At 38.7% G+C, this 72,089-nt stretch overlaps 1 long non-coding RNA gene and 1 other non-coding gene across 3 annotated transcripts; one reads left to right on the forward strand and one right to left on the reverse strand.

Annotated features, from left to right (window-relative positions):
- Positions 1–13,164: 13,164 nt before the first annotated feature.
- Positions 13,165–24,385, reverse strand: Gm35917. Of its 2 annotated transcripts, none has more exons than XR_871641.1 (3): positions 24,322–24,385; positions 14,160–14,275; positions 13,165–13,525 (listed from the first exon to the last, which is right to left on the reverse strand). It is a non-coding gene; the product is annotated as a predicted gene, 35917 (long non-coding RNA). The 2 variants fall into 2 exon arrangements; XR_380307.3 differs by lacking the exon at positions 24,322–24,385 and adding an exon at positions 20,612–20,718.
- Gm26257 lies at positions 19,593–19,699 on the forward strand. Its single transcript, XR_003949062.1, has one exon. It is a non-coding gene; the product is annotated as a U6 spliceosomal RNA (small nuclear RNA).
- Positions 24,386–72,089: the final 47,704 nt, after the last annotated feature.

Raw genomic sequence — 72,089 nt, forward strand, 5'->3', positions numbered from 1 at the left:
ACAGTTTTATTTATTTTGTTCATCAGTTTGATTCTATTTTCCAGTATTTCTTTAAGGGACTTATTCATTTCCACTTTAAAGGCTTCTATCAGCTTTCTAATATTGGATTTATAGTCATTTTCTTGTGCTTTAGCTGTCTTAGGATATGTAGGGCTTCTGTAGTAAGATAGCTGGATCTGGTGGTGCCATATTGCCCTGGTTCTTGTTGATTATATACTTATGCTGGCATTTAGGCATCTGGTTGTTCCTGGTGCATCAAGGCCTCTAGAAATGAAAGCAGAATTGTGGGCTGGAAAATACTTCCATGGATTTTATGTTGTTCTTCCCATCACTCACAAATCACCTCCTATACTTTCAATTATAATTGTAAATTCTATTTAAGAAAAAAAATGTTAAAGTTTATTTTTAACCTGATTATACTGTTAAATCAAAATTGGTATAAAAGCTTTGAATGTAAAAGCCAACTTTCAAGTCTCACACTAATCAATAGATGTGAAGAATTTCAACAAGTTTGAGAAGCACTTAGGAAGGAAAAATCTGTAATGCTCAAGTTCTAGAAGATGAGAAAACTAGCCAAGACCATCTGACATTCTCTGGATCCTAGGGCTAATTTGTGAGAAGATCTCAAGGAGAACCTAGCTCTCCTGACTCTCAATCCAGTCAGCCCTGATTCTCCGTACCACCTCAGATGTTGCCACTTAACCTTGGGGGTGTCTCCTTATTCCCAGCAGCAGTGATGGTAGTCTACTAGTAAAACCCTCAGCCAAGAAGCCCAAATCCCTTGTAGCAGCAAATCTAAGATTCTAATAATCCTCCAGAAGTAAACTCCTCTTGCATTGCAGTTAAAGCGTTTTTAAATTTTAAAATGATCTTTTTTAGTTATGTATCTTTTGTATGAGTGTAACATCTCTTGTACAATCACTTTTAATGGATATCTGACTAAACTTATGTTCAGTGTTTTCATGCACAAAGATGAGGTAAATAATATATATACTCTGAGTTGTAAAAATTAAATACAGTAATTCATGACATAAAATCCGGCTCCCTATAAATGCCAGGCTCCGTGTTTTATTTTCCTTTAAAATAAAGCTGTCATATAAAACATCACATTGATATAAAACATTTACATGATGTATTTAGAGCTCTTGGGCTACTATTTGTTAAATCTAGAAGATATTATGCAATTCCTTTGAATAAACATTGACTTGTATTTTTTAAGCCTTTAAGTAAAAGTCATCTCTCAGAATCTGTTTCATATTGGCTATGAGAGGTGAATTTCAATGAAGTTTCTCACTGAGTATGTTCAATTGCATTTTCTCAAATCCCTGTACTGACTGATGTATTTCTATGTTTGTTATATAATTTGTCATCAGCATGAATTGCTATGCTAACCAATTTTCTCTGTATGACATTTTGTTCCTTCAAGAAAACTTACTTTTGAGAAATATTATATTCCTATATATTTCTATAATATATATTATACTCCTATACCATTTTTAAATAGGTTGTTATTGACACTTTTGTAATTCTTTCATAGTTATGTATGTATGTGTGTATATATATATATATATATATATATATATATATATATATATGTGTGTGTGTGTGTGTGTGTGTGTGTGTGTGTGTGTGTGTATTTTTTGGTTTTCAGTTTGTTTAACTGTGTATGTGTGTGCATGCATGACTGTGTCTGTGCAACACCTGTCTCACGTGTGTGTGTGTGTGTGTGTGTGTGTTTGTGTGCACGCATGCACATGTGGAAGCTAGAACTTGACATTGGGTGTCTTCCTCTATTGCTCTCCACATAATTTTTTTGAGATAAGGTGCCTCATTGAACTTGGTCCTTGCCATTTAGGCTAAACAGGCTGACCTGAAAGCACTTAGAATCTGCCTGATTTCATATCTACAGTTATAGATATGAGAGGTCAGGTCTGGCTTTTTAAAATGTGGTTTCTGGGGATTAGAACTCAGGTCCTCCTGCTTGTACAGAAAACAATTTGCTCATGGGATGATCTCCGAAGCTCGCTGTGGTATATTTTTTATGTCCATTTACTTATTATTATTATTTTAATTAGGTATTTTTCTCATTTACATTTCCAATGCTATCCCAAAAGTCCCCCATACCCCCCCCAACTCCCCTACCCACCCACTCCCACTTTTTGGCCCTGGCATTCCCCTGTACTGGGGCATATAAAGTTTGCATGTCCAATGGGCCTCTCTTTCCAGTGATGGCTGACTAGGCCATCTTTTGATACATATGCAGCTAGAGTCAAGATCTCCAGGGTACTGGTTAGTTCATAATGTTGTTCCACCTATAGGGTTGCAGATCCCTTTAGCTCCTTGGGTACTTTCTCTAGCTCCTCCATTGGGGGCCCTGTGATCCATTCAATAGCTGACTGTGAGCATCCACTTCTGTGTTTGCTAGGCCCCGGCCTAGTCTCACAAGAGACAGCTATATCAGGGTCCTTTCAGCAAACTCTTGCTAGTATATGCAATGGTGTCAGCGTTTGGAGGCTGATTATGGGATGGATCCTTGGATATGGCAGTCTCTAGATCCTTTTGTCTCAGCTCCAAACTTTGTCTCTGTAACTCCTTCTATGGGTGTTTTGTTCCCAATTCTAAGAAGGGGCAAAGTGTCCACACTTTGGTCTTAGTTCTTCTTCAGTTTCATGTGTTTTGCAAATTGTAATTTAAATCTTGGGTATTCTAAGTTTCTGGGCTAATATCCACTTATCAGTGAGTACATATCATTTGAGTTCTTTTGTGATTGGGTTATCTCACTCAGGATAATGCCCTCCAGGTCCAACCATTTGCCTAGAAATTTCATAAATTCATTCTTTTTAATAGCTGAGTAGTACTCCATTGTGTAAATGTACCACATTTTTTGTATCCATTCCTCTGTTGAAGGGCATCTGGGTTCTTTCCAGCTTCTGGCTATTATAAATAAGGCTGCTATGAACATAGTGGAGCATGTTTCTTTCTTACTAGTTGGAACATTTTCTGGATATATGCCCAGAAGAGGTATTGTGGGATCCTCCGGTAGTACCATGTCCAATTTTCTGAGAAACCGCCAGACTGATTTCCAGAGTGGTTGTACAAGCTTGCAATCCCACCAACAATGGAGGAGTGTTCCTCTTTCTCCACATCCTTGACAGCATCTGCTGTCACCTAAATTTTTGATCTTAGCCATTCTGACTGGTGTGAGGTGGAATCTCAGGGTTGTTTTGATTTGCATTTCCCTGATGATTAAGGATGCTGAACATTTTTTCAGGTGCTTCTCTGCCATTCGGTATTCCTCAGGTGAGTATTCTTTGTTTAGCTCTGAGCCCCATTTCTTAATGGGGTTATTTGATTTTGTGGAGTCCACCTTTTGAGTTCTTTATATATATATTGGATACTAGTCCCCTATCTGATTTAGGATAGGTAAAGATCCTTTCCCAATCTGTTGGTGGCCTTTTTGTCTTATTGACTGTGTCTTTTCCCTTGCAGAAGCTTTGCAACTTTATGAGGTCCCATTTGTCAATTCTCGATCTTACAGCACAAGCCATTGCTGTTCTCTTCAGAAATTTTTCTATTATTTATGCTGTTACTGAAGATCAGCCTTAGTCCTTGGTGATCTGATAGGATGCATGGGATAATTTCAATATTTTTGTATCTGTTGGGGCCTGTTTTGTGACCTATTATATGGTCAATTTTGGAGAAGGTACCATTGAAAGACTCCAAGAGGAGCCCCTCGCTCAGGCCTCAGGACAATAGTGGACACCCAAGAATTCACAACAGATGGAGTTTGTTGCAAACCACATGAGGCTTTATTCGGGAAAGCCAGAGCTCTGGGGACTACTCATATCCCATGCAGGGGTAGAGGAGTAGACCTCGAGGGGAAAGAGTTCCCAGTTTTTATAGGCCCTCAGGGGGGAAAGGAAAAGGGGGAGATGAGGGGATTTCCAGATCTAAACAATGTCTATTCTCAAGAAATGGGTATGGGAGGGGTACAAGGAAAGAGTCTAATGAAGGTGCAGCAATGGGCACACACCTGGTCTGAACATTGGCAGACACACAGGTTCAAGGAGTGGCCAGAGCATTGTGCACCTCTATTTTTCTAAATCAGTGAAGCTAGTTCTGCTAACACTGACGTCTATCTTGCCAATTTCAGGGCTTCTGTGTCCTTTTACATTCTGTCAGGATCTTTCACCATGAGGTGCTGAGAAGAAGGTATATCCTTTTGTTTTAGGATAAAATGTTCTGTAAATATCTGTTAAGTCCATTAGTTTTATCACTTCTGTTAGTTTCACTGTGTCCCTGTTTAGTTTCTGTTTCCATGATCTGTCCATTGATGAAAGTGGTGTTTTGAAGTCTCCCACTATTTTTGTGTGAGGTGCAATGTGTGCTTTGAGCTTTAATGAATGTGGCTGCCCTTGCATTTGGAGCATAGATATTCAGAATTGAGTGTTCATCTTTGAAGATTTTACCTTTGATGAGTATGAAGTGCCCCTCCTTGTCTTTTCTAATGACTTTGGGTTGGAAGTCGATATTATTAGATATTAGAATGGCCACTCCAGCTTGTTTCTTCAGACCATTTGCTTGGCAAATTGTTTTCCTGCCTTTCACTCTGAGGTAGTGTCTGTCTTTTTCCCTGAGATGGGTTTCCTGTAAGCAGCAGAATGTTGGGTCATGTTTGTGTAGCCAGTTTGTTAGTCTATGTCTTTTTATTGGGGAATTAGGTCCATTGTAAAGTAATTGTTGCTTCCTATTATTTTTGTTGTTAGTGTTGGCATTCTGTTCTTCTGGCTGTCTTCTTTTTGGTTTATTGAGGGATTACTTTCTTGCTTTTTCTAGGGTGTGGTTTCTGTCCTTATATTGTTGTTTTTTTTTTTTTTTTTCTGTTATTATCCTTTGAAGGGCTGGAGTCGTGAAAAGATAATGTGTGAATTTGGTTTTGTCGTGGAATACTTTGGTTTCTCCATCTATGGTTATTGAGAGTTTAGCTGAGTATAGTAGCCTGGGCTGGCATTTGTGTTCTCTTAGGGTCTGTATAACATCTTTCCAGGATCTTCTGGCTTTCATAGTCTTTGGTGAAAAGTCTGGTGTAATTCTGATAGGCCTGCCTTTATGTGTTACTTGACCTTTTTCCCTTACTGCTTTTAATATTCTCTCTTTATTTAGTGCATTTGTTGTTCTCATAATTATGTGTTGGGAGGAATTTCTTTTCTGGTCCAGTCTATTTGGAGTTCTGTAGGCTTCTCATATGTTCATGGGCATGTCTTTCTTTAGGTTTGGGAAGTTTTCTTCTATAATTTTGTTGAAAATACTTGCTGGCCCTTTAAGTTGAAAATCTTCATTCTCATCCACCCCTATTATCCGTAGCTTCGGTCTTCTCATTATGTCCTGGATTTCCTGGATGTTTTGAGTTAGGATCTTTTTGCATTTTGTATTTTCTTTGATTGTTGTGCCGATGTTCTCTATGGAATCTTCTGCACCTGAGATTCTCTCTTCAATCTCTTGTATTCTCTTGCTGATGCTTGCATCTATGGTTCCAGATTTCTTTCCTAGGTTTTTTATTTCCAGCATTGCCTCACTTTGTGTTTTCTTTAATGTGTCTACTTCTGTTTTTATGTCTTGGATGGTTTTATTCAATTCCATCACCTGTTTGGTCGTGTTTTCCTGAAATTCTTTAAGGTTTTTTTTTTTTTTTTTGTGCTTCCTCTTTAAGTTCTTCTACCTGTTTAGCAGTGTTCTGTATTTCTTTAAGTAAGTTATTAAAGTCCTTCTTGATGTCCTCTACCATCATCATGAGATATGTTTTTAAATAAGGGACTATCTTTTCGGGCGTGTTGGGGGGCCCAGGACTGGGTGGGGTGGGAGTGCTGCGTTCTGGTGATCGTGAGTGTTCTTGGTTTCTGTTAGTAAGATTCTTACGTTTGCCTTTCCCCATGTGGTAATCTCGGAAGTTAGTTGTTGTAGTTGTCTCTGGTTAGATCTTGTTCCTCAGGTGTTTATGTTAGCCTCTATCAGCAGACCTGGGAGACTAGATCTTCCCTGAGTTTCAGTGTTCAGAGTACTCTCTGCAGGCAAGCTCTCCTCTTGTAGGGAAGGTGCCCAGATATCTGGTGTTCGAACCTGCCTCCTGGCAGAAGTTGTGATCCACTCACAGAGTTCTTAAGATCCTGTGGAGGGCCCTGTGTATACTTGCGGGTGTCAGCCGACTTCACCCCCAAGGTACCCCGGTGATGGCGTGGACCAGAAGGGATTTGTGCCCCTGATCAAGCCGGGTTTTCTGCTTCCCTAATTAATGCAGTCTCAGGTCCCTCACGATTGGATTGGAGCAGCAGCTGTGTTCCACTCACCACAGGTCTTAAGATCCCATGGCAGGTCCTGTGGGTACCTTGCAGGTGTCCTCAGACTCTGCTCCCAAACTACCCTGGTGCTGGCAGGGACAGAAAGGGACTTGTGCCCCTGGTCAGGCCAGGTTTTCTGCTTCCATAAATAATGCAGTCTCAGGTCCCATGGATTGGATTGGAGCAGCAGCTGTGTTCCACTCACCAGAGGTCTTAAAATCCAGTGGAGGGTCTTGTGGATAGCCTGCGGGTGTCCGCAGACTCTGTGCCCATGCTACCCAGGTGCTGTCGGGGACCGGAAGGGCTCATTGTGTTATATTCTTTTATGAACAACATTGCACCACTAGAGAACAGTAAAAACAACTGTAGACATTACTTAGCCTTTATATTTCAAGGAGGAAAATTGAGGCACACATATGCAGAGTATCTCACATACAAAACTGCTAATTTATGGCCCAGTACTCTTGATCTTTAGTCTTGCTCTCTCCACTCAATTGAATTCTTCTAAGCTATATCCATCTTCTTCAAAATTTTACTCTTGCATACTTGACCACTTAAAACCCTGCTTTCAATATAGATTTATATTATCAGCTTAGCTCTTAGATGATCAAGTCTTTTTAATTTAAAGTAAAATATTTATCAAGTGTCTCAAATTTTCTTAAATCATTTGTTTCTCCTTCTCAACTTCTTGTTTTGAGAAATCTTAAACCCACAATGACACAAATAGATTTTGGGTGTCTTTTGTCATTACAGAAACTCAATGAAGTTTGCTGGCACAAACTCAGGCAGCTACATCATTAGGCAATGGTCTCTTCCTTACAGGACCACTCCTGTGTATAGTCTGTCCTTGACTAAAATATGATTATATATTGTGTAACATATCTTTGGGATTTCATATTGGTATAATATTATCTAATCTTGTATCCCTCTCAAAGTTGCTGTAAAATTCCCTTTCTAAATATGTATTATAATATGCAAGGTGACCATTTTAGCTAAGGTATTATATGGTACCCTTTATGCATTTCTTCTATTTATTTTTATGTCATCACTAAAAACCATGGATTAAACCCTTTTTAATTTGTGGGATTGCAACTTTCAAATTTGGCTAGCAAAGTGTTTTCAGGACTTCCACTTACAATTGTTGCCGTTCTCCTATCATTCTTGGAAATGCATAAGAAGCAAGCACATGTTTGTTCTTTTATGTGCGTGTAATTTATGGGTATTTTTCAACAGGTTGCATTGTCTCCAAACTTTCAAGAGGAAAAAAATATTACTTAGTCCCCTTTAATATTCTCAGCTTAGCTACAGCTCTCTCTGAGTTCTTCATTTTGGCATCCACTGATGCATTCCCCCTGATGTGGAACGTTCATATTTAAACTAAAATGAGTTGCTCATTTCTAATATAGGAAACTTTGTATTTAAAACTAAAAAAAATCAAAGGATCAAAAATTTCAAATTTTGATTGCACACTATTAAACTTTTTAAAAAATTACAAATAAATAAGCTACACAATTTTGTACAATTTTGAACCCAGATGTCCCTCAACAGAGGAATGGGTAGAGAAAAATGTGGTACATTTGCACAATGGAGTACTACACAGCTATTAAAAACAATGAATTTATGAAATTTTTAGGCAAATGGATCGATCTGGAGGATATCGTCCTGAGTGAGGTAACCCTATCACAAAAGAACCCACATGATATGCACTCACTGATAGTGGATATTAGCCCAGAAGCTCGAATACCCAAGCTACAATTCGCAAAACATATGAAACTCAAGAAGAAAGAAGACCAAAGTGTGGATACTGTGGTCCTTCTTAGAATGGGGAACAAAATACCCATGGAAGGAGTTACAGAGGCAAAATGTGATGCAGAGACTGAAGAAATGACCATCCTGAGACAGTCCCACCAGCGGATCAATCCCATAAATAACCACCAATACCAGGCACTACTGTGGATGCCAACAAGAGCTTGCTGACAGGAGCTTGATATAGCTGTCTCCTGAAAGGCTCTGCCAGTGCCTAATACAGAAGTGGATGCTCATAGTCATCCATTAGATGGAGCTCAGGGTCCCCAATGAAGGAGCTAGAGAAAGCACCCAAGGATCTGAAGTGGTTTGCAGCCCCATAGGAGGAACAACAATATGAACTAACCAGTGCCTCCAGATCTCCCTGGGATTAAACTACCAACAAAAGAAAACACATGGTGGCACTCATGGCTCTAGCTGCATATGTAGCAAAGGATGGCCTAGTCGGTCATGGGAGGAGAGTCCCTTGGTCCTGTGAAGATTCTATGCCCCAGTATAAGGGAATGCCAGGGCCAGGAAGCAGGAGTGGGTGTGCTGGTGAGCAGGAGGAGGTGGGAGGAGATAGGGGGTTTGGGGAGGGGAAACCAGGAAAAGGGATAATGTTTGAAATGTAAATAAAGAAAATATCTAATAAAACAAAACAAAACAAATAAGTAAACTACACAATTTCATACAATGTATTTTTGTTTTTCTTAAGACAAAATGAGTAATAACAAGATTAAAATAGAAAAAAGGGAAAATTATAAAGAAAAATAAGAGAATCTACTTCTTCCCTTCTTCAATTCTAAGCGTCCTATTATCTAAGGAATATTTATGGCATATATGAGTTAACAATAATCATAACGAATGGAATCTTATAGGTCTGCACTATAGCTGTTGCAGGTTTACTTTTTAAATTTTATGTAATTTATCATTATACTAAGGATTATAGAGTAGCCAAGATACCGTTCTAACCTCCTTTAAATTTCAGAGAAATTTAAATTTAGAGGAGTTTGGCACTACCTAAGACACTAGAAATTAAAAGCAAGAGCTTTGACAAGGGCACAGTTCTTTATCTTAATATAATATGCCTTAAGTAGTTAATAAGTATACACATGTCATGTCATAAACAAAGGATGTAGTGGCTTCAGAGTCTCAGATAATACTTTTAAATTGTATTTATGTGGAGTGATAAAGTATACAACTTTGACCCTGATCAAACTAGATCATAAATTCCATTAGGGCAGGGATATGTGTCCGTCTTGTTACCTGATGTACTTGTTAGCTCATCAAAATAGTAAATGCATGTCTGTGAGAAAGGATCCTTATACCTGTACCAAGTAGGGACAACTTTAGAAAATGGAAAAAAAAATGAACAAAAGTTTCTGGACTGCTATTTTTTTTAAATGACAAAAGCAGCCATATGCTTTTAGTAATAAAATCAAACTAAACAGAAGGGTCTGAAACAAGATGCAAATATCTGCCTATTGCTCCTGCTCACTCCTTAGAAATAATTACTGGAAATCTTTTGATATGCTTTCTTTGTGATGCTTCTCTTTGATAACTCAAATGCACATATAAAATACATAGTCCTGTCAAAATAACTCACACATCTTTCCAAGTGAGGGCATCAACTTTGCCTTTAATAAATACACATTTTTTTTTTACTCTGTGTGTTGATGTTTATAGACTAGCATTTATTCTCCTTCACTTTTTTCCCTCTTACAAACTATATTGCAATGAACATTTTGTATATAACATTTTAAACCAGTCTGCCAGTAAATTCTAAAAGTACTACACCAATTTCCAATATTCTAAGTCAATCCCACCTCTTTCTTCATAACTTTGGAAGCACTAAATGTTTTACTTTTGGTAATTTATAGGAAAATAGTTCTTTTTATTTACCATTCTCTGATTATTAGTAAAATTGGGTGCCTGTGTGTGTGTGTGTGTGTGTGTGTGTGTGTATATATATATATATATATATATATATATAATTGTGAGTAAATCTCCTTCCCATTTTTTCCTAATATATTATTTTCTTTGTCTTAAGCCTTCATGTATTACTAGTGTCTCTACTGGTTAAGATTGCAGCAAAGGTTTTTTTTGTGTGTGTGTGTGTTTTCGTTTATTTTAAATTTTCATATATCTTTTTGTTTACAGAACCTTTCATTATACTGTATATAAAATGTGTATATTATCAAGTCTATCAATCTTTTCATTCATAAGTTCTGAGATTGAAATCTTTCCTACATAAAACAGTACAAATATATGTTTCATATTTTAGAACAGTTAATATTTATTCATTTTTTAGTGTGTATGTTGAAGGTTCATGATGTATGGAGGCCAAAGCAGGACATTGGGTATATTTAACTGTTCTCAGTCTTATGGCCCTGAGATATTTCAGCTAAAAGGTGTGGCACAAGCTGTTGGAACCAATCTGTTTGCTCCCCATAATGCTGGTCTTACAGGCATAAACAGCCATGCCTCTTCTGGTTCTGTAAACTATACTCCTTATGGTTGCAAGGGATTGGAACTCAGGTTTGCCCAGTAAGGGCTCATCCACTTTGCTGTCTCTTCAGATTTATTTTTGTCTGACATTTTACTTAGGATTCTTTTTGCAAATGAATTTTCTTACTGAATAATCATAGTTTTAACTTAAGTGATTTAAACGAATTAGCACCATTTTCACATTTTTAAATGCCATCTTTGTAATTTTCCACAAACTCACTGGTCTTTCCTAGACTCTCATTACTGCTCCAGTGACACATTCATTGTTTATGTGCACATACCATTCTAATTACTATAAGCTTATGGTATATTTTGATACCCAGTAGAGCAAATCCAGAACACAAACTTTGCGGGGATATTTTTTATTTTCCTTTCTTATTTCACTGCCCTTTTCCAACCCCGTGGTTGGCCTTTTCAACTTGTGGTTGCAGTAGTTTCTGTTTATCTTGGCTCTTCAGGATCTCATACTTTACATTCTTACATTCTGCAGCCATTCCCCCCTTTCGGTCCAGGTCCCATTGGTAAAAGCACACTATCATTGAGATCTAGAAGAGTTTAAACTGTGTATGTCTGCCCAAGTGCAGTAGGCTGAGTAATAGACTAGGACATGTTTAAGTAACTAGATGATTTTTAAGTACTGCTCATTTTGCTGAAACAAAAATAAAAACTACAGAATTTAATCTCACTTTATTGTCCATACACACACACACACACACACACACACTGTTGACCTGGTTGGACATGCCAAATGCTGTTTCAATAAATGGGGTAGAATAGTGATGTAACCAATCATCTTGGTCTAGAAAGATCAGTGATACAGTAGTGGGAAATAAGAACTAATGTTCTAATTTATAGTAATTTATTTAATGGTAGTGATGTAAAAATGGTAAACATAAATCACTATATTTCTCATGTAATTTAACTCTCCATGTGTTTCTACACATTGTAATATTCAAAGGATCTTATAAAATGCAATCTTGCTGATATAGGAATCAATGTTGATATTGGTACATGTATTTGTATTTTAAGTGAGTAAAATACTGAATGAACTTAATTATTGATTATCAAATTAATAAATTTTAATTAAAATAAAGCACGCCTTTAATCCCAGCACTCAGGAGGCAGAGGCAGGCGGATTTCTGAGTTCGAGGCCAGCCTGGTCTACAAAGTGACAGCCAGGACAGCCAGGGCTATACAGAGAAACCCTGTCTCAAAAAACCAAAAAAAAAAAATTAAAGATGATATGAATGATAGAAGGAAATTTTATATTTTCAAGCTGAAAATGGAATCCTGACATCTAAACTTGACATTATTTATGAGTTTTTTTTTTATTCCTCTACTGCTGTAGATGTAAGTATCTCCTCTTTGAGTCCTAAAGTGAAGAGTAAAATTATTGACTGCAGGCTCACTTTACATTGGAGTTGGATGTGGACCATAGGCTTCCCTGCAGCTGAATATAACAAACAAGCTTACCACGAGATTCCAGATGTTTCCACTTCTTTTTGTTTAAGACTATATTGGACCTCCCAGGAGCAAATGTCAGCATGGTTGACTGATAGATCTTCTCTCCTTCATCTTTAAACCTGTATCATTGCCAGCAATTTAAACTTGGTTCCTGATGGGCATGTAAGTTTCACAGTCCTAGATTATCAACTTACTACCAGTGATATCAGTCTGTAATGGAGCTGTCTAAATTGTGACATTACAAGCTCATTTAGAAAGTGAATCCTCACTGGAAAGACAGCTGTACTCATTTGATCTTGTAAACAGGCCATATGAATTTCTACAACGAACTCTGACTGATGAACTCACAGGGAGTATTTCAGCTTTGATTTTTTTAAAATTGCATGGGGAGGAGAAGGAGTTTACGGGGGAGGAGATTGGAGTGGAAAATTGATGGCACCTAATTGGGTTAAAGAGGACTCATAATAGAGACTCTGTTGGGAGAGTGAAGACAAGGCTGGTGGGGAGAGTTGTCAGGTGTTCTGTGAGACGAAGCTCATTGTTTCCCTGATTTACTCTGCTCTCTTCCCAAATGTGCTTTTGGAGCCCAGTCAGCACTGCCAGATTTGAAAATGAAAAAGCCTACTTAAACACCCCTTGACAGCCCCCTCTCTTCTGAAAAAACCACCTTTCCCAGACTCATCACAGTTTAGTGATGTGGCTGTATGCGGTTCAATGCCATGGGATGAATTAATCTACTCAAGCACATAGAGGTTTAAGTCGGAGATTTATTTGGACCAATGGCTCAATAATCTGTGCCTGTTTTTATAATTTTAGTTACTTTAGTCTTGAAACAAATACTTGACAAGCCTACTAAACTTTCACTTTACATTCCGCTAACCGGCACTGAAGCAGTCAGGTAGAAGACAAGAGAATTACAAATGTCCCAGAGGGTGGGAATTCAGTATTTGGGCTTTTGAGGAACAGTGAACAGCTTTGCTGTTTTTGCTCGCAATGAGAAAGGCATGCGTACATGAGAATGCTGCTAATTTTAATGGCCATTCAGAAAGATGGATTAAATTGGGTAGCAAAATAAATTTCAAGAGTGCTTTTAATGGTGAAACAGTCACTAACTGAGAAAAAGATGAAAGAAACAAGGAAGCAAAACTACTCCATCTCAAAACTGTTTTTAGGGCCAAGGGTAAATTTTCATGGTGTGAAGCTGTGGTTCTTTTGATTTCCTGGCACAAGATGGATTTAGGCCTGATATCCTGGGCCTTTACTCCTCCTGGAGCCTGCCTGCTCATATTAAAGCTGAGCTTTTGCTGGGCTGGAAACTGCTTGTCCATTGGCCATTTAACTTGCCAGCATTCTGCTCTCCTGTGTGGAAAATGTGGATCTTCAGCCACATAATGTCTTTCCATTAGCGATGGCGGCTCTCCAAAGCAGGGCTGTGGTTTAAACACAAATGGGTAGTGTGGGCCAAAATGAATGCAATTTTGAGTCTACTATCTTTAAAAGGTGGATCTGGAGGCAATTTAGTGAGTGTAAATTACAATTGACTTTGGAAGAAATAACTCATACACTTGAACCTCCTCAGATGTGTAGCCAATAGGGGGTAGCCAGGCTAACATTAAATTTTACACATCCATCAGCTAAAGAAGAGATCCAAATGTAAAAATCTAGCTATCATATGGATTCGTAACACCCCCTGGAGGACTTGCAGCCCACAAATCAATGAATGGTTTATGCTGGGCCAAAAATGTACTTGCACCATGTTTCTCATTTTTCTTAACCATTTTAGAATGAGCCTGAAAAATCACTGCTGCAGAAGGTACTCGTCTGCAGTGAGGGGGCACTACTTCAGGCAGCCAGAGGCATGGTTTTTGGCCACCACCTTAGCCCTTGCAGTGAATGGCTTTTTTACCTTTAAAACTTAAGCCAAGAAGACTTTTTTTTTCACCATGCAAGTGTTTTGATAGCACTTTAAAAGGTTTCAAATCTTGCTACTTACTGCGACCAATTCCATACACCATTGTGCTCCTCAGTAGCAGATTAACAGTCTATTCTTGGCTACTGTCTCACCTCTTTGTGTATGTGCACATGTGAGACCTGCTCTTCAGTTTTGCCTGACGTCAACAGCTGGAAGTGCTTCTGCGTTCACAGTCTCCAGTTCTCTCTGGATGGTTCTCTGCTTAAGGCTGCACAAGAGACAGGTAGTTAATGTTAGTATTTGCCTAAGAAGGAAATCTTTATGTGTGGTTAAAAATTGTAAAGTGCTAACAGCTAAATTATAAACAGTAAAAACTGTTTAATCATTAACTAAATTAATAAAATGTATACTCTCTATTTGAACAGCGAGATGCTCAGTGACAAATACTTCTACATTCTTTGAAAAAGAAATCTGATATTTGATCTTCCTCGATGTTGTCTTCTACAATTTAGCATATTTCAACACCAGTATGTTCCATCATACTGCCTACATTGAAAATGTGCAGTTGAAATATTTTTTAAAAGTCTCAGCCTCGTAGAAACTCTAAAAACTGTTTCAAGAAAGTAGATGTGGCACACAGTGTTTTCCATTTGCAGAACTTTGTGACTAGAATTCTGAGTTTATACTTCATTTTTGTTTTTATAAAAGAAATACCTAAATGTGCATAGACATTTCTTCGTTCTTTTATTCCTTTCTTCTCCTCTTTCCCTTTCTCCCCTGCTTCTTCGCCTCTTCTTCTTCTTCTTCTGTTACTTAGCATTCCAGTTAGGAATTGTACCCAGCTGATCAGGATGGAGCTCTGAATACTATAATGATCTGCACAGCGGCAGCTTTTCTTTTCTGCTATGTAAATGAATTCCTGACACTGGCATTTTAAGGTTACTGCAGTGCCTCCATAGTCACTGATGGCCCAATATATTTGGGTGATTTTGCCTTGCTGCCCTTACAAGAGTAAGTATCACTGCATTAGCTGGGAAGGGCTGCAGAAAAATTTCAGGCAAAAATATAAAGAAAAAAATTTCAACTGTGCCAGCTAAGGTTTCTTTTTGAACTTAATTAGTTAATTTTACAAACTTGGTGTGGATCCTAGGCAATCTTCTTGCTTCAGCCTCTGGACTTCCAGAATTATACAAGTGTATGCCCAGGCTGAGTTAGCATGGCAAACGTGTTTCTTCAGAAGCCTCACTTGGGAGCTCTCATTTGATTTGACTAATAACAAGTACATTATCTGACCTTTTGCAAAGAAGGTTGGGGAAAATAGATTTTTAGTCAGACACACAAATGGCATGAATACTATCAGAGTTCTGTTAGTAATTCAAAAGGAAACTAAAACTAAAATTGGCAAATACTGTAATCGATTACATCTGTGGCTGGCAAAGCCCAACAGAAAGACCAATGCTAAGTTCCTGTGGCAATGTACTTCTCAAACATGGATGCCTTTTAAAGTCATGTAAACTTCACATTTCTCCTCCTATCAGTAAAGAACTGGATATGAAGAAAATAAATAACCCAATTAAAAAGTGGGGTGCAGATTTAATCAGAGAATTCTCCAAAGATGAAGCTCAAATGACCGAGAAACACTTAACTATTCAACATCCTTAGCCAACAGAGAAACACAAATCAAGACTACTTTGAAATTTCATCTTACAGCCATCAGAATGGATAACATCAATTAAACAAGTGGTAGTTTGTGCTGGTGAGGATGTGGAGCAAAGGGAACACTTCCTCATTGCTGGTGGGAGTGCAAACCACCATTGAAATCAGTATGTTCTTTCTTCAGGAAGATGGAAATTGAGCCACCTCAAAAGCTAGTATTATCACTCTTGGATATTATATCTAAAGGACACTACATCTGGTAAGATGAGATATTTGTTCAACCACATTCATTGCTATTTGGTTCATAATAGTCAGAAATTGGAAACAACCTAAATGTCCCTCAACAAATGACTGGATAAAGAAAATGTGGTACACAGTGGATATTATTCAATTATTTAAAAATGCTCAGCATCCTTAATCATCAGAGAAATGCAAATCAAAACAACCCTGAGATTCCATCTCACACCAGTCAGAATGGCTAAGATCAAAAATTCAGGTGACAGCAGATGCTGGCAAGGATGTGGAGAAAGAGGAACACTCCTCCATTGTTGGTGGGATTGCAGGCTTGTACAACCACTCTGGAAATCAGTCTGGTGGTTCCTCAGAAAATTGGACATAGTACTACCGGAGGATCCCGCAATACCTCTCCTGGGCATATATCCAGAAGATGTCCCAACCGGTAAGAAGGACACATGCTCCACTATGTTCATAGCAGCCTTATTTATAATAGCCAGAAGCTGGAAAGAACCCAGATGCCCCTCAACAGAGGAATGGATACAAAAAAATGTGGTACATTTACACAATGGAGTACTACTCAGCTATTAAAAAGAATGAATTTATGAAATTCCTAGGCAAATGGATGGACCTGGAGGGCATCATCCTGAGTGAGGTAACACAATCACAAAAGAACTCAAATGATATGTACTCACTGATAAGTGGATATTAGCCCATAAACTTAGTATACCCGAGATATAAGAGACAATTTGTAAAACACATGAAACTGAAGAAGAACGAAGACCAAAGTGTGGACACTTTGTCCCTTCTTAGAATTGGAAACAATCACCCATGGAAGGAGTTACAGAGACAAAGTTTGGAGCTGAGACAAAAGGGGGGGACCATCTAGAGACTGCCATATCCAGGAATCCATCCCATAATTAGCCTCCAAACGATGACACCATCGCATACACTAGCAAGCGTTGGCTGAAAGGACCCTGATATAGCCGTCTCTTGTGAGACTATGCTGGGGCCTGGCAAACACAGAAGTGGATGCTCACAGTCAGCTATTGGATGGATCACAGGGCCCCCAATGGAGGAGCTAGAGAAAGTACCCAAGGAGCTAAAGGGATCTGCAACCCTGTAGGTGCAACAACAATATGAACTAACCAGTACCCCGGAGCTCTTGACTCTAGCTGCATATGAATCAGAAGATGGCCTAGTCGGCCATCACTGGAAAGAGAGGCCCATTGGACTTGCAAACTTTATATGCCCCAGTACAGGGGAATGCCAGGGCCAAAAATTGGGAATGGGTGGTTAGGGAAGTCGGGGGGAGGGTATGGGGGACTTTTGGGATAGCATTCTAAATGTAATTGAGGAAAATACATAATAATAAAAAATATTTAAAAAATTTAAAAAAATACTGAAAAAAAAAAACCTTAAATTTTCTTGTAAATGGAAGGAACTAGAAAAATAATCATCCCGAGTTAGGCATCTAAGACCCAGAAAGGCATATAGATGGTATGTGTTAATTTATATGTGGATATTTGCTGTTTAGTCAATGATAACCAGTCTACAATTCATATAGCCACATATATAGAGAGTAAGGGATTAGGGAAAACAGATATTCCTAGGAAAGGAAAATAAAATACATAGTTTGTGGGGCAGTGGCCTGTGCCCAGACAGCCTGGTCCACATGCAAAGGTCCGGAACTCTGGTGACTTCCACTTGCAGGTGTTCAGTCAAGCCTCCTGGGTTCTAGGCTCCTGTCAAAGCCTGTCTCCCACAGCCTCCCGCCCCCGCCCCCCCCCCAGAGAGGAACGTGGCCATCAGTCACTTAGGAACAGTACCAAGCCCTCCCACCTGCAAATAAGGTTTCCCCAAGGCTCTCAGACCAAACCAATGAGAAGTACCTGTTGTCAGACCCTTACCCACCCCAAAACCGTGTATAAGAATCCTATCAGGTCCCTCCCTGTGAATCTTGGGAGTCTCTCACCTCCCCGGTCTCTGGTGAACTCTGGGAGTCCCCCCAACCTCCTATTTCCTGAGGTTGCCTGTTTACATTCTTTCTGCAGGCCCTCAGGACTTCAGTCCTTTTCCCTCACCCAGTACCAGATCAGGTTCCCTCCTCCCCATCCACTTTCCCTCCCAAGTCCCTCCCTCCTCACTTATGATTGTTTTCTTCTTTCTCTCAAGTGGGACTGAGGTGTCCTCACTTGGGTACTTCAGCTTGTTAAGCTTTTTTTCATTCTGTGGACCGTATCTTGTATATTCTATATGTTTTTTTCTAATATCCACTTTATTATTATTATTATTATTATTATTATTATTACTATTATTATTATTAGTGAGTGCATACCATGCATGTCCTTTTTTGTCTGAATTACCTCACTCTGGATATTTTCTAGTTTTATCCATTTGCCTGCAAAAGTCAGGATGTTCTCGTTCTTAATAGCTGAGTACTATTCCATTGTGTAAATGAACCACATTTTCTGTATCCATTCTTCTGTTGTGGGACATCTGGGTTCTTTCCAGCTTCTGGTTATCACAAATAAGACTGCTATGAACATAGTGGAATACATGCCCCTGTGGCATGGTGGGCCATCTTTTGGATTTATTCCCAAGAATGGTATAGCTGCGTCTTCTGGTATATATATTTCTAAATTTCTGAGGAACCTCCAGATCTCACAGGGAGGAACCTTTGGTGAAATGCCCAACAGTAGGGAGAGGGAACTTATAGAGCCCACCTCCAGCAGAAAGACAGGACATCAAGTGATGGATGGGGTTGCCATCCCACATTCATATCTCTGACCCATAATTGTTTCTGTCTGACAGAATTACAGGGATGGAAATGGAGAAGAGCCTGAGGAAAAGAAGGTCCAACAACAGGCCCAAAGTGGGATCCAGCTCAAGGGGAGGTCCCAAGGTCTGACTTAGACTCTTTTTCTCCGTTTTTTTGTTTTGTTCAATTCCAACATGTTAGTTTTTGTTTTTATCTGATACTATTTTATTATTACCCCTTAGAAGCCTGTTTCTATTCTAATGAGAGACAGAAAGGGAGTATATTGTATCAGTAGATGCAGTGGGATCAGGATGGAGCCGGGTGTGAGAGCCTTTAAATATTTGTATATGTGGCTGAGTTGCCTTTAAGATAGAAATGGAAGATTTATTAATGAAAAATTAACACATTAAAATGTAAAAAAGAATCTTGTTAAAATTGTCATGAGGTTGCCTAGGAGTGTAGCTCAGCTGTTAAAGTATTTGGCTATTATGTGTGGAGCCTGGAGTTTGATCCCCAGCACTGTACAAACTGAGCATAGTGTTACTCACTGTAACCCTAGCACTGAGGAAGTGAAAGCAGGAAATGTAGTCACTCAAAGTTATGCTCAACCACATGAAGATTTCAAGGCTACTCCGGGCTACCTGAGGCCCTGTCTCAGAAATCAAATGTCAGAGGGTTTGGGTATACCGACCATCTAGTTTTAGTGGTTTGCTGGTTTGTGAAACCTTCATTGCCATACTTGAAGCAAAAGTGATAGTGAGCTAAAGAAACATATATCACTAAACCCAATGTAAAAATACTGCTAACTTAACTGCCTCTGACTGTGAACTAAAGCATGCCTAAAATCTACTCAGTGCTGGCCACACAGGCCAACTGATGGGAGGAGAGTCAGTAGAGAAAATGAGAGCAATGTGACAGATTTCAGTTACAGCATGTCATCACGTTGGCAGAACATATACTACAATTGGAGCAATAAAGAGAATATCAGTTTGGTCCCTATGCAAGAATGACATAAAAATTCATGAAGTGTTCCATATTTAAAATAAACACCAAACTATATAAGTTTGCAAATCTTACAAAAGCATGTGAGAAGGAGAACATAAAATCGGGTGGGCTGCAGAGACTTCTATTTTGTTAGTTTCATAGTAAATCCAGGTCTCTGATCACCTTTTTCAAAATCACGATCCCCTGAATCCCATGATCCTTCTGTGCTTATTATCATTTAATATATTATAATATCATCTTTTTAATTGTTTACCATTTGCTGTCTTCTTCACCCTCTCTCAGATGAAGAGAAGTGATGGCTCAGCCATTAAAGGTAAAGTGTACAATCAAAAGACAGGGTTGGGGGACTCATTTTCAAATTAGGATATCTCAAGTATGAAAGTTCTACACACACACACACACACACACACACACACACACACACACACACACACACACAAACACTACATGTTTATGTATGTCTACATAATCAATAATTCAATAGTTTCACATTTAAACAATTCCTAAATTGCAACTATAAAAATGTTCATTTATATGTTACATTTTTGGCTTTCAGGAAGAAAGATAGAAATATTATCAGAGATGATGGTGATGAAGGTAGGAGTGAGGAAATCATTACAGTAGAGGGAAAGAGTCTATCACTATCAGGTGGTAAACAAATGATGTTCTCTTAGGCCATCTAAAAGAAGCAGTAATAAGCGAGGCCATATTTCTAGCTTTTCAGGTCAGTTTCAAAGATGATTATGGGATGGGAAACACATATAAAGATATGGGGAAAGCTAGCCTGGGTGGTACCAGAAAAAGGAACACAGCAGCGAAGTATTTGAGGACATGAGCAAATTCCAGTTGGCCCTATAGCCATTAAAGAGAGTAATAAGTGATGGCCATATCTACCGTCTTTGACCAAGTGTGTTGCATATAGGAATTTTCTGTAGAGGAAGAACTTACCTTTGTTATTGCATAGGTTCAGCATCCAATTATTTTGACTGAAGCTCTCAATGACATGATACACCATTCCTGGTAGCATCATTACTGGTACCAAAAATTTTCAAAACAGACACATCACCTTTTCTCTTCTAGCTTATTGCTAGCTTCCTTGCACCTTCACATGCTAGTAGCAGAACCCTGTCATGACATGATACTACTGCCCATCACCACAGAGATCCTCAAGTAAGGGTGGATCATTTTGGTTCTGGGAAACTAATCACCTAAAGAGAACTGCTTTCCAGTCAAGTGATTGTCAGTATTTTAGAACCATTCTAGATGATTTGTCCTGAACATCTGGTTTTAAAGGAGAGAACATAGGACCAATAGAAGGCAAATAAGCAGTTTTAGCAGTAGGCAGAAATGAGCAGGTTTGGATTAGAAAAGTATGAGCAGCCAATGAAAGCACCTATCACCTCCGTAGAGAGGTGACTCCAAGTCAACAGAGCTGACTACCAATTCACTGGCTTCTTGTAAGACCACACGATGGAACTGAAAACTGTGAGCCACAGAGTTCTCATGCTCCACATAGAATCACCTTCTTGCTAGTGCAGTGGCCTGTGTCTTTCTAGCTGTCCCAGTGAAGCTTTCCTTACTTGTACCTGGTTGTGGAAAATATTAAAAATTAACTCGCTAACTCTCTGTGCTCCTGTTTCTCTCAACCTGCAACTCTCCGGCTGCCACGGGCCACAGGACTCCTGCCGGATGATCCCATCTTAGCGGTCTCTCTCAGGTGGTGGACCCTCGAGTCCTTTGATTGGACAGGGAAAATCCTGCAACAGTACCTCTTGAGGCAAACTGGACCATCCTCCTAATGATTCTAATCACTTCTGGCCCCACCCTAGAAACTGTGACTTTGTATGATTGACCTAATGTAAAGGAAATAAAAATAAAATTACTTAGGCTCTCTTAAAAACATTTCTGGTAAATGTGTCCTTTGATTTTTAGGGCAAGCATATATATTTTTTTCAAATTAATAGTTTAGAAGTCTTTTGTCCTAGCTTGCCTACTCAGCATCTCTCTGCTAAGCTTGTAGCAGCATCCTATAAAGTCTAATTAAAGTCTGTTACCTCATGCTGATGCCAATGTCTCTTTGGAATGAGACTCCTGATATCAACCATACATTTTGATTCCATGCAATATAGAATTATTAAGTAAAAAACTTGAGGTTTAAAAAAAAATTCTTCAAATGTGCACACTGTCATAGAGGCATAGTGCTAATACAAATCAGAACCAAGAGTCAACTATTATGATTTTTAATAACTTCTGAGCATAAATCTTATAAATTGGAGCTATCATTGTGGTGTGTAGAAAAATCTACAGGCATAGTAGATTTTTCAAGATTAGTTTGATCCTTCTTCAAAGGTTCTAATAAGAAGACCCAAGAGAGGTAAGTACTTCCTAGACATTCGCTCTGTGATCTATTCCCAGACTGTTTCTCCTTAGTCAAGGGTTAGGGGAAGGCAGGATATATGTCACTAGAAAGTCAAAGGAGGTTAATGCAAAGAAAATTATATCCGCACAGAATCCCACCTTCATTCTGCCGTCAATGCTTATGTGGAAGGATAAGTTCCTTTCGTTTTTACTTCTCAGTTATTCAGCCTTCAAAGATGCTCTAAATAAACATTGCCTTTCTCCCTGATGCCAGCAAATAAATATACTGTTAATTACTTATGAAGTTCCCTTATGCCTCACATGTTCTTCCTATGGCCCTTCTTAAAAGTTTTTACAAGGTACACTGCCTGCTACAAGGAAACAGTTTGGGTAGAGTAGATCAAATTGGGCTGGCTTCTCAGCTCACAGGGATTCCATAATGTACTTATCTGGTTCCCAAGCTTAGAGAACCTACCATTTCCCTCTGTTAGTCTCAAATATATAATGTTTAATTTTTCCCTAACCCTTAAGTATTCTTTCTTTAAAATAAATATTTATTATTGTTATTATTTGAGTGTTTCAAAAAGCATATTTTGATCACATTCACCCCTCAGCTCCTTTCAGATCCATTTGTTTTCAATTCCTACCTCTGCAACTTTACTTTTTAAAAAATGCAATAGTTTTTCCACTCCAGTTTGTGCTATGCATGTGTTTCTGGAGTAGGGCCATCCACTGGAGCATAGTCCACCTACAATGAGCCTTACCTTTAAAGAAAATTCACTGTCTCAAGTATGATTGAGTCATTTGAGCTAAAGCAAAAGTTCTTTCCTAAGGTCTTCAAGCTAGAAATGAGGAAGAAAAGCTTTTTCCTTTTGTTCCATAGACCTTTGAGTACATAAGTCACACAAAACACTAGGGTTCTTCCCAACATGCCTAAAGTGGCCTGGAGAAGCACTAAGGTGAGCAGAAGGAAAGTGATGCTGACAAAGATGGAGAAGAAATTGAGAGGTGGTATTCTTGTCATTTGTGCTAGCTTAGACTTGCCCTTCCTTGGCAATGCCAGTTGATTTGTTTTGTTCTCCTGTGAAGTATCCTCCATTGTCACATGTGTTGGAGGACTTTGTTACTAGCTTGTGACACTATTCCATAGGTTATAGAACCCTTAGAAAGTACAGTCTAGCTGGGGCAGGTGAATCACATCTGGAGAGTTATAGTGCAGGCTTAGTTTGACCAGATTAGTCTTCTCTGTCTCTCTATCTTTGTTTTCCTCTCCCTCTGCTTCCTTATCTACTGAGTTTTAACAAGCCCCTCCACCCTCTGCCCTGTCCCCCAACCCCAGCCTCAGCAAGATCCCACTGCTAAGGTGCCACTGAAAGAACTCTTTTTGGTGCAGTCCATTTTTGAGGGAGAAGAATGGACTGTTGCCTTTCAACCAAGAGTGAAAATAAATTCCCCCTCCCTCTAGTTGCTTCTTTCAAGTAGTTTGTCAGGGACCAGGAAAGTAATTAATGTCCTTTTCTTCTCTCCTTTCTCTTTCTTTCCTGTCTTCTGCTCTGCCCCACAGGGCTAGTCTTTTCCAAATAAACCAATCATAAAAAGACAACTGCTGCGTGATTCTTTCTGTATGAGGGATCTATAGTAGTCAAACTTTTAGATACAGAAAATAGAGTGGTGGTGGCCAAAGTTCTGGGAAGCAGGGAGGGGACTCTTGTTTTATGATATAGTTAGGACTGGTTGCTCTCCCTACCCAGATATGTACCTCACATATTTCAACCTGTCATCAAACTAGATATGTAGCCAAAAGTCATTGAACTTCTGATTCCCCTGCCTTTACCACTCAAGTGCTGGTAATATAAGCATGATCAGTAAGTTTAACTTTTATGAAGGGCTGAGGACTTAACCCATGACCTTTTGCATACTATTCTACTACTCTACATTGAGCTGCGTGCATCTTTAGTCCCAGGGTAAGTTTTGTTAGATGAAACTGTATAATAATGCAATACAGCTAATAGCTATTGTAATGTATAGCAAAAGTGGCTAAGATGGTAAATGTTATGTTATATTATCAAATTAAAAACTGACTTAGTAGCTGGGCAATGTGGTATATGTTCTTAATCCCACCACTCAGGAGGCAGAGGCAAGAGGATCTCTGTGAGTTCAAGGCTAGCCATGTCTACAAAGTGAGTTCCACGACAGTCAAGATTATGTAGAAAGATTAAAACCAAACAAGATCAACACTCCCATTCCACCCCCCACTCCACCCCCCCCCCAAAAACCCCAGCTGTTAGTATCAGGTGCACCTATGTACAGCCAGAAGCTCTCTATAGCAAAGTTCCGTTGCCATGGCTATAAGACAAGTCATCTCTAGGCGACAGCGCTGCTCCCTCCTCTGTGGCCATGGCACCCCCCACATTCCTTTTGCACATGCACCACACACATCACAGCCTGGATAAAAGACATGTACCCCTACCCTACCCAAACCCTTTCTTTCCTTCTCTTCCTTCTCACCCCCTCAGAGGTTGCCTCTGCCAATAAAACCTCCCACATGAGATCTGTCCATGGCATGATCTGTCCCGGACTGCGTAACATATTCTATCACCAAACAAACAAACAAAAAAAACCCCCCTAAATTAATATGTAGAGCTCATTTTTAAAAAGAGAAATGTGGTAGTATGTTCTTTGTGAAAACTTAGGCCTTAGGTCCCTTTATTCCTTATTTCTTGCCTTCTGAAGGAGAGGCCAGTATCTGAATCTGAATCAAGAGAGTGTAGAGGCAAACAAAAAATGTCCAGGAAGAGAAGGGTAGACTTGTTTCACAAGGAGATTCTGAAAAGAAAAGAAAAAGAACCAGGAGAAAGTTGAAGGCACCAGGAAATTACAGAGAGCCTGAGGTGAGGCAGATGGACTCAGTGGCTGGAACCCTTGTGGGAAGAGCCTCTTGCTCTAACAATAGAACCCCATCAGAACCTGTTTCTTTGTGCCAGCCTGAAGGCTACTGTCTTCATTTTCCACTGTACAATGTGCAACTGTGCAAGACACTCTCTAATGAGGGTAGTGTATGAGAGAAGCAAAGAGATTTAAAAAGATATAAGAAGAGTCTAAAATTGTGTCTTCTTTATAAATTTTTAAACCTAGATCTCAGATTTTAAATAAGTTATAGAATAGTTAAAGTACAAACTATAAAACAATAATACAACAGTCATGTATAGGATCTTGGTGTACAGCATATCAATATGGTATACTCTTCAGATGCAGTATAGACTAGCTCTTACTAATTTGAGAAGCCCACTTAACATCCCTCCCAGTCTCATCTCTGTTTTCCCTCACCAAACTACACTTCACTTGCTGTGGTGGTTTGAATGAGAAAGGTCCACATAGGCTCATTTATTTCAATGTTTGGTTTCTAGTGGGTGGGCTGTTTTATGAAGGATCGGAGGTATAGCCTTGTTGGAGGAAGTATGTCTCTATGGTAAACTTTGACTTTCAAATGCCCATGCCAGGGTCCAGTCTCTCTCTCTCTCTCTCTCTCTCTCTCTCTCTCTCTCTCTCTCTCTCTCTCTCTCTCTCTCTCTCTCTCTGTCTCTCTCTCTCTCTCTCTCTCTCTGCCTGTCTATCTCTGACTCCTGCTTGTGTATAACATGTAAGCTTTCAACTGCTTCTTCAACACCATGTCTGTCTGCTTGCTGCTACCCCTCCAGTGAAGGGTATGGAATCACACTCTGAAACTATAAGTAAAACCCCAAATTAAGTGCTTTCTTTTATAAGTTGCCTTGCTAATGGTGTAAGAATCTGGCGAGCTTTAACTTACTGGAGAACAGCCCCTCCCCTCAGTGAACAACACAGAGCCAGAAATTGATGCAAAAGGAAGAGGAATTTTATTGTTCCAGTATACTGAGGTCACCCTGCACATGAAGGAGAGAGAGAGAACGATCCAGCACAGCACGTTCAGAGCAGCAACCATTAGACAAAATGTGATTAGCAGAACAGTGTGACTTTTAAACAGATTGGTCTTGGAGAATGAGGTGGCAAGAACTTCCCTTGTCTGTAGGTGGCCAATGGTCGTGGAATGTGTCTACGTTTTCTGAGTTTCCTCCACGCACAGGTGGACAACTGTCAGTTCTCCCCTCTGTGGTCTGAGGGATGTAATTAGCTTCTCCCTTCTGGAGCGGAGGGGTGCCTATGTGCTCTACGACCTTTCTCTTCAGGAGAGGAGGAGTCTGGTGGAATTTTCCAAAGTTCCTGAGCTGACCTCTTCAATGGGATCTTCTCACAACAAAAGAACAATAACTAAAGCATTTGACATTTATTTTTCTGGATTTATACTTTCATCACACATGCTACAGATGTTTGCTTAAAATAAGTATTTTCTTGTGATATTTTTGAAAAAAAAACATAAAATTTATTTTGTGCATTCAACATTCTATGTTCATAGCACTTGTTATATGTGGTACCTTTGTGCCATTTTAACTCTTCTACAGTAAGTCCTTGTATGATTATAATTAACTCATCTATTACCCCTTTGAATAATATAATAATGGGTAGGCTCATAAGGGAACCTACCCATTCATGAAACTGCTCGACAGCCCTGAGACAACCTTCTTGAGGAAAACATGTATGTTAGGTTCCGAATGTCAAAAAGGGTGCATTCCAAAAAGAAAATGATTCTCATAAATTATTTTCTTTCTGGACTTTTTTCTTTGCAGCTATGTACAAGTCCTGTCAACATCATTGAGATGACTTGATTCTTCAATTCTGTAGAAACCATGTTCAGGAGGGATTAATATTTCTGGCCTCAAGTGTGTATTAAAAAGCATTAAGACTTTCACTTTATAGGTAGAAGCAGGACAACAACATTATCTAAAAGGTTACTAAAAGGCTATTTATCTTTCTGCAAGTGGAAAAGGGATTTGAATAGAGAGTGGATAGACTGGCGCTTTATATCAAGACATACTACTGCCTAAGTAGTAAGTAGAGTCACAGTCCTATAAATACTGCCTTCTGGTGTGGTTTTAGGTGTTAAAAAGGATTGAGATTGTTACATGCCCAAATTACTTTGTTTCTACTTGTAGAAATGAATAACATCATCTCCTTCCGTTTGTCTCCACATCTATCTGTTCCTCTCAGTTTTAGAAGGGTTATCATGTTGTGTTTTATATGAAAAGAGAAATGGGCCAGGATAAGTTTGGTAGAGCCAGGTATAGTGAGGTGGGAGGAGGGTGCCTCTGTTGGTCCATGCTGAGGCATCCCTTCCCTCTGAGGTACCAGATATAGGATGTATAGAGCATGGAATAGAGTTTATTTAGGGCATAGTAAGTGGAGTTGGGAAGGGAGTAGAGAGAGAAGGAGGGAAGTGGGAGGGCAGGGAGAAAGGGATTAGGGAGAGAAGGGGAAGAAAGTAAGAATGTAACAGCAAGAGAGCAAGGAGGAGCCAAACAGACCCTTTTATAGTAAGGCAGGCATACCTGGAAGTTGCCAGGTAACTGTGGGCAGAGCCTAGAAGAAATGCTAACATACCATGTAATAGGAACTTAGCTATAGAAGCCATAAATGTAACATTTTTTGCAAGTTTAGCCACAAGTAGGGCTTATTTGAAAAACAATGAGTTATTTATTTCAATATTTAAAAAATGAAAGCAAGTGTGAAGCTGAGGTGTAAGTCATCCTTACAATCACTTTATGGGCTCTGGGATCCTATGAAGAGACCCACAAATACGGGCCATAGTAAGAACTAATTGTGGCTGTGAGCAGAACAGTGGAATCCAAAATAAAAAATAAGAAGACAAACTTCATCTTTTGCCTATAGCATAGGAGGGCATTGGTTATCACATGTGACTACCTGCTTTATAGACTTCTAGAAATAGTCAGAGATTTACTATGGGAAAACAGTGTTAAGGCTATGATTCATTACAGTTGAATATGAGGCATGGAATCAGCCTTGTTTGTATTCACAGATTGTTGAAGGACATATGCTGCTAAAGAATGGAGGGTGCATAACTGTTACCTTTTCTCCTTTCAGGAGTGCTAACAATAAATGCTTATATTTCTTTCTATGTAGATGCACAGAAATCCCTTGGTAAGAGATTAATTTTACAATGAGTGCTTTAGGCTTAAACTAGAAGGCAATTTATTCAAGAAAAAAAATGAGAAAAGATTTTTGTGTGACTATTTCTGAGGACTTGACTAATAAATGCACTTTGTATTCTATATACTTTGGATATAAATTCCTATCTTTGGTGTCGCCTGAATGCTAATAGAAGACAGGTCATATTAATGTACCTCTCAGCTACCTGAAGTTTTGGTTTCATAAGAATTTTTATGATATTTTAATTTAGGTGTGTACTTTAACATATTTTTGAATTAGTTTCTTCCTTCATACCTAATCATTAGTTGTACTGATATGATGTATTTAATTTGTTTGTTATATTGCCTCAACTTTTCAAATACACTTGACTTGCTAAGATAAAGAATATGTAGCATTTGTGTCCTTAGGGCTAGCAGATACCTCATTAGTTACTGAAATCATGTTGGAGTTTAAGGTTCTAAATTTTAAAGTATGCATTTATTCTTGCTTATAACTTCATTTTTTTTTTCAGTTATAAAGATCCCTGAGAACGTACCTGAAGAGCAGAATTTGAATTATTATTACTGGCTATCTGTTATTCACGTAGTACTAATTTAAAAAACAAACAAAAAGCATGCAAAAAAAAAAAACAAAAAACAGAACAAAACAAAAAGCAATAGAGATGAGGTAAGATTAAAAAAAACAGAGGCTCATTTACAAGAACCAAACCTTTCAGTCTCCCCCTTCCTTCCCTCCCAGTTTCATCATTTATTTGTCTCTGCCTTGTTCCATTAGCTTGTTAACAGTATGGTTTCTATAGCAACACCTATTGGTTGTTGTGATAATGAAGGCCACAGTGAGATCTCCTGCCGAGAAATCCTCGCTGCTGACAAGATCAACTCATATTTTCTTTGTCTGATGTTTTCTATTTCTTCTGGGAATGACCCTCTTAGCAGAATATAAGTGATTTCTATTAATTATCTGTGAAATAAACAGAAGTCAGGTATCCCTGACAGCATACCTGATGTTAGTTTTATCCCAGTGATGGTGAGGTAGTCCCTGAAAAAACACGGCCAATTTTCCTAGCCATAAATCCCACTACCCAGGACTGTTAACATGAAATAAAATGAGGGTCATCCACTTCTTTCGATCTGAGTTAGAGGGCTTTATTTAGAGAAAAATTTCCATGTCCTCTGGGTTTAGGACTTCATCAAAACAGGAAAAGGAAATGCCTGGTACTATTTTTGAGGAGTGATAATAATATCGTAGTAATCAAAATAGACTAATGTATAAAATTAAAATATAGAACATTAATTCTGATAATATAGAATCAGACACTCACTGAGGCAATGACTCAATAAATCCTCCTATTTTGTCTTTTTCTAGACACAGTAGATCCTAAGTCTCTATTTGATGCTCCCCCCCCCCCCCCCGTTAAAACTACTCACTTAACTGCTCACCCAGTTTACTTTATTTGAGACATTCATTCTTACAAGGTTAAACTTGAAACAACTGAAAAATTATGTTTTATTGATTGTGAATTTTATCAATTTTACACCATGAACTAAAATTAAAGAAATGCTGCCTAGAATATTGACTTTGGTTCACCCAGGTTCTCATGAGTTGATAAACTCTGGCCTTATTGTTATTTATTTCAATTTCTCTCAGAGTCTTCCTGACTTCATCATAGTCTCCTCTAATGGCTCTTGTTTAATAATGTTTTCTAATAAGTACAATGAATGAACTACTGTTAATAGTGACACCAAAAAATTTTATTTAGTTTCTCAGCTCCAAAATTAAGTAATTTTCTAAGTGTTTTAAAAGCTTGTACATTTATCAATATTTTAAATGTGAAATATCATCCCAAGTCTTAATCTCTGGAAATAAAAAAGTTATATGAGATGATATTAAGCTTTTCAGTCTCAATGAGTAATGTACAGTGTGTATGTGAATTAAGACTTTACAGTTGACAAAAAGTCATGGACTACAATTTTCTTTCTAGTTCTAATTTCATCACATAATTGCACAAATATCACTTATTTGCATTTAGAGGCAGTTCCAATATCTACCATGTAACTCCTAAACTCTCCTCTCTTAACATACACACACACACACACACACACACACACACACACACATACACACAGGGAGAGAGAGAGAGAGAGAGAGAGAGAGAGAGAGAGAGAGAGAGAGAGAGAGAGAGAGAGAGAGAGAGAGAAAGAGAGACAGAGATAGAGACAGAGATGCAGACAGAGACACAGAGAGAGAGAGAGATCATGATTGAATTTCTCTCTAATAGGATTATGGGCTTTCTTATCATTTGTTCCTTTTGTTCCTTAGAAGATATAGTTTCTGAAGACAGATACTAGCTTTGTTTATCTCTGCATCTTACAAGGACAGCAAGCCCTTACTCGATAATTGGTTGACGAGTGAATGCTCCAGGTCTGCAGTATCAAGTTTAAATTCTGCAGATTCTCTAGGACGGGTTTTCCATTTTGGTAATGAAAGCTGTTGGCAGTTAATTTCAGAAAAATTTTGGATAGCATTGTTTATTCCTGGTTTCTGGGCCTTAAATGCCTGGCATAACCCACCTCAAAGATGTATCAATCCACGCTGCCATCCCATCTTTCCATTTGGGTTTCTCTTACTAGGAATTCCAAAGAGTTCCTTCTCCAGAGTGAACTTAGGCTTAAGAAAGTATTAGGTCACAAACATCCTTATTCATTACTTACCGTGGAAACAGCATAATTTCTATTCTTTGTGGAAAACTGCTTACTAAATTAACAAATACCTATAAATCTTTAATTCACCTTGAGTATCATTAAATTTACTAGACAAGACCAATGTGGCCATTTAAGAGCAGTTCAGGCATACTACCTTTTGGAAGATAGATTTATAAATTATAGCCTGTCATTTCCATAACAAATACATTTAAAACAAGACTGCTACATGTATGTGTTACAGGTAGTTCAGAGATAGAGTGTTTACCCAGCATGCATAAGGTCCTTGGTTTGAGTTCTCAGCGTTGCAAAGAAACATAACAAGAGAAAGTCAGGAAATACAATTTTTAAAAGAAGGGGGTAACAATGAATAAGGTAGATTCTGAAAGTAGTTTGAATATAATTCTTGGAAAACATCATAATTGAGTACTTGAAAATAGTTGAGCAGAATTTTCAGTAATAATTTCCACTGAAATGTTGGACAGAAAATGAAGAGTGACAAAGTAAAAACAGGCAAGAATCACATATTTCACCAAGTGTTAAGCATCTTAGTGATGTGTGTGTCCGGACCTCTTTTCTCAGACACCATCTTACCTATCAGAATTTCCTGAAGTCTGTGACTCTCTATAGTACCTCACATAATATGCGTTTCTCCTGGGCGAAGACAATTGTTTCTTTTATTTTCATACTGAATTTGACAGAATTATGTGTTTAATAAAACATGATGTTTTTTCTCAGTAATTGGCCTGTTGGACAAATTTCCTTCCTGAATTTGATTCTATACAGTCTTCTGTTCCTTGTTAGACTGTTGTGGCACTAACTTAAACACAACAAAACTCAAACACCATGTCAATGAAGATGACAAAAATTTATTGTAGTTAAACTGCTGGTGATCAGTTAGGGCCTCAGAGCAGGCTCAGGAGCTTAACTGCCGCTGAAGAAAAATTGCATAGCAAATTTAAGGATGGCACCACAAAGCAAGGGCGAACAGGATAGACTTGTAGCTTAGGCTGCAGCTTTGTCCATTTTTTAATTTTTATTTTATTTTTTTATATAAGTGCTTGAGCAGGAAAGTTTTCACCACTTAGGCTTGGAATAGGTTCCTGGGCCTGGGAATCTGAGCTTAGTTTGACAAAATCAGCAAGATGGAGAAGTTGCCCTTGATGTGTCTGGACTTAGATAACTGTTGTTTGACAAGTTGTCCCTGAGATGTCTGGGCTCAGACAACTATTTCCTTATAATAGAAGCTGTTCAACTATTAGGAAGTCCCTACCACCCCATATGGCCTGTGATCCTGAATTTAATTTTTCCATATGATTAAATGGAACCTGAAAACAAAATGGTAGTACTTAAAATACATTTTTCTTTGGTTTATTCCCAAAAAGACGTCATATAAAATAAGAGAGTGATTAAACTAATAACAGCAACATTAGTAAATTGATATTCATATCTAGCTTTGTATGTATAAATAATATTTTTTCTTCTAGTGAATTTTAATCTTTTATTAGCTTTGTTATGCAAGTTTATTATGAGATTTGAATTTCTTGATTCTTCCTCCCAGTTAAGGCATCCAGCCCTTGTCCTTCCCAGACATCCCATTGGAAGTAAGTCTTAGTATGCTCTTCAAATTCTTTGGAAGTCAGTCTTTATCATGCTAAAACCATTTTTTTCTGTGACACTTTAGAATTGTACCTTTATAGTAATGCAAACATCAAACTGTGAGGAGATTGCCATGACCTATGTGATACTCATTTGAAATGAAAGAAGCAGCCCAAAGTCTATCCTGTTGCCCATTTTTCTCCTACTGTCCCCATCCATATAACAAAGTGTGTCTTCCCTCCTTACATATACCTAATCTCCTCTCCGTAACAAAGTATACCTTCCTTCTCTACCCTCACTTCCAAAGAACAAAAAAAAAAAAGATATTTCTTTTAACTGTTAAAATAAAATGTTTTTCTCAGAAAAATAATTCTATTTCCAGAAAAGATTTGGTAAGATAAAGTATCCGACTGAATCAAAATGAAAAAGAAAGTTTTGAGACTTAGCTAATTAATGAAACAGTTAATTTCAGTGATGATGATCTCATGCTGTGCATTCCACAAAATCCAGACCTGCAATATATTTTGGTTTAATTACATATTCAAATCCATTCAGATTTAACTAAGAAATCACTTACCACTGCATGAAAGCATGGACTACCCTTTTAACATTGTCAAGTGAGGTTGTCAACTCTGTTTTACTTTATGTGAAATGTATGAGCTCAAATGATTTGGATTGTAAATCTCTATATTCCTGTAATTGATTGTAGCCAAGTAAAATGGAACTTACTGTGAGCAGTCATCTAAGCTCAATAGAATTTGGAGATAGTCTATGAAACAGAAATGATAGGGTGGAGAGGCTAGCAGTGATAGAGAAACACTAAATATAAAAGAAAAATGATTTATTAAATGTAGTACATACTAGAGTTTTGTTGTGACATTGAAAGAGATTATGGTGTATAAGAAAAAATATTTTAAAGGGATGGGAGTTGGTTGCTTGAACTATGCTTTGTATTTTTATTCATAGTAATAATGACAATAATAAAAACTCAGGGCATTATCCTGAGCAAAAACCTAGCAAGTTTTAAGGAGATTTGAATTCCATATTATATAAATTAGAATATTAAGAAACAAAGCAGAAATGACAGTACTGGATGCTTATTTAGTATCTTATTACATAAAAAATGCAAATTAAAAACAGACTTTGATTGCAGTTGTGGTGAGCAATGTGTGCTTACAATTATGTGTTCTAGGGTAATGCCAATATGGAATTTCCACATTTGATTTTCTTTATTGTGATAAATATATAATTTATATATTAAAACAATAAGTGATGAAATAAGCAGTGTCATTTCTGATGTTAAACTACTGAATGAGTGTTTTCCAATTAGTTTTGGGCTTCTGTTGAACTTGATTCCTGCAAGGTACAATGAGCTTGACTTCAGTGATTTTGCTGTTTATCAGATAGCTGCAGGACATGGACCTTTTACTACTGCAACACCATCTGGACTTTGTTCAAAATTCTCCTTCCTCCTGAATTGTAGTCAACAAATGTCTCTGCTTGTATAAACACTGTAAATTATCTATGCTCAATGAGGACCACTATCCCTTTGTAACTTAGGTTATTTTTACCTTTCAAGACACAGCTGAGGGATGGGAGTCCTTCAATAGCCCACACATTTTTTGTTATAATTTATAACTTATTTAAAGTATTTCGCATTGAAATTTTTTTATATATTTAGATTTGTGCTTAGTGTTAATTCTGATTGTCTATATTCCCAACATTTGGGGATTCTTTAAAAAAATATCAAGTGGGCATGGTGGTACACACTTGTAATCCCCATAATTCTTTTGTGGCAAGAGGATTGAGAATTTGATGCCAGCCTAGCCTACACAGTAAAACACTGTCTTTAAAAACTTAATTAAAAGTAAATAAGTAAATAGTAAATGTGTAATTTATGTCATACAGAAAGATAACTTTAGTTCATCATATGTTTCAACAGGATTATCAAGAATTAATTTCTATTTTTCTCTTTAGCAGGTAGAGGTGTGGAAGTGATGCTAGTTTTTCATTCAATAATTTTCATATTTTACCCTCTCTGCTCTTCCTAATCAGGCAAGCAGCCCTGGAATGTATTAGGAATGATAATAATTACCTCAAGGCAATTCTCTGTGTTTTCAAGGACAAACAGTACTGCCCCAAGACATGAGGATAGAGGTTGCCCTCGTGGCCAAACTTGAAAAAAAATTGAAGGAAGGCCCGACTCCAATTTTTTAGGGCCTCATGCCTGCTCCTTAATATTCTATGTACTCACAGGTCAGCCTTTTTCCTTCTCCACCTACTGTTTTGATCCCATAAATATATGGAATGGCATGCAGGCATTTTTGTGTCCATAGTTAATGTGACTCTGGAAAAGTACATTCTCCTCTTTCATCCTCTGTGTGAAAATAATCCAAAAGCCTACTAGACTCAACTCAGAAAGAAGCTGACTAGTTAGGCGATCATGTCAACGTAAGACATAAGCAGGAAAGTTTTTTAAAGTGATAACTTACTTTTCAAGTAATAATCTCAAAGTTCGAACTGCTATTGGGTTGGTAAGGGTAAATAAATATCATTAGTATTCTGTAACAGCCCAGTAAATCCCTAAGGGGGAAAAATTGCATTAGTAAAAGGGATTTAATGAAACTCTGAGATATGGGTTCCCTATGAGTACTGAAGGATTCTTCTAGTCATGCTGTCTTTACAATTGGGTATTCCAAAATTGAATAGTTTTAATAGAAAACTATTAAAAGTTATTGCCTTGGGCATGGCATTATCTACATTTAATTTGGAAGGCAGAGACAAATGGATCTCTGTGAGCTGAAGGTCAGCCTGGTCTACATAGTGACTTCCAGGCCAGCTAAAGCTACATTTTAAGAACTTTTCTATAGGAAGAAAGAAAGAAAGAAAGAAAGAAAGAAAGAAAGAAAGAAAGAAAGAAAGAAAGAAAGAAAGAAAGGAAGGAAGGAAGGAAGGAAGGAAGGAAGGAAGGAAGGAAGGAAGGAAGGGGAAGAAAGAAGGGAAAGAAAGGAGGGAAAGAAATAAAGAAAAGTTTGGGGCTGGGATGTCTCAGTGATAGGGCATTTGTTTACCATACTGTGCTTCCATCCTTACCATTATTTTAAAAAAGAGAGAAATAAAGAAAAGTGGAATAGGGGAAAATTAATATTGGTACTGTGTGCCACATCATAAGCTAGATATGTGCTCTTTCCAAAGAGAGCATTCCTTTTTGGGACATGGTGTCAGCTCTGCCTGGGAGAATAAAGAAATCATTGGTTGTAATTGGAGGGGTGAAGATAAGATTTTAATTCCATGTTACTTCTAGCAAAATCCCTTTATCAAAATGCTCATAAAATGTCAGATTCTAAAATAACTTCAGGAGCTTTTTCTATCTATAGACATTTGATTGTAATTAGGCAGAGTTATGGGAGCAGTTAGAGGTAAAAGTCAGAGGATTGGAGGTGACAGAGGTGTGTGTTCTCTTTTTAGTCATTGGAAGTTCACTAGAGAAATAATAATTACTTTAAAACTTTACAAAAGCTTTCCCTTCACTTTTTCTATCTAATTTATTAGTCCATGACACTAGGGATAACTAGACAAGACATTGGAGGAGCTGTCAAAGCTAGGAGGACAAATAATAGGGCTAAACTTGAAATAGGTGATGTTATGTCAAAATAGTATAAGGTGATGAGAATAGTGACTACGTCAAGTCAAACTCTATAGGACAAGTATTCAAGGTCATACCCTGGAAGGTGATGTGTAAACATCAAGTACGCAGTGCCAAAACTAAGACTGAGGATAAGGTCAGATTTCAAGAATTTGAGATTAAATGGAGATGAGAGAGGAACAAAGGCTAATGGGTGAAGGCTGAAGGCTGGAGGTAAGGTTTGTCACGAGCTCTTCAGATCAAGATGGAAATGTTCATTTCTTCTCTGAAGATGACTCCTATATTGTAGGTCTGCCTTAAAGCTGAAGGCAGTGTTCATATTGGCATTTGAGCTTCAGCATGATGTGGTATTATGCAAACTATGCTTTTAAAATATGAAAATTGAGTTTGAAATTGGTTTAGTTTGCTGTGACACTGCATGTGACTGTGGAGTGTCAAGTTGGCCTGATGGGAATAGAAGAACAGTAAGTGAGCACTTTGGCACTACTCATAGGAATGCCATTACTGACTGTTGGGGCAACATAGATGTAAAAGGAATAAAGTTCTCCTAGCTTCCACAAGCCTTGTAAAGAAAAGCTGGCACTTCAATACTTTTAAAACCATATTTTTAAAGTTTCTATGATGACGCCTTCCCTATAGCATGATAGCCTTCAGGTCGGGAGAACAAGAAGGGTCAGAACAGGAATAGGCATGGACTCTGACACTGTAATGTCACCTATCGAGTCTAGTCTTTGCTACTTACAGTTTTGCAGCATCAGTCAGTGTCTTTCAAGGACATGAACTTATTTATTGTTACAATGAGAGTCGCAAATACTAGTGGGCAGGGATCTCTAATCTGAGTGAAAGGAGTTGATATCTGTATGTTTACACTGCTCCTTTCTTGTTTGCTCAAGTCTTGGTCCCACATTTTACTCCTCCAGCATGGACAATTGAAACTTAATAAGTTATGAAAATCATGCAGATTATAATGAAATGGGTCCAGATCTTTCTCTGTAAACTAAAGTGTTTCTTCTACATAAAACTTTTAGAACAATTTTTTGTTTTTGTTTTTGCTTCCTATAATAAGTAAACCATATTTGGGGGTACTAAGGAAGGATCCAGTAAATTTCTCCGAGTCTTTCCTCCGAGTGCACATAGTGTGGCATTGGTTTCCTGTACTGAATAGATAGGTCTGCCAAATATTTAAATGACTGGGCTTGATTTTGACTCTTTCATTAGAAATTATAGCTAAGGCCAGGTCAGTCTGACATGAAGAGAAGTCAATTGCTGCTAAGTGACCTCATCTCTGGCAGATACTCTGTTGTAGAACATGTATAATCTTACATGTTTTAGCAACACTTGATGAATGCTGATATTATATTCTGGTAGTATTAGCCTATTAAAGATGGTTTCCTTTTCACTATAATAATTATGTGAAGTTTTGGAGTTGAGTGATTAAGAATAATTTTCTTCAAATTGACATTATTCTGTGTTCTATTCCAACAGTGTATTAGGGTGAACATGATAAATTATTTTACAGTTTGAGATTTTAAGTCATTTTAGTTAGTTATATAGTTATCTTATTCTACCATATATATTATTGTAGCATCTCTAGTATTTTTTTTCTCTGCAAACAAGGCTCTAGGTACTATTGAATAGAACTAAGTCAGACACTTTGGGTTTCAGGTTTAATTATCACATTAAATCAATAACCTGAATTTCTTTACTTTTGGATTTTTTCCTCTGAAAAACGGATACAGACTACCTGCTTTGTGAAAAGTGAACTTTAACCTTCTCCCGTGTAATAAATTATTTCTACAGCTTCCTTTAAACACCTGATGTTAGGCACTTACAGATATGTCTAGTGGATGTCAATAGTGTATAACAACATCAAAAAAGTTCTTTTTCTGACCTCAACTAAAGCTCTAGTTCTGAAAAAACTGTTGTTTTCAGAAGATCTTCTTTTAAATCTTATCTCTGTTATTTATCACCTATTGTTAATTTCCTTGAGTCTCATTCGAGTGTGTGTGTATGAGTGTTTGTGTATGTGTGTGCATGTGTGCAAACAAGAGAGAGACTCAGAGAATATAACTTTCTCAAAGAATATACTTACCTTCTCATGATGAGATCACTGAGCCCAAGATGGAGAAAGTTGTATCTGATTTCCAGAGCAGAAGAAAGCCCTAGCCAGGTGCTCTGAGGGAGAAATAGATTTGGGTACTAAAGCCTTAAAATTTCCATGACCATTTGACCCAGCATCTAATAATGCTGACTCCAGTATCAACGATACATCATCTGCATTGTCAGGCATGTAAACTAGCTAAACTTTTATAAAGTATACCATACTAAGTTTCTTCTTTTCCAGAATTTCTTGAAAATGTCGTCATATAGTTTAAGTCTTTTATGTCAGTCAGCCTTTGGGTCAGGTCAGCAAAATAGCATTGTGTTAATATGATTCATGAACATTTTACAATGACCATTCCTTTGACTTAATATTATACTCTGTGTGTGTATATATACATACATACATATATGTATATATACATACATTTAGGTATACATGTGTATATATCATATATATATGTATATATAAACAAAACAGTATATATACAAACACAAATTTGGATATATATGTGTATATATACACACACACATATATGTGTGTATATATACACACACATATATGTATATGTATATATATACACACACACATATATATATGTGTATATGTATATGTGTATATGTATATGTGTATGTGTATGTGTATGTGTATGTGTATGTGTATGTGTATGTGTATGTGTATGTGTATGTGTATATGTATATATACACACACACATATATGTATATGTATATGTGTATATGTATATGTATATGTGTATGTGTATGTGTATATGTATATATACACACACACATATATGTGTGTATATATACATACACACACACACACACACACACGTGTGTGTGTGTGTGTGTGCGTCACAAATTGCTTATCACATCTATAATTGGGCTGCCTGACATCGTTGGGTCTTAAAAATAGTGTTCTAGGCCATCTTCCTTCTGTGCCCAGTGGAGGCCGCTAAGGGCTCCAAAGTGCTCTCCACACCTCAGAACCTCAGGATCATCTTGGGATCAGGGGTGAGTGGAACACAACTTCAGCTCCAAAGAATCGTGGAGGGTCTTGTGCCAGCAGGAACAGGAACAGAGGAACCCTGCCTGACAAGAGGCTGGGATCAGTTCCGGTTGGGGCCACCCCCACCCCTGCACCCCTGCCATCTTCCTTCTGAGCCCAGTGGAGGCTGTTAAGCGTTCGAGAGTACTCTCCTCACTGCAGGACCTCGGAATCACCTCAGGAGCATGGATTGGGGCCAGTCCCACCATCTTCTGCTTGAACCCTGCTGAGGGCAATTAGGGCACCAGAGGACTCTCCACGTCACAGGACCCCTAGCACATCCAGGACCTCCTGATCACCTGAGAGCATGTGCGTGATAGAAGCAACAGAGCTTCTTGATCACAGTCCCCTCAGGCCTTCATCCTCACCAGGAGGCGAAGCTGAGACTCAGACTCCTTGGCACATTCCTTGCCAGAGGAGAGTCTCGGCCTAGAGGGAGGGTTCTGACCCCAGAACTCAGGAGGTAGATCAGAGCTCCAGACTGCTGGACACCTGCCCTGCAAGAGGAGAGCTTGCCTGCAGAGAGTGCTCTGACCACTTGAACTCAGGTGAGAGTTGGACTCCCAGGAGTGCTGACAGAGGCTAACAGAAATATAGGAGGATCAAGCACCAACCAGAGACAGCTTGATTATTAACACCAGAGATTTCCAGATGGTGAAAGGCAAACCTAAGAATCTTACTAACAGAAACCAAGAACACTGGATATTATCAGAACCCAGTACACCCCCACAATGAGTCCTGGATACCCCAGCACACCCAAAAAGCAAGATGCGGATTTAAAATCAGATTTCATGATGGTGGTAGAAGATTTAAAGAAGGGCATTAATAACTCACTAAAGAAATACAGGAGAACAGTGCTAAAGAGGTAGAAGCCCTAAAATAGGAAGCACAAAAATCCCTCAGGGAATTACAGGACAATACTGCTAAAAAAATTAGAAGCCCTTAAAGAGGAAACACAAAAATTCCTCAAGGAATTACAGGAGAACACTGCTAAACAGGTAGAAGTCCTTAAAGAACTACAGGCAAACACTGCTAAACAGGTAGAAGAAACACAAAAATCCCTTAAAGAATTACAGGAAAACACAACCAAACAGGCAATGGAATTGAACAAAAACATCCAAGATCTAAAAATGGAAGTAGAAACAATGAAGAAAACCCAAAGTGAGACAACTCTGGAGATAGAAACCCTAGGAAAGAAATCAGGAACCATAGATGTGAGTATCAGCAACAGAATACAAGAGATAGAAGAGAGAATCTCAGGAGCAAAAGATTCCATAGGGAACATGGACACAACTATCAAAGAAAATGCAAAATGCAGAAAGATCCTAACTCAAAACATCCAGGAAATCCAGGACACAATGAACAGGCCAGACCTATAGATAAGAGGAGTAGATGAGAATGAAGATTTTCAACTTAAAGGGTCAGCAAATATCTTCAACAAAATTATAGAAGAAAACTTCCCATACCTAAAGAAAGAGATGCTCACGAACATACATGAAGCCTACAGAATTCCAAATAGACTGGACCAGAAAAGAAATTCCTCCCGACACATAATAATCAGAACAAAATGCACTAAATAAAGACAGAATTTTAAAAGTAGTAAGGGAAAAAGTAACATATAAAGGCAGGCCTATTAGAATTACACCAGACTTCTCACCAGAGACTATGAAAGCCAGAAGATCCTGGACAGATGCTATACAGACCTCAAGAGAACACAAATGCCAGCCCAGGTTACTATACCCAGCCAAACTCTCATTACCATAGATGGAGAAACCAAAATATTCCATGACAATACCAAATTCACACAATATCTTTCCACGAATCCAGCCCTTCACAGGATAATACAGGGGAAAAAAAATGGAAACTACACCCTAGAAAAAGAAAGTAATCCTTTAACAAAACTAAAAGAAGACAGCAACAAGAACAGCTTGCCAACTTTAACAACAAAAATGATAGGAAGCAACAATTAATTTTCTTTGATTTCTCTTAACATCAAATTCCCCAATAAAAAGACATAGACTAACAGACTGGCTACACAAACAGGACCCAACATTTTGCTGCTTACAGGAAACCCATCTCAGGGATAAAGACAGACACTACTTCAGAGTAAAAGGCTGGAAAACAATTTTCCAAGCAAATGGTCCAAAGAAACAAGCTGGAGTAGCCATTTTAATATCGAATAAAATCAACTTCCAAACAAAAGTTATAAAAAAAAAAAGACAAGGAGGGGCACTTCATACTCATCAAAGGTAAAATCTACCAAGATGATCTTTTAATTCTAAATATCTATGCTCCAAATGCAAGGGCAGCCACATTCATTAAAAAGACAAAACAACAGAACCTGAGGAAATCCAAAACATCATCAGATCCTACAGCAAAAGATTATCCTCAACAAACGTGGGAAAACCTGGATGAAATGGACAAATTTCTAGACAGAAACCGAATAACAAAGTTAAATCAGGATCAGATTAATGACCTAAACAGTCCCATTTCCCCTAAAGAAATAGAAGCAGTCATCAATAGTTTCCCAACCAAAACAAGCCCAGAACCAGATTAGTTTAGTGCAGAGTTCTATCAGACCTTCAAAGAAGACCTAATTCCAACTCTACTCAAAATATTCCACAAAATAGAAACAGAAGGTACTCTACCCAATTCATTCTATGAAGCCACAATTACTCTGATACCTAAACCACACAAAGATCCAACAAAGAACGAGAACTTCAGACCAATTTCCCTGATGAATATTGATGCAAAAATACTCAATAAAATCCTCACAAACTGAATCCAAGAACACATCAAAACGATCATCCATCATGACCAAGTAGGCTTCATCCCAGAGATACAGGGATGGCTTAATATACGGAAATCCATCAACGTAATAAACAAACTCAAAGACAAAAATCACATGATCATCTTATTAGATGCTGAGAGAGCATTTCACAAAATCCAACACCCCTTCATGATACTTTTATCATGGAAAAATCAGGAATTCAAATCCCATAACTAAACATAATAAAAGCAATCTACAGCAAACCAGTAGCTAACATCAAAGTAACTAGAGAGAAGTTGGAAGCAATCCCACTAAAATCAGGGACTATACAAGGCTGCCCACTTTCTCCCTACCTATTCAATATAGTACTTGAAGTCCTAGCCAGAGCAATTCGACAACAAAAGGAGATCAAGGGGATACAAATTGGAAAGGAAGAACTCAAAATATCACTATTTGCAGATGATATGATAGTATATATAAGTTACCCTAAAAGTTCCACCAGAGAACTCCTAAACCTGTTAAACAGCTTTGGTGAAGTAGCTGGATATAAAATTAACTCAAACAAGTTAATGGCCTTTCTGTAAACGAAGGATAAACAGGCTGAGAAAGAAATTAGGGAAACAACACCCTTCACACTAGTCACAAATAATATAAATTACCTTGGTGTGACTCTAACTAAGGAAGTGAAAGAACTATATGACAAGAACTTCAAGTCTTTGAAGAAAGAAATTGAAGAAGATCTCAGGAGATGGAAAGACCTCCCATACTCATGGCTTGGCAGGATTAATACAGTAAAAATGGCTATCTTGCTAAAAGATCTACAGATTCAATGCAATCCCCATTAAAATTCCAACTCAATTCTTCATTGAGGTAGAAAGGGCAATTTGCAAATTCATCTGGAATAACAAAAAACCTAGGATAGCAAAAACTCTTCTCAATAAGAAAAGAACCTCTGGGGGAATCATCATGTCTGATCTCAAGCTGTACTACACAGCATTTGTGATAAAAACTGCATGTTACTGGTACAGCGACAGAAAGGTATATCAATGGAATAGAATTGAAAACCCAGAAATGAACCCACAGACCTATGGTCACCTGATCTTTGACAAGGGAGCTAAAACCATCCAGTGGAAGAAAGACATCATTTTCAACAAATGGTGCTGGCACAACTGGTGGTTATCATGTAGCAGAATGTGAATTGATTCATTCTTATCTCCTTGTACAAAGCTCAAGTCTAAGTTGATCAAAGACCTCCACATAAAACCAGAGACACTGAAATTTATAGAGGAGTATGTGGGGAAAACCCTTGAAGATTTGGGCACAGGGGAAAAATTCCTGAATAGAACAGCAATGGCCTGTGCTGTAAGATCAAAAATCGATAAATGGGACCTCATAAAATTGCAAAGCTTCTGTAGGGCAAAAGATACTGTCAATAAGACAAAAAGACCACCAACAGATTGGGGAAGAATTTTTATCAATACTAAATCTCATAGGGGACTAATATCCAATATATACAAAGAACTCAAGAAGGTGGACTCCAGAAAATCAAATAAGCCTATTTAAAAAAATTGGTATAGAGCTAAACAAAGAATTCTCACCTGAGGAATACCGAATGGCTGAGAAGCACCTGAAAAAAAAATTCAACATCCTTAATCATCAGGAAAATGCAAATTAAAACAACCCTGAGATTCCACCTCACACCAGTCAGAATGGCTATGATCAAAAATTCAGGTGACAGCAGATGCTGGCAAGGATGTGGAGAAAGAGGAACACTCCTCCATTGCTGGTGGGATTGCAAGCTTTTACAACCACTCTGGAAATCAGTCTGACAGTTCCTCAGAAAACTGGACATAGTACTACTGGTAGATACAGCAGTACCTCTCCTGGGCATATACCCAGAAGATGTTCCAACTGGTAACAAGGACACATGCTCCACTATGTTCATTGCAGCCCTATCTATAATAGCCAGAAGCTGTAAAGAACCCAGCTGTCCCTCAACAGAGTAATGGATACAGAAAATGTGGTACATTTACACAATGGAGTACTTCTCAGCTATTTAAAAAATGAATTTATGAAATTCCTAGGCAAATGGATGTATCTGGAGGATATCATCCTGAGTGAGGTAACCCAATCACAAAAGAAGTCACTTGATATGCACTCACTGATAAATGGATATTAGCCCAGAAACTTAGAATACCCAAGATACAAGTTGCAAAACACATGAAACTCAAGAAGAACGAAAACCAAAGTGTGGGCACTTTGCCCCTTCTTAGAATTGGGAACAAAACACCCATGGAAGGAGTTACAGAGACAAAGTTTGGAGCTGAGACCAAAGGATGGACCTTTTAGAGACTGCTGCACCTGGGGATCCACCCCATAATCAGCCTCCAAACTCAGACACCATTGCATACACCAGCAAGATTTTGCTGAAACGACCCTGATATAGCTGTCTCTTGTGAGGCTATGCAGGTGCCTTGAAAACACAGAAGTGGATGCTCACAGTCAGCTATTGGATGGATCACAGAGTCCCCAAAGGAGGAGCTAGAGAAATTACCAAGGAGCTAAAGGGGTCTGCAACCCTATAGGTGGAAGGAACAACAATATGAACTAATCAGTACCCCCAGAGCTCGTGTCTCTAGCTGCATATATAGCAGAAGATGCCCTAGTTGACCATCATTGGGAAGAGAGGACCCTTGGTCTAGCAAACTTTATATGCCCCAGTACAAGGGAAAGCCAGGGCGAAGAAGTAGAAGTATGTGGGTAGGTGAGCAGGGCGGGAGGGGGTTATAAGGGGACTTTTGGAATAGCATTTGAAAGGTAAATGAAGAAAATATCCAATTAAAAAAAAGAAAAATAAATAAATAAAAAATAAAAAGTTAAATAAAAAAAGATTTGCTGTGGTCATGGTGTTTCTTCCCAGCAGTAGAACAGACATTCAGTCAGCTACTGCTCTAGTGCCATGCCTACCTGCCTGCTACCATATTCTTTGTCATGATGATCATGAATTCTACTACTCTTTGGATCGGTGAGCTCCAAATTAAATGTTTTCTCTTATAAGTTCCCGTAGTCATGGTGTCTTTTCACAGCAATAAAAAAGTAACTAAGACGTTGTCCATATAGAATTAAGACATTGTACATATAAGAGGCAATGGTGAATTATGTGATTTACTATTTTGTTTTGGAGACATTTTGCCATTTATGTTGTTGAGGCTCTTAAAGAGAAATATTTAAGATTTCAATTGTTGTATTACTCCTTAAATTTTACTAAATTAGATGAAAAATCCCCTGTCTTCATTTTGATTGTGGAAGTAACCAAGAAAATAAACTGACTCAAAACAGAAAAAAATAGTGTTCTAAATATTTTAGACTAACCTCTGTGTGAATACCTTTTCATATCTATTGGGTAAAAGTGTTAGAGTAAAACATCTGGGTCACATGGTGACTACATGTTTAGCATTGTGAGACACGCCATATTTTTCTAGAATTCACTAGGTTGTTTCTCATCACTATACTAGTGTTTAGAGTGGATCTGTATTTCAGTTTTAAGGTTTTTACATATTCTAATTCTTTCTTAAATTGGTGTACACTGATAGTGTACAACCACTTTGGTAATCAACTTGGTGTTTTCAAGAATACTAGAAATAGATCTGCCTCAAGACCGAGCAATACCACTGCTGGTCATGTTCCAAAAAGATGTTCTCTCACCCCAGAAAGACATTTGCTCAACTATGTTCATAGCAGCTTTCTTTATTCATAATGACCAGAAACTGGAAACAACTGAGATATTCCTCAACTGAAGAATGAATAAAGAAAATGTGGCACATCTACACAATAGAATACTATTCAGCTATTAAATACAAAGACACACGAATTTTGCATGCAAAACTTGAGAATATCATCCTGAGTATGGTAACCAAAAATGACACTCATGTTATGTACTTACTTATAAGTGAGTACTAGGCATAGGTACCCACACTTCACTCCACAGACACAAAGAAGCTAAACAAGGAGGAAGGCACAAGGTAGGATGTTTGAATTTTACTTAGAAGAGTGAGTAAAATAGTCATAAAATGGCAGATAAAGGGAGGAAACTGGGTAGAAGAGTGGATAGGGAGGGGAATAAGAAAGTTGGGATCAGGTGTGGGGAGAAACAGGAGAGACTGTCAGAGAATAAATGGAAATCTGCAACTGACATGTGTGGGGAGGTGATGAGCATATCCAGGACTTGACAGAGACCTGGAACAAGGGGACTGCCTAAGATCAATGGAGGTGACTCTAGCTTTGACTCACAGCATTAGGGACATAGAACCTGAAGAAGACACCTCTTGTAGAACTGTAGTGGAGCTATAGGGACTCCAACCCACCCACAAATCTCCCAACCCCAAATTTATTCTGTCTACAAGAAATGCAGGGGGATGGAACAGAGATCAGTGAATGGTCAATAACCAATAACCAGTCCAACATGAGACCCATCCCATGAGCAAGGACCAGTCCCTGACACTATTAATGATACTTTGTTATACTTCCAGACAGGAACCTAGCATAGCTGTCCTTTGAGAGTCTCCACTCAGCAGCTGACTCAGATTGAGGCAGACACCCACAGCTAAATAGAGCTTGTGGACTCTAATGAAAGAGTAGGAGGAAGGATTGCTGGCCCAGAAGGGGTTAGAAACTCCACAGGATTAGTAATAGAGTCAACCAACCTGGACCCTTGGGTCTTTCAGAATTGGAACCACCAACCAAAGAACATTCACAGGCTGGGCCTAGTCCTCCCTACACATATGTAACAGATGTGCAGCTTGGTCTTCATGTGGATCCTGAACAACTAGAGAGGGGTCTATACCAAAGCTCTTGACTGTCTGTGGTATATGTTCTCCTATCTGAGCTGCCTTGTCTGGCATCAGTAGGAAAGGATGTGCTTAGCCTTCGTAGAGACTTCATATACCAGGGTTCGGGGATACCCAGGGGGATGGACCACCCTTTCAGAGGAGAAGGGGAGGGGGGTTCATTTTGGGAGGGGGATATAAAATGAATAAAAATAGATTTGTTTTTGATGGTTTTAATTATGTGTAGGTGTGAATATACATGTATGCGCACAAAAGTGCAGGTGAACACAGAAGCTAGGGGTAATAGTAGGTGCCCTGGAGCTAGAATTACAAATAGTTGAGAATCCTGTGATGGTTGTGCTGAGAACTGAACTCATCCTCTAGAAGAGTAGCAGGTGCTCTCAACTACTGAGACACATCCCTCTCTGCCCCCCAACCTCCATCACAACATCTTTGCTGAGACACCCTTTCATCATCCCCATCCCACACTCTCTCCAGGGAGTGGCTTGTAACTACTAAGACACACCTCCCCTGGTTTATAATTGCTAAGATACTCCCCCCCCCCATGTAACCACTGAAACATTCCCCACTTCTCTGTTCTATCCTTCTACCCCTCCCCCAGGCCTGTGATAGTTGAGCTAACAGCCCCTGACCTCTTCACTTTCTTAACACTTATTTTTGAAGGGGGAGTAAAATCAGTATCTATACAGTTTTACTCTTTAATTTTTGATTGATGACTTTTGTGCATTGTGATGGCTTGAATAACAATGGACCCCAGAGGCTCATATTTTGAATGAATAGTCATCAGGAAGTTGAACTACTTGGAACTGATTAGGAGATGTAGCCTTGTTGGAGTAGGTGTGGACTTGTTGGAGTGGGTATGGCCTAGTTGGAGGAAGCATACTTCCTCTCTGGAGGTGTCTCTGGAGGTGGGCTTTGAGGCTTCCAGGGACCAAGCTAGGCTTAATTTCTCTTCTATTAAGAAATTAAGAAAATAAGGCAGGCTTAATTTCTCTCCTTGATTTCTCTTCTATTTCTGCTGCATGCAGACCCAGATGTAGAACACTCAACTTCTCCAGTACCATGTCAGCCTGCATGCTCTTCAATATTAGGATAATGGACTAATCCTCTGAAGCTATAAGCCAACCCTAATCAAGTACTTTCTTTTTTTTAATTAGTATTTATTTCATTTACATTTCCAATGCTATCCAAAAGTCCCCTACATGCTTCCCCTACCCACTCCCCCACCCACCCACTCCCACTTCTTGCCCCTGGCATTCCCCTAAACTGAGGCATATAGAGTTTGCACGACCAATGGGCCCCTATTTCCACTGATGGCCAACTAGGCCACCTTCTGATACACATGCAGCTAGAGTCACAAGCTCCAGGGGGTACTGGTTAGTTCATATTGTTGTTCCACCTATAGTGTTGCAGATCCCCCCCCCCCCCAGCTCCTTAGGTACTTTCTCTAGCTCCTCCACTGGGGGCCCTGTGATCCATCCAATAGCTGACTGTGAGCATCCACTTCTGTGTTTGCTAGGCCCTGGCATAGTCTCACAAGAGACAGCCAAATCTGGGTCCTTTCAGCAAAATCTTGCTAGTGTATGCAATGGTGTCAGCATTTGGAAGCTGATTATGGGATGGATCCCTGGATATGGCAGTCTCTAGATGATCCATCCTTTCGTCTCAGCTCCAAACTGTGTCTCTGTAACTCAATCCATAGGTGTTTTGTTCCCAATTCTAAGAAGGGGCAAAGTGTCCACACTGTGGTTGTTGTTATTCTTGAGTTCCATGTGTTTAGCAAATTGTATCTTATATCTTGGGTATTCTAACTTTCTGGGCTAATATCCTCTTATAGGTGAGTACATATTGTGTGAGTTCTTTTGTGATTGGGTTACCTCACTCAGGATGATGCCCTCCAGATCCATCCATTTGCCTAGGAATTTCATAAGTTCATTTTTTTAATAGCTGAGTAGTACTCCATTGTGTAAATGTACCACATTTTCTGTATCCATTCCTCTGTTGAGGGGCATCTGGGTTCTTTCCAGCTACTGGCTATTATAAATAAGGCTGCTATGAACATAGTGAAGCATGTATCCTTCTTACCGGTTGGAAATCTTCTGGATATATGCCCAGGAGAGATATTGTGGGATCCTCCGGTAGTACTATGTCCAATTTTCTGAGGAACCACCAGACTGATTTCCAGACTGGTTGTATAAGCTTGCAATCCCACCAACAATAGAGTAATATTTCTCTTTCTCCACATCCTTGCCAGCATCTGCTGTCACCCGAAATTGTGATCTTAGCCATTCTGACTGGTGTGAGATGGAATTTCAGGGTTGTTTTGATTTGCATTTCCCTGATGATTAAGGATGCTGAAAATTTTTTCAGGTGCTTCTTAGCCATTCGGTATTCCTCAGGTTAGAATTCTTTATTTAGCTCTGAGTCCCACTTTTTAATGGGGTTATTTGATTTTCCGGAGAACACCTTCTTGAGTTCTTTATATATATTGGATATTAGTCCCCTATCTGATTTAGGATAGGTAAAGATCCTTTCCCAATCTGTTAGTGGCCTTTCTGTCTTATTGACTGTGTCTTTTGCCTTGTAGAAGCTTTGCAATTTTATGAGGTCCCATTTGTCTATTCTCGATCTTAGCGCACAAGCCATTGCTGTTCTATTCAGGAATTTTTTCACTGTGCCCATATCTTCGAGCCTTTTCCCTACTTTCTCCTCTATAAGTTTCAGTGCCTCTGGTTTTATATGGAGTTCCTTAATCCACTTAGATTTGACCTTAGTACAAGGAGATAGGAATGGATCAATTCGAATTCTTCTACATGATAACCACCAGTTGTGCCAGCACCATTTGTTGAAAATGCTGTCTTTTTTCCACTGGATGGTTTTAGTTCCCTTGTCAAAGATCAAGTGACCAGAGGTGTGTGGGTTCATTTCTGGGTCTTCAATTCTATTCCATTGGTCTACTTGTCTGTCTCTATATCAGTACCATGCAGTTTTTATCACAATTGCTCTGTAGAACAGCTTTAGGTCAGGCATGGTGCTTCTACCAGAGGTTTTTTTTATCCTTGAGAAGAGTTTTTGCTATCCTAGCTTTTTTGTTATTCCAGATGAATTTGCAGATTGCCCTTTCTAATTCATTGAAGAATTGAGTTGGAATTTTGATGGGGATTGCATTGAATTTGTAGATTGCTTTTGGCTAGATAGCCATTTTTACTATATTGATCGTGCCAATCCATAAGCATGGGAGATCTTTCCATCTTCTGAGTTCTTCTTTAATTTCTTTCTTTAGAGACTTGACGTTCTTATCATACAGATCTTTCACTTCCTTAGTTAGAGTCAAGCCAAGGCATTTTGTATTATTTGTGACTATTGAGAAGGTTGTTGTTTCAATAATTTCTTTCTCAGCCTGTTTATCCTTTGTGTAGAGAAAGGCCATTGACTTGTTTGAGTTAATTTTATATCCAGCTAATGCATTGAAGCTGTTTATCTGGCTTAGGTGTTCTCTAGTGGAATATTTCACTTCACTTATATATACTATCATAACATCAGCAAAAAGTGATACTTTGACTTCTTTCTTTCAAATTTGCATCCCCTTGATCTCCTTTTGTTGTCGAATTGCTCTGACTAGGACTTCAAGTACAATGTTGAAAGGTAGGGAGAAAGTGGGCAGCAGCCTTGTCTAGTCCCTAAGTTTAGTGGGATTGCTTCCAGCTTCTCACCATTTAATTTGATGTTGGCTACTGGTTTGCTGTAGATTGCTTTTATCATGTTTAGGTATGGGCCTGGAATTCCTGATCTTTCCAAGATTTTTACCATGAATGGGTGTTGGATTTTGTCAAATGCTCTCTCAGCTTCTAAAGAGATGATCATGTGGTTTTTGTCTTTGAGTTTATTTATATAGTGAATTACGTTGATGGATTTCCATATATTAAACATCCCTGCATCCCTGGAATGAAACCTACTTGGTTAGAATGGATGATTTATTTCATGTGTTCTTGGATTCGGTTAGCAAGAATTTTATTGAATATTTTTGCACCGATATTCATAAGGAAAATGAGCCTGAATTTCTCTATCTTTGTTGGGTCTTTCTGTGGCTTAGGTATCAGAGTAATTGTGGCTTCATAGAATGAGTTGGGTAGAGTCCTTTCTGCCTCTATTTTGTGGAATAGTTTGTGAAGAACTGGAATTAGATCTTCTTTGAAGGTCTGATAGAACTCTGCACTAAACCCATCAGGTACTGGGCTTTTTTTAGTTGGGAGACTATTAATGACTACTTCTATTTCTTTGGGGGATATAAGATATAGGATTTAGATCATTAACCTGATACTGATTTAACTTTGGTACCTGATATCTGTCTAGAAACTTGTCCATTTCATCCAGGTTCTCCAGTTTTGTTGAGTATAGCCTTTTGTAGAAGGATCTGATGGTGTTTTGGATTTCTTCAGGATCTGTTGTTATGTCTCCCTTTTCATTTCTGATTTTGTTAATTAGGATGCTGTCCCTGTGCCCTCTAGTGAGTCTGGATAAGGGTTTATCTATCCTGTTGATTTTTTCAAAGAACGAGCTTCTCCTTTGGTTGATTCTTTGAATAGTTTTTCTTGTTTCCTCTTGTTTGATTTCGCCCCTGAGTTTGATTATTTCTTGCTGTCTACTCCTCTTGGGTGAATTTTCTTCCTTTTGTTCTAGAGCTTTTGGGTGTGTTGTCAAGCTGCTAGTGTGTGCTCTCTCTAGTTTCTTTTTGGTGGCACTCAGAGGTATGAGTTTTCCTCTTAGAAATACTTTTATTGTGTCCCATGAGTTTGGGTATGGTGTGGCTTCATTTCCATTAAACTCTAAAAAGTCCTTAATTTCTTTCTTTATTCCTCCCTCTAAAAAGTCCTTAATTTCTTTCTTTATTCCTTCCTTGACCAAGGTATCATTGAGAAGAGTGTTGTTCAGTTTCCAAGCGAATGTTGGGTTTGTATTATTTATTTTGTTATTGAAGATCAGCCTTAATCCACGGTAATCTGATAGGATGCGTGGAACAATTCCAATATTTTTGCATATGTTGAGGCTTGTTTAGGTATCAGAGTAATTGTGGCTTCATAGAATGAGTTGGGTAGAGTACCTTCTGTTTCTATTTTGTGGAATAGTTTGTGAAGAACTGGGATTAGATCTTCTTTGATGGTCTGATAGAACTCTGCACTAAACCCATCTGGTCCTGGGCTTTTTTTTGGTTGGGGGACTACTAATGACTGCTTCTATTTCTTTGGGGGATATAGGGCTGTTTAGATCATTAACCTGATCTTGATTCAACTTTGGCACCTGGTATCTGTCTAGAAACTTGTCCATTTCATCCAGGTTCTCCAGTTTTGTTGAGTATAGCCTTTTGTAGATGGATCTGATGGTGTTTTGGATTTCTTCAGGATCTGTTGTTATGTGTCCGTTTTCATTTCTGATTTTATTAATTAGAATGCTTTCCCTGTGCCCTCTAGTGAGTCTGGCTAAGGGTTTGTCTATCTTGTTGATTTTCTCAAAGAACCAGCTCCTCGTTTGGTTGATTCTGTGAATAGTTCTTCTTGTTTCCACTTGTTTGATTTCGCCCCTGAGTTTGATTATTTCCTGCTGTCTACTCCTCTTGGGTGAACTTGTTTCCTTTTGTTCTAGAGCTTTTGGGTGTGTTGTCAAGCTGCTAATGTGTGCTCTCTCTCTCTCATTTCTTTTTGGCGGCACTCAGAGGTATAAGTTTTCCTCTTAGAAATACTTTCATTGTGTCCCATAAGTTTGGGTATGTTGTGGCTTCATTTTCATTGAACTCTAAAAAGTACTTAATTTCTTTCTTTATTCTTTCCTTGACCAAGGTATCATTGAGAAGAGTGTTGTTCAGTTTCCAAGTGAATGTTGGCTTTCTATTATTAATTTTGTTATTGAAGATCAGTCTTAGTCCATGGTGATCTGATAGGATGCATGGGGCAATTTCAATATTTTTGTATCTGTTGAGGCCTGTTTTGTGACCAATTATGTGGTCAATTTTGGAGAAGGTACCATGAGGTGCTGAGAAGAAGGTATATCCTTTTGTTTTAGGATAAAATGTTCTGTAGATATCTGTCAGATCCATTTGTTTCATAACTTCTGTTAGTTTCACTGTGTCCCTGTTTAATTTCTGTTTCCATGATCTGTCCATTGGTGAAAGTGGTGTGTTGAAGTCTCCCACTATTATTGTGTGAGGTGCAATGTGTGCTTTGAGCTTTACTAAAGTTTCTTTAATGAATGTGGCTGCCCTTGTATTTGGAGCATAGATATTCAGAATTGATAGTTCATCTTGGAGGATTTTACCTTTGATGAGTATGAAGTGCCCCTCCTTGTCTTTTTTGATGACTTTGGGTTGGAAGTCGATTTTATTAGATATTAGAATGGCTAGTCCAGCTAGCCATTTGCTTGGAAAATTGTTTTCCAGCCTTTCATTCTGAGGTAGTGTCTGTCTTTTCCCCTGAGATAGGTTTCCTGTAAGCAGCAAAATTTGGGTCCTGTTTGTGTAGCCAGTCTGTTAGTCTATGCCTTTTTATTGGGGAGTTGAGTCCATTGATATTAAGAGATATTAAGGAAAAGTAATTGTTGCTTCCTATTTTTTTTGATGTTAAAGTTGGCATTCTTTTCTTGTGGCTCTTTTCTTTTAGGTTTGTTGAAGGATTAATTTCTTGCTTTTTCTAGGATGTGGTTTCTGTCCTTGTATTAGTATTTTTCTGTTATTATCCTTTGAAGGGCTGGATTCGTGGAAAGATAATGTGGAATTTGCTTTTGTTGTGGAATACTTTGGTTTCTCCAGCTGTGGTAATTGAAAGTTTGGCTGGGTATAGTAGCCTGGGCTGGCATTTGTGTTCTCTTAGTGTCTGTATAACATCTGTCCAGGCTCTTCTGTCTTTCATAGTCTCTGGTGGAAAATCTGGTGTAATTCTGATAGGCCTGCCTTTATAAGTTACTTGACCTTTTTCCCTTACTGCTTTTAATATTCTATCTTTATTTAGTGCATTTTTTGTTTTGATTATTATGTGTCGGGAGGAATTGCTTTTCTGGTCCAGTCTATTTGGAGTTCTGTAGGTTTCTTGTATGTTCATGGGCATCTGTTTCTTTAGGTTTGGGAAGTTTTCTTCTATAATTTTGTTGAAGATATTGGCTAACCCTTTAAGTTGAAAATCTTCATTCTCATCTACTCCTATTTTCTGTAGGTTTGGTCTTCTCATTGTGTACTGGATTTCCTGGATGTTTTGAGTTAGGATCTTTGCATTTTGTATTTTCTTTGATTTTTGTGCTGATATTCTCTATGGAATCTTCTGCACCTGATATTCTCTCTTCCATCTCTTGTATTCTGTTGCCGATGCTCGTGTCTATGGTTCCAGATTTCTTTCCTAGGGTTTCTATCTCCAGCCTTGCCTCACTTTGGGTTTTCTTTATTGTGTCTACTTCCCTTTTTCCCTTTTTAGGTCTAGTACTGTTTTGTTCATTTCCATCACCTGGTTGGATTTACTGTTTTTCTTTAAGGACTTGCAACTCTTTAGCAATGTTCTGTATTTCTTTAAGTGAGTTATTAAAGTCCTTCTTGATGTCTTCTATCATCATCATGAGATAAGCCTTTAACTCCAGGTCTAGGTTTTCGGGTGTGTTAGGCTGCCCAGGACTGGGTGAGGTGGGAGTGCTGGGTTCTGATGATGGTGAGTGGTCTTGGTTTCTGTTAGTAAGATTCTTAAGTCTGCCTTTCGCCATCTGGTAATCTCTGGAGTCAGTTGTTATAGTTGTCTCTGGTTAGAGCTTGTTCCTCTCTTGATTCTGTTATTCTCTACCAGCAGACCTGGGAGACTAGTTCTCTCCTGAGTTTCAGTGGTCAGAGCACTCTCTGTAGGCAGTCTGTCCTCTTTCAGGGAAGGTGCACAGATATCTGGCATTCGGACTTGCCTCCTGGAAGAAAATGAGGGCCCGAAACAGAACCTGTCCCTGAAGCTGTTAGCTTCTGTAGTCCACACTCTCACCTGTGCAGACTAGTCTCAGTGGAGTCTAGGAACCAAGATGTCTCCCTCAGATGCTCCGGCAACCGAGTATAGAGGACTTTAAGAAGACATAAATAATCCTTTAAGAAATACAGGAGTACACAGGTGTACTGGCTAGTTTTGTGTCAACTTGACACAGGCTCAAGTTATCACAGAGAAAGGAGCTTGAGTTGGGGAAATTCCTCCATGAGATCCAGCTGTAAGGCCAAGTAGTTTCTTTATAATAGTTGCTATAGTTGTAGATTTTTTTCACAGCAATCGAACATAAGTCATTGGGGAAAAATCGTTGTCATTTTCCAAATCAAAATATTTGTTTTGTGCTGGAGTTTAACTTAAATATTGTTGTTAATTAGTTTCTTTTTTTTTCTTTTATTGGTTATTTTATTTATTTACATTCCAAATGTCCCCCTTCTAAGTTTCTCATGTGAACCCCCTATCCCATCCCCACTCCCCCCCTGCTTCAATGAGGGTGCTCACCCACTCACCCACCCATTCCCTCCTCACTACTCTAGAACCACCCTATTCTGGTGCATCAAGCCTCTACAGGACCAAGGGCCTTCCTTCCCATTAATGCCAGATAAGGCCATGTTCTGCTACATATGCAGCTGGAGCCATGGGGCCCTCACTGTGTACTTTTTGGTTGGTGGTTTAGGCTCTGGGTGTTCTGGTTCATCTGGTTGGTTGATATTGGTATTCTTTCTATGGGGTTGTAATCACCTTCAGCTCCTTCAGTCCTTTTTCTAACTCTTCCATTGGGATCCCTGTGCTCAGTCTGACATTTGGCTGCGAGCATCCACGTCTGTATTGGTTAGGCTCTGTTAGAGCCTCTCAGGGGACAACGGTATCAGGTATCAGGTTCCTTTCAGCAAGTGCATCTTGGCATCAGCAATAGTGTCTGTTTGGTGTCTGCAGATGGGATGGATCCCTAGGTGGGGCAGTCTCTGGATGGCCTTTCCTTCAGTCTCTGCTCCACTGTTTGTCCCTGCGTTTTATTTAGACAGGAACCATTGTTTCTTAATGGGAGTGCAAGAATTGGGATTTGAATTTAAAAGCAAAAAGATCTTCATTAGTTGTTTAAAAGGTTCAGGGAAAGCCACATTATGTTAATTCTTACAGGTCAAACAGATGTGGCATAAATAATACAAGAGGTAAGGCACAGATACACAAGTATTACTGTTGTGCACATTTTCCCCCCTTAAAGTTCTAATAAAAAAATAATCCCAGGGTTAAATATTTGTTGATAAAGGTTCACCATATTTTCTTCATTTAATTTCTTAATACCATCCAGCTCTCTCCCACCCCTGCCAGATCTGGCCATTTCATGTTTCTGTGGTTAATTTATAGTCTCCTGAAGGAATATCTACCAGAAAAATATGCTTGTGTGCTTAAAAGCTATGACATATTAGAGACTTTGAGTTTTCAGTACTGCAGGAAGCTGCATAACCAATTTCTTAAATCAAAGAATATATTCAAAATGTTATAGATAATTCATTTTAATATAATGCTAATTTTATATTATAGTTTTACTGTCTTCTTTGAACTACATATAGTTTTAAAATGACTACCACTGTGAAAATGGTCAGTTTTATTCTTTCAAATGTTGATTTTTTTCCAATTAGCTTTTATTCTCTAATACTACATTTCACTCTATACATAAATTCAATCACACCTAGTTGCAATTAAAAAAGCATGAATTCTGGGCCTATTTCCTCACACCAAATCTTTTCTTTCTTAACCTTCCCAGAAAAGATAGAAAACCTGTTTGGCATTCTGCAGATGTTAGACTCCTGCTGATAATACATCTTAGCAGGTCTGGGTGATGGTTTTGTTGCATAAAAGAACTAAGCTGGGAGGGATTTGTGATTTTTGAATTCTAGAAATAGTATGATGGAAAAAACTAATGATCCCAAGCAGAGTTCAGTGTTTTTGTGAAATCTATTGGGAAGAAGAGAGGGCCATTCTCCCCCTGCTCTGAACCCATGCTTTTCTTAGACTCTGGCACACAGTACTGGTGAGAGACAGTGTGCCTGTGGCTTGTTATGTTTCATTAATCAAATGTGGGCAGATAAGCGAATCCCAAGCACCAAAGAATGTAGCACTACAGTTTGTGGTCATTTTCACTCATTGGAAAGCCACATTTCCATTCCATTTTCCTTTTATCTTCCGAATTAGTAAGCAATGATTTAATATGAAAGCCACAGATCTTTCTTTGGGATGATTCAAAATGTTCCCAAGTGAAAACGATTTTCCATGAATGGCATAAATGATTCATTCCTCAGCTTTCTGAGATTTATCTTTACCTTTCCCACCCCCTCAACGTTACTTTGAGCATGTCTTATAAAGGCAGTTGGAATGTTTTGATGCATTAAGAATCCAAATGCCATCAGTGCCTCACTGAAATCTCTTATCTTTAGTCGATATCTTTCCAGAGAACCAACTCTGATGGAATTTCAGCTTCCCAGAGGCACGAGTACATCCTCCCGACAGGAATTCTGTAATCAGTGATAACAGGTTCCAAATATGGTGGCAAAGAAGAAGTCTGGATATTGGTTAGGAAGGGAGATCCTTCAGATCTTAGTAAAGTTCAATCCAACTGGAAATCTTACAAAAGGCTGAAAACACTCACTTTATTAAACACTCACTGCAAGCTTGGCATTTACTGAACACTCACTATGCTGTAGGTACAAAGAACTTCATAGCTGCCCTTGCTTGGCTATTTCTTTCCTATGAGGCAAGTACTCCCTATCTGTATCATAGAAAAATGAAGGGACAAATTCAAGGTTACACAACTAATGAAGAGGAGGGGACTTAATCAAATTCAGTTCTTCTAGTTACTGTGTCTCCTACAAATCTGTACTCGCAGGCCTGAAAACAGCTGTTAGGAACATGTATTTATGAAAAAACCCTTTTTTTTCCTTTAGAATTATTTTGAAACATCAGCTGTATTTTTGGTTTTATGTTCCTTTGTCCATTTGTACTTACACACACACACACACACACACACACACACACACACACACACACACACACACACACTTCTTTCCCTATACCCACTCTTAACCCCACCCTGAAATAAAATCTTTAAAATGTATACTAGGGTTTTTACTTTGTAAATAAAATGTAATAGAAACAGAGGGGTATCAGGCTCAAGCCAGTGTGAAATTTGCCCTGGTAGAGAAATTTGCCCAAACCTTACTGACAGTCCCTCAGGGGCTTGCTGGAACAGAGGATGTGCACAGCACCACCTCTTTCAGACAAGCCTGATCTTTATGGCTGCTAACATCCTGCTTTAATTGTGGTTTCATCTTGCTATAGGGACCGAGGATTAGCTTTCTAGCACGTTGTTGTCTAAAAACTGGAAATAGCTCTGGATAGAGATGGAATCATTTTATTTAAAATGAAAAAACTGACATTGTGATAGCTCTCCACTTCCCATCCCCCAAATATTTATTCATCTCTGGTCTTTTGTCTCAGAAAGGACACACTATTCTGGGCTCTGAATTTGACCACACCTGATTTCATGAGTAAAGATTTCTATGGAACAGAAGGGATGCTAAGCAGCTGCTCTGATGCTGCCCTTTCTCTAAAACTGGCAGAGATCTGATGCCCCAATTCGGTTTAAAGAATGCTCGTGAGTGGCATTTCTCCCACCCACAGTTATCAGCTCTTTACTAAGCATTTTGTTCTATTTATGGTGGAACATGACAAATGGCAGCTAAATTTTAGCTACACTCAAACTTTTCACTGAAAACTTTAAATGTATGTCATTTGCATAAAATGCTGTTCAGTTTGTGGTGGCTCTATCCAGTTCTGCCATTGTTGGATGGAATTCCCAAGCGGTTAAATCAGTTACCTCTGATGTAATGTGATAGTCCTTTTTGGTTCAAACTTGAAACAATCTCTCTCTCTCTCTCTCTCTCTCTCTCTCTCTCTCTCTCTCTCTCTCTCTCTCTCATTATAGATTTTTCTCTTGTACACTACATCTGTACCACAGGTTCTTTTCTCTCCATTACAACCAGCTCCTCCTCCCTTTTTCTCCAGGTCCACTTTTCCTCTTCAGAAAGGAACAGACCTCTAAGCAACAACAGCTGAACAACCAAACATTACAAAACACGACACATTAAGACAAAAGTTCTCATCATCAAGGCTGGACAAGGCAACCCAAAAGGAGTAAAGCAGTCCAAAGGCCAGGCAAAAGAGTCAGAGATACACCTACTCCCACTGATAGGAGTCCCACAAAACCACTAAGCTAATGACTATAATATATGAGCAGAGGACCTTGATCAGACCCTTGCAAGTCCCATGCTTGCCAGCAGGAAGTTTAATGATACTGGCTGAGGAGCTGTGGGTTCTTTTTTTTTTTTTTTTTAAACCACATATGTATATTTATTAAGTATATACTATGTACTAGATGTCTTACAAACAAAACTGTACATGCATTAACTTATACATCATAACACTGCACAAAGTGTGTATTGTTTCTCCTGTGCTACTGCCAGAAGACCAAGAAATCAGACAAGCTATAATACAGGGAAATACTAGTCACACAAAGGTATCAGTTTTTTAACCTGGAACTTTACAATATGAACGTTTCATTCTTAGAAAAACTCGAAAGATATAATCCACTCTGGAAGCCTCTGGGTTTATTGCTAAGTTGGATGTGAAGCTGTAGTATCTTTCAAATCACACATGTTCTTCACACTATCCCATCCATTTCTTTTTTTTTTTTTCAGGATTTCTTATTTTTTATTAAATATTTTCTTTGTTTACATTTCAAATGTTACCCCCTTTCCTATTTTCCCCTTCGAAAACACCCTATCCCCTCCCCTCTTCCCCTGCTCACCAACCCACACACTCCTGTTTCCTGGCCTTGGCATTCCCCTACACTAGAGCTTATAGCCTTCATAGGACCAAGGGCTCTCCTCCCATTGATGACCAACAAGGCCATCCTCTAGGCCATCCTCTGCTACACATGCAGTTGGAGCCCACCATGTGTATTCTTTGATTGGTGGTTTAGTCCCTGGGAGCTTTGGGGGTACTGGTTAGTTCATATTGTTGTTCTTTTTATGAGGCTTTAAACCCCTTCAGCTCCTTGGGTACTTTCTCTAGTTCCTTCAATGGGGACCCAGTGCTCAGTCCAATGGATGGTTGTGAGCATCCACCTCTGTATTTGTCAGGCACTGGCAGAGCATCTCAGGAGACAACTATATCAGGCTCCTGTCAGCAAGCACTTGTTGGCATCCACAATAGTGTCTGGGTTTGGCGATTGTATATGGGATGAATCCCCTGGTGGGGCAGTCTCTGGATGGTCATTCCTTCAATCTCTGTTCCACACTTTGTCCCTTAACCCCGTTCCATGGGTATTTTGTTCCCCCTTCTAAGAAGGATCAAAGATCTTTGATCTTCCTTCTTCTTGAGTTTCATGTGGTTTGTGAATCGTATCTTGGGTATTCCAAGCTTCTAATTACCACAATACTTGCTTATTATTTTAACCAATCATTTTCTTTTTTTTTTTTTTTTTATGTCACCATTTATTTTATTTTTTTTTTATTTTTTTTCCATTTTTTATTAGGTATTTAACTCATTTACATTTCCAATGCTATACCAAAAGTCCCCCATATCCACCCACCCCCACTCCCCTGCCCACCCACTCCCCCTTTTTGGCCCTGGTATTCCCCTGTACTGGGGCATATAAAGTTTGCAAGTCCAATGGGCCTCTCTTTCCAGTGATGGCCGACTAGGCCATCTTTTGATATATATGCAGCTAGAGTCAAGAGCTCCGGGGTACTGGTTAGCTCATAATGTTGTTCCACCTATAGGGTTGCAGATCCCTTTAGCTCCTTGGCTACTTTCTCTAGCTCCTCCATTGGGAGCCCTATGATCCATCCATTAGCTGACTGTGAGCATCCACTTCTGTGTTTGCTGGGCCCCGGCATAGTCTCACAAGAGACAGCTACATCTGCGTCCTTTCAATAAAATCTTGCTAGTGTATGCAATGGTGTCAGCGTTTGGATGCTGATTATGGGGTGGATCCCTGGCTATGGCAGTCTCTACATGGTCCATCCTTTCATCTCAGCTCCAAACTCCGTCTCTGTAACTCCTTCCATGGGTGTTTTGTTCCCAAATCTAAGGAGGGGCATAGTGTCCACACTTCAGTCTTCATTCTCCTTGAGTTTCATGTGTTTAGCAAATTATATCTTATATCTTGGGTATCCTAGGTTTGGGGATAATATCCACTTATCAGTGAATACATATTGTGTGAGTTTCTTTGTGAATGTGTTACCTCACTCAGGATGATGCCCTCCAGGTCCATCCATTTGGCTAGGAATTTCATAAATTCATTCTTTTTAATAGCTGAGCAGTACTCCATTGTGTAGATGTACCACATTTTCTGTATCCATTCCTCTGTTGAGGGGCATCTAGGTTCTTTCCAGCTTCTGGCTATTATAAATAAGGCTGCTATGAACATAGTGGAGCATGTGTCCTTCTTACCTGTTGGGGCATCTTCTGGATATATGCCCAGGAGAGGTATTGCTGGATCCTCCGGTAGTACTATGTCCAGTTTTCTGAGGAACCGCCAGACTGATTTCCAGAGTGGTTGTACAAGCCTGCACTCCCACCAACAATGGAGGAGTGTTCCTCTTTCTCCACATCCTCGCCAGCATCTGCTGTCACCTGAATTTTTGATCTTAGCCATTCTGACTGGTGTGAGGTGGAATCTCAGGGTTGTTTTGATTTGCATTTCCCTGATGATTAAGGATGTTGAACATTTTTTCAAGTGCTTCTCTGCCATTCGGTATTCCTCAGGTGAGAATTCTTTGTTCAGTTCTGAGCCCCATTTTTTAATGGGGTTATTTGATTTTCTGAAGTCCACCTTCTTGAGTTCTTTATATATGTTGGATATTAGTCCCCTATCTGATTTAGGATAGGTAAAGATCCTTTCCCAATCTGTTGGTGGTCTTTTTGTCTTATTGACGGTGTCTTTTGCCTTGCAGAAACTTTGGAGTTTCATTAGGTCCCATTTGTCGATTCTCGATCTTACAGCACAAGCCATTGCTGTTCTGTTCAGGAATTTTTCCCCTGTGCCCATATCTTCAAGGCTTTTCCCCACTTTCTCCTCTATAAGTTTCAGTGTCTCTGGTTTTATGTGAAGTTCCTTGATCCACTTAGATTTGACCTTAGTACAAGGAGATAAGTATGGATCGATTCGCATTCTTCTACACGATAACAACCAGTTGTGCCAGCACCAATTGTTGAAAATGCTGTCTTTCTTCCACTGGATGGTTTTAGCTCCCTTGTCGAAGATCAAGTGACCATAGGTGTGTGGGTTCATTTCTGGATCTTCAATTCTATTCCATTGGTCTACTTGTCTGTCTCTATACCAGTACCATGCAGTTTTTATCACAATTGCTCTGTAGTAAAGCTTTAGGTCTGGCATGGTGATTCTGCCAGAAGTTCTTTTATCCTTGAGAAGACTTTTTGCTATCCTAGGTTTTTTGTTATTCCAGACAAATTTGCAAATTGCTCCTTCCAATTCGTTGAAGAATTGAGTTGGAATTTTGATGGGGATTGCATTGAATCTGTAGATTGCTTTTGGCAAGATAGCCATTTTTACAATGTTGATCCTGCCAATCCATGAGCATGGGAGATCTTTCCATCTTCTGAGATCTTCTTTAATTTCTTTCTTCAGAGATTTGAAGTTTTTATCATACAGATCTTTCACCTCCTTAGTTAGAGTCACGCCAAGATATTTTATATTATTTGTGACTATTGAGAAGGGTGTTGTTTCCCTAATTTCTTTCTCAGCCTGTTTATTCTTTGTATAGAGAAAGGCCATTGACTTGTTTGAGTTTATTTTATATCCAGCTACTTCACCGAAGCTGTTTATCAGGTTTAGGAGTTCTCTGGTAGAATTTTTAGGGTCACTTATATATACTATCATATCATCTGCAAAAAGTGATATTTTGACTTCCTCTTTTCCAATTTGTATCCCCTTGATCTCCTTTTGTTGTCGAATTGCTCTGGCTAATACTTCAAGTACTATGTTGAAAAGGTAGGGAGAAAGTGGGCAGCCTTGTCTAGTCCCTGATTTTAGTGGGATTGCTTCCAGCTTCTCTCCATTTACTTTGATGTTGGCTACTGGTTTGCTGTAGATTGCTTTTATCATGTTTAGGTATGGGCCTTGAATTCCTGATCTTTCCAAAACTTTTATCATGAATGGGTGTTGGATCTTGTCAAATGCTTTTTCTGCATCTAACGAGATGATCATGTGGTTTTTGTCTTTGAGTTTGTTTATATAATGGATTACATTGATGGATTTTCGTATATTAAACCATCCCTGCATCCCTGGAATAAAACCTACTTGGTCAGGATGGATGATTGCTTTAATGTGTTCTTGGATTCGGTTAGCGAGAATTTTATTGAGGATTTTTGCATCGATATTCATAAGAGAAATTGGTCTGAAGTTCTCTATCTTTGTTGGATCTTTCTGTGGTTTAGGTATCAGAGTAATAGTGGCTTCATAAAATGAGTTGGGTAGAGTACCTTCTACTTCTATTTTGTGAAATAGTTTGTGCAGAATTGGAATTAGATCTTCTTTGAAGGTCTGATAGAACTCTGCACTAAACCCATCTGGTCCTGGGCTTTTTTTGGTTGGGAGACTATTAATAACTGCTTCTATTTCTTTAGGTGATATGGGACTGTTTAGATGGTCAACTTGATCCTGATTCAACTTTGGTACCTGGTATCTGTCCAGAAATTTGTCCATTTCGTGCAGGTTTTCCAGTTTTGTTGAGTATAGCCTTTTGTAGAAGGATCTGATGGTGTTTTGGATTTCTTCAGGATCTGTTGTTATGTCTCCCTTTTCATTTCTGATTTTGTTAATTAGGATTTTGTCCCTGTGCTCTTTAGTGAGTCTAGCTAAGGGTTTATCTATCTTGTTGATTTTCTCAAAGAACCAACTCCTCGTTTGGTTAATTCTTTGAATAGTTCTTCTTGTTTCCACTTGGTTGATTTCACCCCTGAGTTTGATTATTTCCTGCCGTCTACTCCTCTTGGGTGAATTTGCTTCCTTTTTTTCTAGGGCTTTTAGATGTGTTGTCAAGCTGCTAGTATGTGCTGTCTCCCGTTTCTTCTTGGAGGCACTCAGAGCTATGAGTTTCCCTCTTAGAAATGCTTTCATTGTGTCCCATAGGTTTGGGTACGTTGTGGCTTCATTTTCATTAAACTCTAAAAAGTCTTTAATTTCTTTCTTTATTCCTTCCTTGACCAAGGTATCATTGAGAAGAGTGTTATTCAGTTTCCACGTGAATGTTGGCTTTCCATTATTTATGTTGTTATTGAAGATCAGTCTTAGGCCATGGTGGTCTGATAGGATACATGGGACAATTTCAATATTTTTGTATCTATTGAGGCCTGTTTTGTGACCAATTATATGGTCAATTTTGGAGAAGGTCCCGTGAGGTGCTGAAAAGAAGGTATATCCTTTTGTTTTAGGATAAAATGTTCTGTAGATATCTGTCAGGTCCATTTGTTTCATAACTTCTGTTAGTTTCACTGTGTCCCTGTTTAGTTTCTGTTTCCACGATCTGTCCTTTGAAGAAAGTGGTGTGTTGAAGTCTCCCACTATTATTGTGTGAGGTGCAATGTATGCTTTGAGCTTTACTAAAGTGTCTCTAATGAATGTGGCTGCCCTTGCATTTGGTGCGTAGATATTCAGAATTGAGAGTTCCTCTTGGAGGATTTTACCTTTGATGAGTATGAAGTGTCCCTCCTTGTCTTTTTTGATAACTTTGGGTTGGAAGTCGATTTTATCCGATATTAAAATGGCTACTCCAGCTTGTTTCTTCAGTCCATTTGCTTGGAAAATTGTTTTCCAGCCTTTCACTCTGAGGTAGTGTCTGTCTTTTTCCCTGAGATGGGTTTCCTGTAAGCAGCAGAATGTTGGGTCCTGTTTGTGTAGCCAGTCTGTTAGTCTATGTCTTTTTATTGGGGAATTGAGTCCATTGATATTAAGAGATATTAAGGAAAAGTAATTGTTGCTCCCTTTCATTTTTGTTGTTAGAGTTGGCATTCTGTTCTTGTGGCTGTCTTCTTTTTGGTTTGTTGAATGATTACTTTCTTGGTTGTTCTAGGGCGTGATTTCCGTCCTTGTATTGCTTCTTTTCTGTTATTATCCTTTGAAGGGCTGGATTCGTGGAAAGATATTGTGTGAACTTGGTTTTGTCGTGGAATACTTTGGTTTCTCCATCTATGGTAATTGAGAGTTTGGCCGGGTATAGTAGCCTGGGCTGGCATTTGTGTTCTCTTAGTGTCTGTATAACATCTGTCCAGGCTCTTCTGGCTTTCATAGTCTCTGGTGAAAAGTCTGGTGTAATTCTGATAGGCCTTCCTTTATATGTTACTTGACCTTTCTCCCTTACTGCTTTTAATATTCTATCTTTATTTAGTGCATTTGTTGTTCTTATTATTATGTGTCGGGAGGAATTTCTTTTCTGGTCCAGTCTATTTGGAGTTCTGTATGCTTCTTGTATGATCATGGGCATCTCTTTTTTTATGTTTGGGAAGTTTTCTTCTATTATTTTGTTGAAGATATTAGCTGGCCCTTTAAGTTGAAAATCTTCATTCTCATCAATTCCTATTATCCGTAGGTTTGGTCTTCTCATTGTGTCCTGGATTACCTGGATGTTTTGAGTTAGGATCCTTTTGCATTTTGTATTTTCTTTGACTGTTGTGTCGATGTTCTCTATGGAATCTTCTGCACCTGAGATTCTCTCTTCCATTTCTTGTATTCTGTTGCTGATGCTCGCATCTATGGTTCCAGATCTCTTTCCTAGGGTTTCTATCTCCAGCGTTGCCTCGCTTTGGGTTTTCTTTATTGTGTCTACTTCCCCTTTTAGTTCTAGTATGGTTTTGTTCATTTCCATCACCTGTTTGGCTGTGTTTTCCTGCTTTTCTTTAAGAGCCTGTAACTCTTTAGCAGTGCTCTCCTGTAAATCTTTAAGTGACTTATGAAAGTCCTTCTTGATGTCCTCTATCATCATCATGAGAAATGTTTTTAAATCTGGGTCTAGATTTTCGGTTGTGTTGGGGTGCCCAGGACTAGGTGGGGTGGGAGTGCTGCGTTCTGATGATGGTGAGTGGTCTTGATTTCTGTTAGTAGGATTCTTACGTTTGCCTTTCGCCATCTGGTAATCTCTGAAGCTAGCTGTTTTAGTTGTCACTGTTAAGAGCTTGTTCTTCAGGTGACTCTGTTAGCCTCTATGAGCAGACCTGGAGGGTAGCACTCTCCTTAGTTTCAGTGGGCAGAGTATTCTCTGCAGGCAAGCTCTCTTCTTGCAAGGCAGGTACCCAGATATCTGGTGTTCGAACCAGACTCCTGGCAGAAGTTGTGTTCCACTCACCAGAGGTCTTAGGGTCCCGTGGGGAGTCCCGTGTGGGCCCTTGCGGGTGTTGGGCAAGACTCTGCTGTCAAGGTAGCCCGGGGCTCGAGTCTCGAGTCGAGCGGAAGGGACTTGTGCCCCAGATCAGGCCCGGGTAGCCTGCTTCCCTATGTACCGCAGTCTCAAGTTCCGCGCGAATGGATTGGGGCAGGCACTGTGGTCCACTCACCAGAGGTCTTAGGGTCCCGTGGGGAGTCCCGTGTGGACCCTTGCGGGTGTTGGGCAAGACTCTGCTGGCAAGGTAGCCCGGGGCTCGAGTCTCGAGTCGAGCGGAAGGGCGGGTTCTTTTTTTTTTTTTTTATTTCCTTGTAGTGCCCACAGAGAGCTCTGCCTGGAGGCTTGCCACTGGGCATCTTCTGAGCTTACTTTCGTATTCTTCTGTGAGTTCAAATTCTAGTTTTTTTTAGGTACCACTTTATCTGGGCAACTTCATTATCTTCCATAAGCCCCATTTCTATCACCTGTAGAAAGAATAACTAGCTCAAAGGAATAGCGTCAGGGGCAAATACATAAAATCTTACTAGTGCCTTAGCAAAATTTTCACCCATTTGAAAGTGAATCATAACATCATTAATACTCCTTCAACTGTCAGTCCTTGCAGGACCTCAATGCATACTTTGACAATAGCCTTTCTGCATGTAATTACAACAGAAATCAGTTTATTCTTATGCCATTTACATTTCTTTTGCAGAGACAGTTTACTTGTACCATAGGAAAAACTGTCATAGCAGGTTAGCTCTAGATTAGAGTACACATAAAGTACTTGATGTCATTTAGCAAACGTGCTGTTATACAGAGGAAAGATACTTTACTTAGATTAGTTAGATTCACTAACTCATGAGCTGTAATTTCAAATGTTTCTTTTGGATTTTAAAGAAGTCTTCACTAATCTGTGCTATTACTTCAATAACTGCACAGTAAAGTGACTGATAATGAGTGTGTGCATGTGGGGTAGGGTTTATTGCCTAACTAACTGATTAGACTGTCTTCCTTCTTCTCCTTTTTTTTCTCCTTTTCTATCTTTCTTCCCAAAGAAAAGGATGGCAAGGGAGAAGAACAAATGTCTATTTGCTAGCTGGCTATCAGGTCCCCTCTAGCCATCTTCTCTACCATGTAAGAATTGTGTACAAAGGTGACCTTCTCAGGCCTCAAGAGTGAGCACTTTGACCTTACTGCTGAATCACTTTTCCAGAGAGTGCCGTGAGATCATGTGTCACTTGTATGAACTCTGGCCTAGTCGAGCTTATATAATACATTATTCTCTTTTAGGTTAAAATATAAGCTCTCTTAATGAAAACACTATTTTTGGTCTGTTTGGAAATTTTTATTTCTATCCTGAAAAAGGTGTAATTGAAATAATGAATCATAGGAGAACTATAGAATTTATCAGTTATCTCCTTATTAGCACATTATGTTTTAATAGCATATTAATGTAAGGTTATAATTCATTTCAGTAAAGTTGTTTTATGATGCATATTTGAGTCTAATTAATTAGAAGTCTGCAATTTGATTAGAGAATTGTTTCAGATGAATGTCAAGATTTTTCTTTATACCAAGTTTTATTGCTTTGAAGTGGGCACTTTGGTCTTACTAAATATACCATTACAGATTTCTTACAACTTTGGTTTCTCAACAAATATTTTAACATTAATTTCTTAATCATTTAAAGATTTAAAACATGTGTAAGTCTGTAAAACTAACTCATTAAAACAGACCAATCACCTTAAAAATGAAACCATATTGTTATTTTGCTATTGTTAATATGAAATTTAATTATGCTCATATTAGATGATGGATTAAAAGTAATAGCTTTTTATTTTTTTATTTTTTTTTTTGGCTTAAATTCACCAATGTGGGTGGTGAAAATTAAGACAACTAAACCTTGAAAGGACCAAACCACAGACTTAGAGCACTGGGTCAACAGGAGCAGGAGAGAGAGGGAAGGAGGAATAAATTCCAGAAATTCAATTCAAGTATGATACTATTTTGTGTAAAGAAACCACAAATTGAATTCTTTTACACCTTTATAGACCACCACAGAAGTGTTATATAATTCACAGCTTGTAGTTACATAGCTAAAAATTAAAGTGCTAAGTTCATATTCTATTACTATAGCAAAACACTTGTATGTGGGGACTTAGAAAGAAAGAGGTATATTTGCTTTCTACTTCTGAAAGTTAAGAGCATGTGGGTACAGAGGCTCTACCCTGGTGAGGTCTTCATGTCAGATGGCATCAGAATGGTAGTGCCAGGTGTGGAAGATGTCACACAGCAAGACAGGAAGCTAAAGACCAAATGCACTAGTCTTTCTATTTGAGAACAAATTACATTGTGTGTGTGTGTGTGTGTGTGTGTGTGTGTGTGTGTGTGTGTGTGTATGTATGTATGTTTGCATACCACAGCAGGTGCATGAAGATCACAGGACAACTTTTGGGACTTGGTACTCTCCTTATGCCATGTGGGTTCCTAGAACTGGATTCAAGTTATTAAGCTCTTTAGCAAGCACCTTTACCAGCTAGGACATCTTACTTGCCCCACTCTTTCTCTTTTCACAACTCTTTCTGTGAGGTACTGAAAACTGATTTGTCAGAATTTGTGATGGCGTACTGGATCTTTGAGACCATCATTATTGCCTCTGAGAAATGTGTTTTGGTTTTAGTTCTGTTTTTTTTTTTCTTTTCTGCTTTTTGTTTTCCCAACCACCCTTAACTTTTACCAACCACCCTTTCCATACTTGCAAAAGTATTTATTAGATTTCATTTTGTTCTTGTGTGTGTTGCACTCCTTAAAGAAGGTTGAGATTGGGATGAATGATCATATACTATGAGAGACTGCTTGCTTGTGGTTCCAGTTGAGGAAGATCTTTCTTGACAGGTTCCTGACCCTGAACTTCTACCAAGGATTGAAGGAACTTCAAGAGGAAGCCACTTTTATGAAGGCTTTAATGAGGATAGCCAGCACTTCTGGAGTGATTACAGCTTTCACATGTGTTGACTCATTTGATTGCTATGAAACCCCCAAGAGATAGATTTTTACAATTACTTGTCTTTTATGGATTCTCAAACTGAAGCAATGATAAAAATAACTACAAAGCATGGTCAGTAATTCAGAGTTCAGACTGAACACAGGCAGGCTGGCTTTACAGCTTAAGCAATACTATCTCCTCAGTTGGGATCTTTCATAGGAACAATGAAATCTGGGGGTGATAGACCGTAGAGGGAAACCTCTCAGGAGATGTGGAGGTACCTGTGGCACACCAGCCAGTTTAACTTTACTTCAGATCACTTTTCTCTGTCTGGGAAGGTCATCTTGATCTCATGGTCTCTCTCAGGGGTAGGAATCTGTTTTCTTTCATCTCTGCTAAGTCATGCCATGGTACTTGAAGTTTACTGTTTTTCTAACTCAGTTCAATTTACAAACAAACAAAAACAAAGTGGTTCAAGGAATGCAGATCCAGCTCAGCTCAGGAATGCTCGGCTATCATGTGCCAACATCCTGTGTTCTATCCCTAGCCTGGATTGGATAGCTCATGTCACGGAGAGAAACAAACCAAACCAAACCAAACCAATCCAAACCAAACCAATCCAAACCAAACCAAACTACAACCCTAATGACAGCAACAACAGTAACAGAGCCCCAAAGAACTGGTTCCATGAAAGAAAACCAATAAGCACAAATCCTCTTAAAGTGATGGAACATACAGTTACTTTAGAATTTTTTTATTTAACACATAAGCAACCAAAACAAAACAAAATATGCTTAAATAGCCCAAATCAAATTACTCTAAGAAGCAGATGAAAAACAGAAATATTTAAGAAGTCCTTGGAAAACATATACCTTTGATTTTATTTAATTCATGCATCTTGACATCAAAGCAAGAAAAATATTTGGTCAAATGATCTAGATAATGTCTATTAAAAAAGTCACTTTTATCTACATTTCCTGATAAATAATAGTGGTAATCCACCCTGTTAGTTCTGTGAGTTTGGTTATTTGAATGATTGATGGTTATTTAGCCATAATCCAGGTGTCCTAAATCCTCAGGAAAATTATTCTTTCTGAAGATCGCTTTTCTTTTTAAATTGGTATTTAGTGAATTCTCTGTTCACAAAAGGGGAGAGGGGTGTTCAGACACAAACATCCTGGGTTTGACTTCAGTCCTTGCTTCACTTTGCCAGCATAGGCACACTCTGCTTCACTCTATGCACACCCTATGCTTCACCAGCCAAGTCATTGCTTTGTATAACCATGGGAAGTCAACTATGTGGTTGTTGATGGGCTCCAGCAAGCCATCTCACCGGCTTTCCCATGATGAACTAATAAGCATGTCAGTAAACTCTCAGGCCCTCAGCACCCATCTCTCAGAACAAGTGGTAGCCAATCCATTGTGAGTGTTGCTTTCATTTTGAAGTTTAAGACAAGTTATGGTCTTGGAAAGATCAGGCTAATTTTGATATCTCTGGAAATTTCTTACTTAACCTAGTTTTTACTGGACTTCTATTTGATGACATGAATGATCAATTTAACAGCAGCAAGATGGCAAGCAAAAAGCCGGAGTTGGGTCATCCAGTGTTGGGCCATCCAGGGAGCAAACATGGAAGCAAATGCATATAATTAAGTAAATGTTAAAGAGCGCTTAGAATCACCAATGCCAAAGTTTCCTTGCATGATCAACAGCACAAGTTCAAGCTTCTAAACTTTAGGTACCTCTAACCTTTGCCTCTTTTATGACTCTATTTTTTTTTCTCATCTGACAGACCACATGCCAACATGCAACTCAGAATCCCTAACCCTGGTGATTTATAGCTTACAGCTGCTTCACTGTCTCAGACCTGGCAGCTGCTTTTCAGATGTCTTCAAAACTAGTGGGAGGGTGTTAATGTGAACTTGAGTGGCTGCAGGAGCGGAAAAAAAGCTGATGAAAAACTCATCTGAGTTCAACTCCAAAGCTTTTCATTGATCTTTGCTTTCAGGGCCAAACAAAATGTTTGGTTTATTTTATAAGCTAATTGGGTGTGTTAAAGGCTACTTGGCATTTGCTATTGACTGAGCCTAACAAAAGTGATCACCAAGCTGGGTAATCAATAAGGTATCGATTACAAGCGTGTGATTGGATTAGCCATTTGATCAATACTGTGTGCTAATATATTAACAAGCAAATTACCAAGCAACCCTTACGAGCAGAATGCTGACTCTGATTGCATTACAAACTAGTGAGATCTAATGACCTACCAAGTGCAAGGGGTTAGTTATCCGAATCAACACCTGAAAGTATTTTTTTCCCTTGAAGATTTCTTTCCTGCCAATGAAAATGCTTTCTTAAGTGAGATTCAAATTTAATTACAGATAGCAAGTAGTTTCAATGGGACACCTAATTTCCAACCAAATTTAATTCACCAGGAAGTGGTCTTTGGGACCCCAGATGAAGTAATCTGTATAACTTTTGGGAAACCTTAGCCAAGATCAAAAAGGCAAGCACAAAGAGGTCCCCTTTCTGTCTCAACATTTGGTGCATGGGCTCCTAGACTGCTTATCCTGAGATCTTTCATGACACAATCTACTGAATCTACTGTCTCTTGGTCCTTCTTATAGACCACATATATCTTTCTGCTTCCCATTTTTAATTATCCTATTATTTAACTACTATAGTTGAAGAATGGAAAAATCAATGCGGTGCACTCATGTGTGACTATATATATGTATATGTATATATATATATATGTACATATATATATATATGCATGTGTGAGCACATGTGTGAGTGTGAGCTCATTTGTGTGTGTGTGTACACATGAAGAATGAAGAATTTTAGCTATTAACAA

This window comes from Mus musculus, chromosome 10 (assembly GCF_000001635.26).
Source record: "Mus musculus strain C57BL/6J chromosome 10, GRCm38.p6 C57BL/6J".
NCBI classification, from domain to species: Eukaryota; Metazoa; Chordata; class Mammalia; order Rodentia; family Muridae; genus Mus; species Mus musculus.